Source organism: Amborella trichopoda, chromosome 12, assembly GCF_054954075.1.
Source record: "Amborella trichopoda isolate Santa Cruz 75 chromosome 12, AtrichopodaSantaCruz75HAP2 v2.0, whole genome shotgun sequence".
Taxonomy (NCBI): Eukaryota; Viridiplantae; Streptophyta; class Magnoliopsida; order Amborellales; family Amborellaceae; genus Amborella; species Amborella trichopoda.
Genome location: NC_142347.1, coordinates 3,702,754 through 3,763,701, shown reverse-complemented (window position 1 = coordinate 3,763,701; position 60,948 = coordinate 3,702,754). Strand labels below are relative to the sequence as shown.

At 35.9% G+C, this 60,948-nt stretch overlaps 1 protein-coding gene and 1 long non-coding RNA gene across 3 annotated transcripts; both read left to right on the top strand.

Moving 5' to 3' along the window:
• Positions 1-206: 206 nt before the first annotated feature.
• On the top strand, positions 207-31,467 carry LOC18433688 (alpha/beta-Hydrolases superfamily protein). The gene is made up of 11 exons (XM_020666706.2): positions 207-1,153; positions 10,416-10,692; positions 10,852-11,037; positions 12,720-12,875; positions 13,946-14,491; positions 16,487-18,919; positions 23,767-23,978; positions 24,109-24,264; positions 28,379-28,613; positions 28,859-29,172; positions 30,528-31,467. Exons 1-11 carry the CDS (start codon positions 354-356, stop codon positions 30,817-30,819), a joined length of 5,607 nt encoding a protein of 1,868 aa, XP_020522365.2. The 5' UTR covers positions 207-353; the 3' UTR covers positions 30,820-31,467.
• Positions 31,468-46,804: 15,337 nt separating this feature from the next.
• On the top strand, positions 46,805-55,370 carry LOC110007193 (uncharacterized). Of its 2 annotated transcripts, none has more exons than XR_002280850.2 (3): positions 46,805-47,279; positions 54,868-54,928; positions 55,024-55,370. It is a non-coding gene; the product is annotated as an uncharacterized LOC110007193 (long non-coding RNA). The 2 variants fall into 2 exon arrangements; XR_016046431.1 differs by lacking the exon at positions 46,805-47,279 and adding an exon at positions 48,346-48,947.
• The last annotated feature ends 5,578 nt before the right edge of the window (positions 55,371-60,948 follow it).

The window sequence follows — 60,948 nt, the reverse complement described above, 5'->3', positions numbered from 1 at the left end:
CTGTACATTATGCCAGAACCGACACGTCATGTACCAATTCTCGAGTTGAACTTGACGAGTCCGGTTTGGCTCGACGTCTTTTAAAACCCTCGGGTGTTGATGTAAAAAAGCACAAGAGAGTCAATATATGATGAAATACGCAAGTGAGAGCGAAAAAAAGATGAAATTTCATTTATGAAAAGAAACGTTGAAAAAACCTCTTACATTTGGTGTATCTAAAATACACGCGGTACAAGCTTCGCGATTACGTCATTTCTCCTCCATCGTCCCAGCCGTACACTTCCCCGACAATCCACAACCCAACCCTCATTTATTATCCATTTAAATCACACTCCCATACACGGTTCCCTCCAATGGCCACCTCCTCCTCCTCCTCTCTCCTTCTTCGGGAATTCTCCACAAAACGGCCTGAATTCACTCGCTGGAGAATCCGTTTCTGCAACTCCCGCCAATGGAAGCGACGCCGCCTTAAAAGAGACCGTAATTTCATTGTTAACTGTGGCTTCTCACCTCAATTCAGTAATAATCTCCAATCCTTGAGCACCATCTTCAATAACCTAATTTCTCAGGTGCCTTCCACTAATTCCATTGACCTTATAGCTCCAGTTCTGGGTTTCATATCTGGCCTTGCTCTCTATACCTCTCTTAGGAAAGCTCCCTCGAATTTCGCTGGAGAATGGGTCCTGATTACCAGTCCGACCCCTTTCAATCGGTTCGTGTTTCTTCGATGCCCTTCGATTTCATTTGAAGATGGAGCGCTGTTGGAAAATGTGAACAAGAGGCTTTTGAGAGAGGATAGGCATTTCGTGAGGTTTAATGGTGATTTAAAGGATGATTGCCTGAGTAGTGGGACCATTTCAGCTAAGGCTTTGGGTGATGATGCAGAAGTTAGGGTTCAATCAGAGGAATTTATGTATCAGAGGATGTGTTTACATGCAGAAGATGGGGGTGTGATTTCGCTGGATTGGCCTGCAAGCCTGGAAATGATGAAGGAGCATGGGCTTGATACCACTTTTTTGCTGGTTCCTGGAACAGTTGAGGGGAGTATGGATGCAAATGTTAGGGCTTTTGTGTCTAAGGCTCTGAAGCATGGGTGCTTTCCCATTGTTATGAACCCCAGGGGTTGTGCAGGTTCTCCTCTGACCAGTCCACGGTAATTGCTTTTCCATTATTCTACTATTTGTAGTTTGTGTGAAGAGTCTCCGGTTTCTCTGAAGAGACTCAATGTCCATTGATCCTAAATAGAAAAATATAAATGACAAAAATAGAAATAAATCACAACCACCTACTATCCAGACTTACCAAGGACAACATATTGTAGCTACCCTTCCCAATACCTTACAATATACACCTTCCCAAATATGCAGAATACCATATACACCTTCTATATTAACTTGATAGGTAATATATACTTTCCTTTTACAGTTTTTAAATGACTTATTTTCTTTACGTTTTGGAAAATAACCAACCCCTTGCCCTCTCTGCTGCTCTCCCAACAACTACAACCCCTCAGCCTAGTCTCCCTATGGCTTTTTCCATCTTGACCCTCTCTCACTATATCCCCATTTCGGTGCCACCAAAAACCAGCTTCCTGGGTCGACTTACCCATGGATCGATAGTAGGGTAGCCTCTCAGTTCTCAGGTCATGGACCTTACGAGTTTATGACCACTGCCCGGATTCCCGCGGGGGCAGCACTTGGACATGATGCTTAGCCGATCTTTCCGAGTGATCAGCCACATCGGGATTGAGAGAATTCAGGTTACCCTGAGAATTCTTTTTCTTTTTTGTGCTGGCCGGACTAGGGAGAAAGAATTTTTACGTTCATCTTCGTCTGTTCTTCCAATCCAGTCATTCGTAGAGACGAGAAAAGGAAATGCGAATGAATTGATTTGATTTTTCAAATCCGAATGAATTGGGAAAGCAATGGATGGGAGTAAAGATAGAAATAGGATGGGAGCTCAAAAGGACTTATTATGGGGTAGGGTAAATTCAAATTTGATGTGCCGTAATTAGAAACTAATGAGGGGGCTGAAAGAGAGAGAAAATTCTGCTTCACTGCTTTCAAACAAATTCTTTCGTTATGAGGGCTAAATTTGGATTCGATGAAAGGATACAAATTCAATGAAATTCGCTTACTTGCTTTTGATTGAAATTCAATGCTAATTCTTGGATAATAGGGATTTCTCGATTCTTTACCCGAATTCATTCGTTTGTTGTTTCGAAGAAAGGGAAATGCGAATGAGGAGATAGCCACTGCGATCCTCGATCCTTTCTCACCCCTCTGTTCAGTGGCTGGGTCGTCTATCCATTCCAATAAGAGCTAAGACCTCTCGTATAATAATTGTATAATATAAAGACTCTCTGCTATGGATTAGGAAGAAGATCAACGCCGCCTTTTCCGTTTGTCCGTCACCCCCTGTCTCCTGCCAATGCTCATTCTCCAAGGTTTCCCATTTGTGCCCATGAAAAGACTCTTAGAATGCTTTACTAATCCCACTTGTGTATAGCCATATCATCCATGGGGGAGGGATTGTGAATCGAGGAGATTTGCGTACTATATCCGAATATCAAATGATTTCTTCCTCACGAGCGGTGCTCATTCCGGTGGGCGTATATAAAATGATTGACTCGGTCCTACCTACCCCATGACAGGCTGGTTTTTTGTCCGGGAGTGGCACGAGGAGCTGACCTAGCTGATGCAAACTAGTCGTAGCGGTGACCGACCCATCTTGGACTGGTTCGAAACGAAATTGATTAGTGCGTGCCGATGCTGAATGATTGGTACGAGGTGGGGATGAAAAAGCAAGTTTCTTTATTGGAAGGAATGAAGGCTTGCTTGATCTCAACTAACTAACGTCTTTCCCTCCTGTGTGGGCTCCCGCCCGGATGCAGGAACTAGACTAGGCGAGCCCCTCGAATGCCTAACTTAGTTCGAATAGAATTTTCTTCGAAAGGTTAAAGAATTCTTTCACCAACTGACTATCTTCGCGGTAGCGAGCTTTCCTGTGAGGAAAGGGGCCGTCGTCGATCACGCTTATCTGGCCTAAGAGCCAACTAGAGGGAAGAAGAGTTCAGTTCTTCCTGCTTCCCACTTCTACATCATCCATCTCAACCATCCTATCCGATTCGTAAGGGCCCATCCATACTAGTGAGTTAGTTCTGCCGGGTTCTATCTGTCCATCTATCTCCCACTGAAGAACCAATCCCTCCTACCTCAATCGTTACCTATCCCCCATCTCCATGGCCAGGTTGGGCAGGGGAGGAAAGAGGAATAGATAGAGAAGTCAAGGGAGTAAGCCCTTGTCCCTCGATTAGGTTTGAGTGAATGAGCCACTGCCATTACTTTCATTTGATAGGATAGGAGGAGTTGCAAATCTCCCTTCGGTAATAGAGCAAGGGTAAGAGTAAGATAGAGAAGAGATAGATAGGTGCTAGGGGAGTTGTTGCTTGTCTTGGTGAGGAGGTAGGCTTAAGCTAATCCCTCATGCCTTACAAGCAAGTCTCGTTTCTTTATTCTTAGGACTGTGGTAAACAAGATACAAGATAATCAATAGAACATAGGAGTTGCTAGCCTAGCCTTCCTATGTAGAGTAAGGAGAAGGAAGAAGGGAAAGACAAGCAAATAGAGGAAATAGAGAAGGTAACACTGGACTTGCTAATCTCCCAGTAGTAGGGCATTGAGTCCAAGAGTTCTTTGCAGTAGAGTGGACGTTCCGCAGGCTCTACTTTACGGTCTATTGGACTGTCTTGCCTGTTAGGTGAGTTGTTTCGTGTCTTGTGATGAGGGCTTGTTTTGTGAGGAAGTAAGCTTAAGCTAGTCCCTCATTCAAGCAAGTATGATCTGTTTATTACTAATACTAAACTACGCAAGGGAAAGGCAGGTAGGGGCTGGGCTCAGCAAGTGAAGATAAGGTTCTGTCTCTCCCGTACAAGCAAGCTGAGTCTATTGAATCAACTACTCTATTCCCTGCCTTTCAAGCAAGCATGGGAAATAGGAGGTTAGTGCATGAGTTGTAGATGTGGAAGCCAAGCAAGGGACAGAGGAAAGGAATAGTAAATGGCCAGTTCTAAGCAAGTGAAGGACAAACCAAGCCAAGCAATTGAATTTTTTCAAGTGAGAGGACCAAGTAAAGCTAGTCCCTTCTGTTTCTAGAACAGGTCTAGTGTTTATATAAGAATAAGAATTAGTAAGGGTTGTAAGGTAAAGAAGAGGAAGGCAAAGAGTGGACTGAGCAAGGGTGTGGATCAAGCTATGGCAGATTGAGTAATTGAATTGAGGGGTGAGGGGCTACAAGTAAGGAAGGCTGCGAGTGAAGTGCGTAAGCATGGAGCGAGCCAAAGAGCGAGTGAAGGAATCCAGGAAGGGAGTAGCAAGTGAAGCAAGCAAGTAATGCAGCAATCAATGAGGGGCAAGCGAAGGAGACAGACACGAGTGAAGGAGAGAAAGACCAAGCAAGTGATAAAACAAACAAGTGATGGAAACAAATAAACAAGTGACGAGAACAAAGAAGTCAATGAATGACGGAAACATGCATAAAGAGAATGATAGACAAGTTCAACAAGCAATGAATAAAGGTGGTTGAGAACTCAGAAAGAACTACTTAGCAAAAACGCTGCAAGTAGGTTGAGAACTACACGAGCTCTTTTGAGGCTGAAATGTTCTTCGTCCTCCACTTGCCAGAGACTATGGGGATCTGGGATTTGAGAACACTGACTGACGGCACTCAACTGACGGGACTTCGAGGCAGGTATTTGACTGTATACCTATACCGACGGAACAAAGGCATGAGATTGAGACGGAGACCACAACTTGATGCGAGTACGAACTATACCACAAGCTTATAAGCGTCGAGAGCCCAGGCCAAGGAGCTCTCTCGAACAGGGAAACTCGAAACCCTACCCTAACACCAGCTTCTTAGAAACCACGTTTTTTCTCCTCTTACGACTCGAACAGGAAGTAGAATTCCTATATCGACAGCGAAAGCACCCGCCTGTGTAGGCTCGCTATGTTAAGAAGCACTATGGCTCCTGGAACTGGAAAGCCTAGTTTCGAAAGCCTCAGCCTAGAAGTGTCTTCCCCTCAAATAGTCCTCGAACAGGAAGCTCAGTGCCTATCTCGAAAGCCCAAGAGCTCAGAGGCCAGGGAGAACTACGGAAAGTACACTTGTTGAAGGAATCATCAGAGGCTTGAACTTTAAACAGAGAGAGATTAGGCCGGGAACTCGAAAACCTAATGGCCCTATCACCTGGAAACTAGAAAGCCACAAAACGACTATATGCTCCAATGCCAGGGAGGCTAAAAGGCCTTCAAAGGGAAGGAACCTAAAGTCTATTACCAACCCTCTGTAGATGTCTTGGTGTTGCTATCACACAAAGGTTTTGTGTGAAGCAACTCTTCCTTACCTTTTTTTTTTGGGTAAATCAGGAATAAAGGTAGAATAATAGATCTATCTGATTCGTACTACAACCCGTTTTTTCATTAATAAGGAAGAAACAAAAAACAGCTCATTACTTTCCATAGGGCAATTGTGCCAAATCATGAGTTAAAGCAATGGAAAGAAAGTCTGGCGGTTGCCTAGGCGGTGGGGGGTCTGGGTCGCTTAGACGCTAAGGTGGCCGCCCAGACCCAAAGGTGGCTGTTGTTTTTTTTTTTTTTTTTATAAAAGTTGGATCCCCCATACCTCCCCCCATTTGTTGTCTATGCTATAAAATAATAATTACACATTAATACTATTTTTTTGGTTTACAATAAATTAATAATTCATGTTACATACAAAAATCATTTTCGTAGTTATTATTTTTGAGTTCCCAATAAATTAATTACTAGCATATGCAAAAGGCATTTTCAGTAAATTAGTAATTATGAATTAATTCTATTTTTTGGTTTCCCAATGAATTAATAATTAATGTTACATGCAAAAAATATTTTCGTATTTATTATTTTTGGGTTCCCAATAAATTAATTACTATCACATGTAAAAGGCGATTTTGATGAATTAGTAATTACAAATTAATAGTACTTTTTTGATTTCTGGATAAATTAATAATTAATGTTACATCCAAAAAGCATTTTTGTAGTTATTATTTTTGGGTTCCCAATAGCTTAATTACTATCACATGCAAAAGGAATTTTCGATAAATTAGTAATTACGAATTAATACTATTTTTTGATTTTTCAATAAATTAATAATTAATGTTACATGCAAAAAGCATTTTCGTAGCTATTATTTTTGGGTTCCCAATAAATTTATTACTATCACATGAAAATTTGTTTTTCAATAAATTAGTAATTACGAATTAATACTATTTTTTTGGTCTCAGAATAAATTAATAGTTAATGTTACATGCAAAAAGCATTTTCGTAATTATTATTTTTTGGTTCCTAATAAATTAATTGCTATCACATGCAAAAGGTATTTTCGATAGATGAGTAATTACAAATTAATATTATTTTTTTGATTTCCTAATAATTAATGTTACATATAAAAAGTATTTTTGATAAATTAATAATTATGAATTAATACTATCTTTTGGTTTATCAATAAATTAATAATTAATGATACATGCAAAAAGCATTTTCGATAAATTAATAATTAAAAAATACTATCTTTTGGTTTACCAATAAATTAATAATTATTGTCTCATACAAATTACGAAATAATAATTACGATATTTTCAAGGCAGCGCCTAGGCGCTCTCGTTTTACACCGCCTAGGCGGGTGCCCTGGGCGCCTTGGCAGGCGTTTTGGGAGCCTAAGCGGGCATCTAGCTTTTTTCGCCTAATATAGTCCGCCTTGACCACACTTAGGTGTTTTTGTGAAAAAGTTCGCATAGGCGGCGGGGCAGCCGACTTTTCGTTCATTGATAAAATTTAAATATTTTCTTAATACTTCTCTCATGTACCAGAGTGGATTGGGGCATGAATCCTGAATGAGGAGAATACGATTCCTGAACGATGAGAATCTCGATTTCAAGTTGATGGGAAAACGATTCCAAAAATTTAGGAATCACGATGCCAATCTCATCGGATCGTAATTCTAGAAGCCATTGAACGATATAGGGTCATGTGCAATTCCAGAATGGTATGATACTCGATTCCAACATGATGAGATACCGATTCTTATAAATAGGAAACACGATTCCTATTACATTGGATCTCGATTCCAATATAGTGTGAATCACGATTCGATGATTTGAATAGTACGTACAGCGATTCCAAGATTAGGAATCATTTGATACATGTGATTCCGCAATTCTGATGCTTAAAATAATTGGGAATCACAGGCGTTTCCAACAACTATAGTTTCGATGCATGATTCTTATGCATCGAAATGGTAGAAGGAACTAAGATTGCCGAGCACATGCAAATTTTTCGGGCCCTAGTATGTGAAGTTGAAGCCATCAACATAAAGCCCCCGAATCTATGCAAGTTTGCCATCTTTTGAACACTCTCCCAACTCCCTGGGAGGTGTTTGTATCTTCTTTCTTTGCTCGAGAGACAACTCCCAATTTAGAGGAGCTTATGATCCTCCTTAAGGTCGAGGAAGAGAGGAAAAGTGCATTTGATGCACCCGCACCTTGTGATGCGGTGAATGCGGCTAACTTTAAGCCTAATGTGCATAGTTTTAAGAAAAAAGGTAAGTCACACCAAAAAGAAAAATAAGAATAACAAAAGGGGAGAGAGAGAACCGGAAGATAAAAAGCCGGGAGAAAAGAGAGAGTGCTATACTACGGTAAGGTGGGACACAACTAGATTTTGTAAAGAGAAAAAGAATTATGCCATGGGGAATAGCGAACATGCTTGTGTGGTGTTTGAATCTATGCTAACTAATCCCAAAGGTGCTACTTGGTGTTTTGACTTGGATATTATAGCCCATGTGTCAAACTCCAAGGAAGGATGAACGCTAGTGGGTAATTCATATACATGGGTGGAAATCAAAAGAATGAGATTGGCTTTGGGGACTATGATATGGATCTGAAAAATGGGGATAATGGTCCTGAATTATGCTTCTGAGATGAGGAAGTGTTTGGTTTCAGTCCCAAAATTGGCTTAATGCCAGCTATGTCACCATTTTTGCTGCTGATAAGGTGACATTTAAGACTCGTGGGGAAGTTGTTATGACCGAATGCTAAAGAATGACCTCTTTGAAATTAAAATAAAGAATCAAGTTGCTTATGTCCCATCTCTTGAATATGAGAATGATGCTTAGTTATGACATACGAGATTAGGGCACATGAACCATATGAGAATGGAGAGATTAAAGAAAGATGGTCTTTTTTTTTGACACAAGCTGTCCTATAGCCAGAAATTGATCGGTGATGGTCTTCATCTTGCTCTGAGTAGTCCATGATAGTTGATGGATTTCTCTTTGTGTTTTGGAAATCCATTTTCACTTGCATAGACCTTTCTTTTGAAACTTCAGAATAAGTATGAGTTGAACTATTCCATAGTGTTCTTGCACCACAATCATCTATAATCCTAAGTAGCACTTCTTGAGATAGTGTTGATGTAATGTACGCAAATAGTGCTTGATCCTGGTTCATCCAAATGGACCCATCTGCAAATCCCATTCCTTATTTTTCTTCTATAAGGATATTTTCCATCAGTATTGTGTCAGATCATCCAAGTGATGCATAAGATCAAAACTACTAATAGAAAAGGCAAGATTTGATGCTTCCATGCAAGAAAATTTGTTGAGGTTAATTTTCAATAAAAAGTTGCCAAAGAAAGGAAGAACTGAAGGGAAGATCCATTGAATTATGGAATGAGGAAAAGATAATGAAAATAAGATTTTAGGAATTAAATTATATATATTTTTTAGGACATTTTGTAAATCTTTTTTTTGTTTGTTTGTTTGAGGAATCTATTTTTGAAGACTTCAGGTAAAAGGATTAAAAAAGATTGAGAAAAGGATTTAAAGAAATACATGATAGGATCTTAGAAGAAAGCAGAAAGGAGATGGAGTTAGGGTTAAAGGGAAAAGAATTAAAAGAATATTGAGAAAAGATATCAAAGAAAGAAGTAATCAGACCTGCAAATAACAGAAAAAAGAGATGGAATTAGGGTTACCTATACAGATCTTTTTCCTGCTTTGGTACTGTGTAAGAAATAAGGGTTGAAGAAAGAAAGACAGACACATGGTAGGGCTGCAAGTCGATTCCATCTTTTGGGATTAGTGGGTGACTAATCACATTACAACTTAGGATACAATGTCACAGTAAATATCCCTTACATGTACAGTGTATACGTTAGTACTTTATACATGTATAATATTTGCTTTACGTTATTCTGAGTATAATAATTTAGAATACTCCCCTTAGACATCACTTTTGTTATAATTTTGGTTGTCTGATCCTCCGTCCTCGAAGTTTTGGATGATTCCTGAACTTTCATCCAAAATCTCCTTTTGTGGCACCTCTCGATATTTCATAATTTGATTTTCAAGCATTTTTAATTGTGCAATGTTAAAAAGAATTCTAAAAATATTTTATTGGATTTTTCAAAGAAAACAGAACATGTCTAGGAGCAATGCCCGTGGTCTAAGGGCATTTTCCATGCTAGGGCCATGGCCAGCCTGTGGTCAGCGCCCCTGCTGAGGTGCTAGGCTCCACCTCTAGCAACTAGGCCTCGAACCCACCTTGAGGTGCTGCCTAGGTGCCCGTAACTGACACCCTTTGGCATATTGCTTGGGACTAGGCAACTCATCTTAGGTCCAACCCAAATCCAAAGCTGTGGCTGATTTTTGAAACTTTGGTTTTGAAAATGGACCTTGATTTAGGCATTGAAAACTCTGCATGATACAATGAACAAAGAATTACCTATGCTGTGGTGTGTATAGACACAGCACATGCTGAAGATTTTCTAGACATGCTCATGGAGGGGACAATATATAGGATCACAAGAGGGAATCTTGGTTCTCCTCATGTGATGAACTTATCAGAGGGATCTGAGAATTGAATCTGTCTGGCGCTAGGAAATTGTGGAGCATCAGCGTTCATTAGGAAGGCACATTCCGTTGCTTCATGGTCGTCGGGAGTTAGTGGTGATCATGTTCTAGGCATTTGCAGGTGGTCACTTGACACCATGGAATTTGCATTTCCCTGGTTCATGTGGATGTGCATTTTCATGTTCTCTTTGTATATCCGGTGGAATGATGTGTTTGAGTTGTGGCTTGATTAATACCTCTATATGATGCTACCCTGTGGCATGTATGGTACAGATTATTTTTCTTTTCCTTCATGTTTCAGTAAATATCATTTTGTTATATATATTATGTATAATCAAAATATTTGTTGCCTATGCTGAGTTCCTATAATTTATACATTATAAAAACCCGGCAAAATCATATTTTGTCTCCTCCTTGAGTTGGTGTGGTCTTGTTATTAAGAGATTTTAATAATTTGATTTATGTAGGTTATTTACAGCTGCTGACAGCGATGATATCTGCACAACTATACAGTACATAAATAGGTCCAGACCATGGTCAACATTGACGGCTGTTGGATGGGGATATGGAGCGAACATGCTGACCAAATATCTCAGTGAATTGGGAGAGAGAACACCCCTCACAGCTGCCGCTTGCATAGACAATCCTTTTGATCTAGAAGAAGCAGTGAAGACATTTCCTTCCCGTATAGCTCTGGGTCAAAATCTTACCAGTGGATTGAAGGATATTCTTCGAGCTAATAAGGTCATTGATCATGCAAACTATAATCAGAATATGTGCTCGTTTTATTTTAATTTTATTTATTCTGTTTTCGTGTTTTCTTCTTTCATAAATTGTGAAATCTGTGTTAGAATTTATTTTGATCCAGACTTAGTCAATCCGACATTTAGCTCATACATGCAGGAACTCTTCCTAGGGAGAACAAAGAGATTTGATGTTGCAGAGGGATTGTCTGCAACATCTCTGCGTGATTTTGAAAAGGCAATATCCATGGTATCTTATGGCTACAATACAGTAGAAGAGTTCTATTTGAAGTCAAGTACAAGGGAATCCGTCGGGAGTTTGAAGATTCCTGTTATCTTCATACAGGCATGTGATACAGTGTCAAAATTCTAGAGCAATTTGTCCTTGATAGATCTGATTCATGTTTTCATATAATTTTGTCTTTGAATTATTTGTGGGTTTTAAAATTCGATGGATGATGCTTTTCTGATTAATATTTATCGTATCTTGTGATGATGTCATGCATGTTTATTTAGCCTCTAGAGTAGAGACGGAATGTTTAATAGCTCTTTGCTGCCTTATGGACAAGTATTTCCCAAAAACAATAGCCCATGTATGAAAATTGAAATTGCAAAGTGCAAGAACAGCAACTTCAGAAATTGAGGGTTCTGGTATATTCTTTTCTTACTAATGAGACTAATTTGTATGAAAGAAGTGCATGAATTGAATATGCGAATGCATAATGGCCTGCAAGACCATGAATGAAAAGTTTTGATTGGTTGCGACAATTTCTTGGGGACAGAAAGAGTTAATAATTCTACAAGAAAAGGAACAGATGTGCACCCGGCAGTGCTTAAAGTGAGAGAGGGCAGTCCAACAGACACATGCATGGTCAGGTTTAATCATGCAATGTGTGCTGTCTAGTAACAGGATTGGCGGTAGGAGTGAATTTTGAAGGAAATCCTTGGTAAAAATAAAGTTTGACCGTTTACATCTTGTACAGAAAAAGCCAGGAAAGAATTGAGGCTCGTTTGCCCATAAATGTAGTACACTAGTGAGTGTAGTTGTATGGAGTCCTATGGACCAAACATTTACATAGAGAACTCGGATCGCTGAAAATATGAACATAAAAGATTGGCAGTGTTATTATAATGTGTTTTTAGTGTGATGCCGTGGGAACTTGATTTTGTGTTTAAAGATGTTCAAATAGGAAATTTGCAACGGTGTGCAACTTTTGGTTTATCATTGCAGCTATCAAGGATGCCAAGCAACGCAAGAGGATCATTCTTTTTGTGTTGTAAAATACTATAGATATTGCATGAGATGTCATAGATCAATGAGTGGATGATTTGCAGCCAAGGATGCTGTGTGATCTTTCTGAATGGCTTGAGTCTTACTAATGGCTTAGCTTGCTTGTGAACATATATTATGTTGATGAGGATCAATATCTTGTAGGTTGAAAGGAACATAATACTTCTCATGGTTCAAGATAAATATGGAAAATCCCTTTGCATAGCAAAGACAGTGATTTTTCCCTCACAAGTTTGATATGCAGAACTAAATTCACATAATACTTCTCATGGTTCAACATAAAAATGGAAAATCCATTTGCATAGCAAAGACAATGATTTTTCCCTCACAAGTTTGATATGCAGAATGATATTCACATGTAGTCATGTTACCAAACATAATCTTATTGCTTTTATAAGATGATAAAAAAATTGTAGAATCTGTTGTTTATGAATGCTGGAGACCTTAATCTCAAGTTCTGAGAATGGCTGTACAGGACATGTGTCATGGAATAATGAATGCATGACTGTAAACGAAAGCTGTAAAGAGAGTACAGCTTCAGGAACCTGTATGAGAAAGATGGTAATTGACAATGAAAATATGGTTTGTTGTACAAGGACTTAGGTTTTGGTCACATTCTTGTTGCTCTTTTCATTTAGCAGTCAATCATTTAAATATATGCTTAAAATCTACATTGAATTATTTGCATCACCCATTTTCTCATCTGTTGTTATTTCACTAATTTTGCATTTTAACAGAGTGATGAAGGTATAGTTCCCTTGTTTTCTGTACCACGCAATGAAATTGCAAGCAATCCATTTACAAGCCTTCTGCTTTGTTCTTCTTTTCCATCATCCAAAGGAACATACAAGGAGAAATCTACCCGTCCATGGTGCCAGAATTTTGTGATTGAGGTATTCTTATTTTCTTCTTCATTTTAAAAAAGTTGTACTTCAGTTTTATGTAACTCATGCATTTATTCATTAATATATGGTTGGTACATAATTAGTGCATAATTGTAATATCGACGGATTGTACTTGTCCTAATGCCCTCTATGTTACTTAAGTTTCTTAAGATATCATTGATGTACATTGATAAACATGATGAAAGGAGAACGTATGGGTTGGTGTGTGTATCTATAAATTGTTGGGATATTTTGAAGGACTGTTAATATTGTTTCAGAAATTCAGTGCTTCCCAAAGTGTTTTCTGGGAAAATATGGTTTATGAATTTGATGACTTGGCCTCTGCTTTGGCACATCCACAATATTGAAGTTTCGATTTGGGCTTCATGAATAGCTTTATTTATCGGATTTCCTTTGTTGTATTTTATTTTCTTATTTGTTCATAAGTAAACAATTATGTAACTGGAACTGAATCTTTTCCTGTTTCTGTTCGCATTTGATTTTGGTTTTTGCTGGCCATATGTTTTCAGATATCCCAACGTGATGAACACTTAGTCGACAGATGTTCTTATAGCCTCAGGCATGTTATGAAGAACTCCTGATCTTTATCCTTGGCATCATCAGTTTGGTGCTGAGGGGAATGAAATGTCTCAAATAGTTTTATCATGTTTTGAAATGGCAGTCTGGAATATTTCAGTCATATCCTGTTCTAATGTAACTAAAATTGGGTGCTGCAGGGTAAACGGAGAGTAAACAATAATTAGTTAAACCTGGCATAGTGTTCTTTTTTATTCTAATTTTATTGAATTTAGCCATTCCAAAACATGCACCGATAATTTTGATGAATTGATCTAGGAATTCCTTTTCCTTTGTAACCATTTGTTGTTGAGAGGGTTTGACTTTCATTTCTGTTTCCCTTTTTCCATTGGCACCAAATGATTGCTTGCTTTTCTCTTGCTGGTCCTTAACACCCACTCTATTCTCTCATGATATACCTCAAGAAACGTTACGAAGCCTGTAATGGAAAACTTGTTTATTTTTTTGGAGGCTTGTTTGATGGAGATTTTTTATTTTTGCAGTGGCTTTTGTCCGTGGAACTTGCACTTTTGAAAGGTCGTCATCCTCTTCTGAAAGATGTTGACATCACCATCAATCCTTCGAAGGGTTTGAGTTTTGTTGAAGGGAGTGCATCTCCACAGAAAATCTTTACTCTGAATGGTATACATGACACTTCAGATCTTCGTTCTTTGTCATTGAATAAGGGTGAGAGTGCTGATCAGGTTTTGAATATTTCGAAAATGGATGTCTTGAACGGATTCGCTGTGGATCCTTCAAGCAATACTTTTGAAGACAGTGATAATCAAGTTAATGGAAGTGCTAATATCCATTTACGATCAAGAAGGCAAACCCAAGAGAAGAGCAACCTAGATAGTGTAGAACAACAAATGGAATATTATGATGGGTTGTCGAAGACTAGCTCCATTAATGACGTTTCAGAAACAGGGGGTGTAGATGGTCCAGAAGGGGATGTGGAAAGAGGCCAGGTGTTACAAACAGCCGAAGTTGTAATAAGGATGCTTGATGTGACTATTCCTGGAACCTTAGCTGAAGACCAAAAGAAAAAGGTATTGTGTAGAGCAAATTATTTGAAGATGACAGGACAACAAAATATAAGTTTGCATTTTGTTGGTTAACGGGTCTGTTTATTTGTTTAGCTCTTTTTGTCTATTATGCTAAATGAATATCAATTCATATGATATTTGATCTGGTCATGTCGAAGACCTTGAAATAATTGTGATCCAATTTGTTCTAAATGTTTGATCATGCTGAGAGTCTCGAGAAATGAAGGATACTCTCTGATTAGGTTTACAATGTTCTGCATATCCTTAAGAAAAATAAAGCAACATAACTAACTGAATGTTCTTTCCTTTGGTCAGTGTGGTTTTGGATTCACAATCTGAGGCATAAGTTTAGTTCTAAACTATTCTGCTCAGAATAGAATTCTGGATTACTGGTTCTATTGTGTAGCTGGTTTAGGGGTTCACACCCCATAACCTAGCAATTTTGTCAAAAACCAAAAAGAAAGATTAAAATTTGTTCAAGTTATCTTGTCCCCAAGACCCAATAGCGAATCAGTATGGGCTCTTTTGCAATATACAGTGAAAGGGCTGACTTTATTAGTTGCATATCTTCAGAGTCTCCATGTAGTTCTACTTGCATTTATTAAGTTTAATTGGTACATTTGATCCATGCAAGTTAATGAAATCCATCAAATTTTAATAGTGGCAATTTTCTCACTGTAGAATATCTGTCTGGTAAGTCATCTCTTGCGCTGCATTGGAAGTCATTATATGCATTCTATTATGTATATCAATAGTTAATTCATCATAATATTATTTCTCCTTAAGACCAGTGGTTGTTGATAGTTTTGATCCAGACTCGTTTCTAACTAACATGTGGGTCCAGATTACGGGGAATTTTATGTTTCACCTGTATGACATTGTGCTTCAATTGTTAAATTTCACCTCGATGAAAGCATAGCCAAAAAAGGGGGGGGGGGTAATCCAGTCTTGATGCATGTGTATTTGGATTGATCGTGTGATTACTTGCCCTTACAGTTTTTTTCCTACTCTATTTTCCTTTTGGTAAATATCTAGTCATCTATTTTCTTTGTTCCCTTTTTATTAAGATCCTTTCTTGAGACATAGCCATTGTCAGTTGCAACTGGCTAGATCGAAAACAAGTTCGAGACCTTGGAACTATTCAGTTCTATTTATTTATGGTCCAGCTGGGTTTCTATTGCATGTTGTTAATACTGCGAAATGATATTAGGTGGGATATGCCATTTGCTTTCTGTGGCTATATAAAGTGGCATATACTCCAATAGATTGATGGAAGATATGTTAAGCATGGCTTGCTAATGTTGGTATGCTCTAGCATTTGCATTTCTGGATTGCATTTACTGCATGCTCGTTGATATTATGATGCACCAATTTCCTGTCAGTGATTGAAATATATGTAGGGATTTATTATTTCCTTCCAGAGGCATTTATTTTCCATGATTGTGTTTTGATAAGTATTCCACATGAGGAAAATTTTAGCTAGATAGAGAATGTTCATGGGAGACTTTCGTAATGCAAAGCACTTGGTGGTGTGCTATTACAAAAAGGACCAATTCTAGTGAAATAGTGCATTGTTTACCACAAAGGCTCAAGAACACAAGTTGCAAAGACCATGTTTTTACTGTCTCTGTGTTTCTGAATAACAAAAGTCATGCCGGAACATGTACCTTTACCTCGCTTGCACTTCATCATGTGGGCATATGTATAAAATCAATTTTCTTCTACCATTGTAATGAGGACTTTTTTTTATATTCTCATTTGCATAAAAGACTATCAATGAGATCTATTATTTTTCATGGCTTCCTGTTAGTTATTTATATCAGATAGCTTCAGAAGATTGGAGCTCAATGTTTTTTGAAATTGTAACCATTTTAACCTTGGCTTATTCCTTTTGGACATGCTTTTGGATCTGTATATACCTTCTCTTACTGGATTTCTTGACTACCTCATTGTCTCAATAAAGAAAAAAAGGACCTGATGTTCTTTTATGCTCCCCAGGTTTTGAATGCCGTTGGACAGGGAGAAACACTTATGAAAGCTTTGGAAGAAGCTGTGCCACCAGAGGTTCGTGGAAAGTTAACATCCGCTGTAAATGAAATTGTTCAGGCTCAGGGGAAAACTTTGAATCTCACTGGGCTCATGAAGACCCGTTTGTTCCCCAACATAACATCAGAGATGAAATCCAAAGTTCAGGACAAATCAAGAGAAAAAAGTTTCACTTTTGGAAACCTTTCTTCAGATCAGTCAAATAAAGTTTCTCATAATGAAGGGAAATCCTCACAGGGGGATAGTGAATCAAGGTTGCAGGAAGACCAGAGGAATCTCCCATCTACTTCTCATAATGACATGCCAAGTTCTTCTAATGGCAATAAATCTGGTGAAGAACAGCATTCTCTGAAAAACCCATCAGGATTAGAATCTAAAACTTCATCCAATATTCGAGAAGATTCAGGCCTATGTGATACTAAGTCTGGAGGGGATGGGATTACTTCAAGGGTTGATTCTTTGGATGACACGGCAGTGATTCCTGGTGACAATAAACATGCACAAGAGGAAACAGTTCAAGCTTCTGGGAATGTTGAAAGTGGCTTGGAAAGCAACAAAGATGCAGAAAAACCCAATAGTAGTCAAGGAATTGAGAAATCAAGTGGTGGCCAAGAGGCTTCAGAAGAACCTTGGAAAGGGAATCAAAACAATGATGAAACAGGCAGGGTTTCTGCAGATGATTCCTTGTTGAAGAAAGAACCAAGTGATGCTCAGAAAAATGAAGAGAAACAGTCCATCACGGATCAGAATAAAGGAAATCCCATGGCCACAAAAGATGAAGGGCAGATGTCATCTGTTCTTTCATTCGAATCCCCAACTATCAGTGTCACTCAAGCTTTAGATGCCCTTACAGGACTTGACGACTCAACCCAAGTGGCAGTTAATAGTGTGTTTGGAGTAATAGAGAATATGATTGACCAGCTGGAAAAGGAAAACCAGGACAAAGATGAAAAAGAGGACCAGAAAAATGGTGTCTTGCCTAAGAGACAGCTCAATTGTGAATATAAGTCTGGGGGAAGTGAAGATGATGCAGAAGTACATGGCTCCAGTCGTGATGTGGACTCTGATGGTAGTTCTTCAAATAACTTTCTGAGGAACAACAATAATCCGGTTGCTAACCCACGTGACGATCACTTAGATGAAAAGGGACAAGAGACTGTCTCCCATAACAATAATACGTTCTTGAAGAGAAGCATGGTTGGGGACAAAGGAAATCCAGTAATCAGTGGTAAAATGACAGAGGAAACTAAGAATGATACTGCTAGTTGTTTGGATAGGCAAAAGGCCGACTGTATGAAGCATGGGTTGGGACATTATAGAGTTCTCCCAGAAAATTCAAGGTCTGTTAGGTATGTATATAATTTTCCATTACAGATAACAGTGAATCCGTATGGGAATTACTCGTACAAAGGATACAATACACAAAATGCTTTGTTGGATAAGTCATACAGAAAACAGCTGGACATGAATTCGACAAATGACCTTTTCCTTGAGTACTTTCCAGAAGAAGGTCAGTGGAAGCTATTGGACCAAATGGGGCATACAAGCGACTCTGTAAAAGATGTACCAATGTATAGAAATATTAAAGATAACGATATTAAAGATAACGATATTAAAGATAAAAACCAACTGAAAGATTCATCTTTTCGAGAGGCTGATACTAAGAGATATATTGAGCCCGCTTATGTATTGTTGGATAACGAATCTATTCAGTGGTCAGCAGATGGCAATATAGAAACAGATGAGTTTTCCTCGAAAGCAATACAGAATGCTGATACTGTTGAGGAACTGATGCTTGCAGTGAAGAAAATTGTCTTGGACGCTATCAAAGTGGAAGTGGCTCGCAGGATGGGCTTGCCTGGTACAGAAACAGCGGATTCAACTCTTGAACATGAACTGGAGGATGTAGCAAATGCCATCTCACTCACAGCCAAAAATGATTTTCTAGATTTTCAAAAAGTTAAATTAAAATCTAACATGGATTCAAGGAACACTTTAGCATGTAAAAGTAGTGCATGTATGGATAATTTTACTCTTAATGGGGCGCATATTGTGGAGGCCATCTCATCTGCCACCAAGGATGCCACACTTTTGGGGAAAATTCTGCCAGTAGGGGTCATTGTTGGATCCGTTTTGGTGGCTTTAAGAAATTTTTTCCATGTAATTACTGAATTTGAATACTTAGATAAGAGCCACACATCATGTTTGAATGGTGAGGTTCACAATGTGGTGGAGAATTACCTTAGTCAAAATAGTGATTCTAAATTTGGCTCACTAAGTGGTCGCACAAAGATGGATGAGTCAAAAGTACTGAACAATAAGAATGTCATGGTAGGAGCTGTTACTGCTGCCCTTGGTGCCACTGCTGTAGTGGCACATCATCAGGTAATTACATGGAAATTTACTTTAACTTAAGTATGACAATTTTTTTTTTTTTTCCCCATATAATTTGCCTTTTTCGCATACAAATTGGAATATGGAGTTTAAAGTGAAGGAAGTCAGAGGAGATATATATGGAAAAATTCTAAAAAGTAGATATTTAGCCTCTATGTATGGCTACCTGCTATCATAACTTTGTTCTTCTTTTGCATTTTACACACCAGATAATTAAACCTCATGTTTGAATAGTTATTGAATATGAAGTGTTTAGCAATTTTCTTGCAGTATATCTCCCATTGTGTCTTTGTATTTCCTAGAGTACTTTCCCTCTGTCGATGCCGGTTCTCAACAATTCAAAAGCAACTTTGATCATGCTGACTGATGCACAGCTCTAAAAGTTGTGGAGCCTGACCAGCCTGGGCTTCTGCCTGAGTCAGCTAGAGGTCTAGCCATCTCACCTAGGGTGAGGCAGCTTGCCCTAGGTAGCCAGGTACCTGGTGCTCGCCTTCAAGTCATTCATAATTGGGGAAAATGCCCTTGTTTAAGGGCATTTTAGGTTGTCTTCCCACTTTTTAGGCAGGAGGAACTTTGGGTAAGTATATTTCCTAGCCTTGCTTTTGTGTGTTAAACAAATTAAACTAGATTAGTGAGATTGAGATTGATTCTTTTTTCTTATGGGTTGTTTTGAAGATTTTGATTGGATCAGAGATCATTGTGTAACTTCAAGAAGGGTTAAAAGAGAAGTTTTCGAGCTACTTGCGTCAAAGATTTTTCTCAAGCCATTGTTAGTTGGGTCATCATCATCACCAGAGCATTTTACTAACTATTTGGGGTCGGCTATGCGAATCCTGATCTGCCATTGTACTCTATCAAGGGCCATATCCTCAGTGAGGCCATAAATCCCCATATATTTTCTCATTAATTTCATCCATGTCCTTTTGGGCCTATCCTTTGCCCGTTTTGAGCCTTCCACTTGAACCAACTCATACCTCCTAACAGGTGTTGTACTGAGTCTGCGCTGCACATGGCCAGCCCACCTAAGTCTACTTTCTCTCATCTTATCGCCAATTGGAGCCATACCTAAGTTCTCCCGAATGTATTCATTTTGAATTTTATCCACTCTTGTATTGTCACTCATCCATCACAACATCCTCATCTCAATTGCACTCATCCTATGGGTATGTTGTTTCTTGACTGTTGAACATTCTGCCCCATAAAGCAAAGTTGGTCTCACAACTGTCCTATAGAACTTCCCTTTCAGCTTTATTAGTATGTGGCCATCACATAAAACTCCGGCTGCACATCTCCACTTCGCTCACCAGGCTTTAATTCTATGTGTGACATCTTCCTCAATTTCTTCATTTTCCTTGATTATCGACCCAAGATATCTAAAGTGTGCTCTTTATGGTATTTCTTGACTATCAATCTTAAATACTTCCTCGTCTCTTCTCCTATTATTACTAAACTCACATTCCATATACTCTGTCTTAGTCTGGCTAATTTTAAAACTTTTAAATTTTAGAGCATCCCTACAAAGTTCTAACTTTGTATTGACGCTGCTTCAGGGGTTATCGATCAAAATTATGTCATTTGCGAACAACATACTCTATGGTATGTCATTTAGTAGGTGCCTAGTTAAGTCATCCATAATTAAGACAAAGAGGTATGAGCTCAATGCTAGTCCCTGATGTAGACCTATTGTTACTTAAAACTCACTTGTCTTTCCTCTAGTTGTTCGCACACTAGTTAATGCTTTCTCGTACTTATTTCTCACCAAGTCAGTATAGTATCTGGAGAATCCTTTGGTTTGTAACACCCACCAAATTAAATCTCGAGGTACTCTATCATAAGCTTGTTTAAATCAATAAAGGCCATGTGAAGGTATTCTTCCTTTGCCCTAAACTTCCCAATCAGTAGCCTAAGTAGGATTGTTGACCGGGTGTGTTGGTTTATTGGTTCCCTTAACCCAAATACCTTTTTCATTTCTATGGATGTAACTTTGCCTTTCTTTGCTTAGGAGAACGTGGTAAACACCACACAAATAGAAAGATTAAGTTTCAGGGTTTTGTGTCCCAAAACCCAGTTGTCCTCACCGCCATCTTCCCTACTTGAAATTTTGGGCTACCTCATGCAATAGGCAGCTTCCCAGATGGGCAAACGGGTGAACATATTAAACTTGTGTTTAAAAAGTTGTTGACTTGGGCTCAGCCCTGTCTGAGTCACTTTTTGAGTTCGGATGAAAAACGCCAAATTTTGGGTGTGTCTCGAAAGGTGCGGTTATGTACAATTCTAAGGTATAAATTCAAAATTCTCCCTTTTTTTTAATTAATAACTAGAATTTCTACTTATAATTGCCACAATATAATGCAAAAATAAACCTACTACAATCTAGGATCTTTAACTCTTACTACCAAATGAAAACTTCATTCAAAATTGAATTCAAACTTACCATATGAATCTAATACAATTAAGAATTTTAATCTAACTAGGATTCCTTGTCCAAGTAGGAATCCTAATTTAAATTAGACTTCCAATGCAATTAGGACTTCTAAAACAAATATGAATCGAGAACTGAAAAAATAAATTGCTAAACAAAACTGGGGAGACTGATTGAAACTTTGCTTAGGGGTACCCGCCCACACCTGATTACCAAACTAACGACTCATTATGATCCTTTGGTCCTACTAAATCCTCGGAACAGGGAAGCACCTAGGGCAATACCCTCTAACGAAACTGGGGCTGAGAGCATCGACTAGAATTTGGGTCTCTTTTCAACCCTTAACCTCGGGTTATACCACAAACGTACCAACCTTGGCCTCAAAATGGGCTGGGCATGCCCCTCCTTTCAGGGTGGACTGGTTGGCATACCACCCTATATGGAGAGAGAGAGAGCGGCCTGGAGGAGAGGAGAGGAGATAGAAAGGTCTGAACTTAGATGGTGGGAATGAGGGGAGGACTCTCTTTATATAGGCTTCAATGGCCCTAGGGTAATGCCCATCTCAATTGGGATACAGTTTGACCATATGATTTCTGGAGAATCTGTGAGGTGAGAGGCAAAACAAATCCGAGCCATCCATTCATAAAATCAACCATCATGATTAAGAAGGAATCTAGAAGCCTTATCCTCTTTGACCGATATCTACTCCTAGTTAACCTAGGATAAGACCAATCAAAACTTATCTTCTATTTTGACTGGAGTTTCTTCTCTTACAAAACTTTATAGAAATTCAAAGTTAAATAGTCTTGGTTAATTTTCAAAATCATATGAATAACTCCTAACTAATTAAATCTAAAATACCATAATCTCACAAAGTCCCTAAGGGAACATTTCCCAAACAAGTGGGAAACCTTCCCCCTACAACTGGAGAGTGTCACCTAGTGTGGGACGTCTAGCCCATGTGGGCCCCACATCCCACCCCTTGTGGATCCCCCATGTGTGGGAGCTGGGCCCATGGTCCGCCACGTGGGTCCCACTATGCCCCTACAAGTTTCCAAAATATCGATACTGCACTTTTAGGGGTTTTTTATGCATAAAATAGTTTTGTTAAAATCTGAAAAATATTTAAAAAGCACATGAACATAAAGACATCTGGAACAATATTTATAATGTTCTTTAAAAGTCTAAAACACTCTGAAATCGCTCTAGCAGTGGTTTGGTATTAGTAGTAAAAAAACAGTGAATGGTAAGGCACTCCACTTGTGCTAGAATCCGTGATCCACAACTATCTTATCAAACCAACCCAATGGGACCCATGACTTGCAGTTATACGCAGAGGCTCATGATTGGCCCATCAAAGCTAGGCAATAAATAGTGAAGCCACAGGCCTAGTATGTAAATTACAGGTTCCCCCGAAGAGCAAGTCACATGTACGTATCACTATAGTGCAAGGGGATACTCTTTATGGACATCTACATGTATTCCTCTATAGGGTTTCTTCATTGAAAGTGACTGTCATATGTATGTGTCGTGTAGAAGTTTGTTGAAGATTGAACCTTGCTCTCACAAGCTTACAACCACACATAGGATATCACAAAACTCTCTTGGTATGCACATATTGCCCCTGGGCCTCTCTCTGACCTCAACAAGGGGTGATCCTCTAGAAAACCCTCAACAATAGTGCATATGCCTAGGGGAAAGGGTTTTGGACATGATTTGACCCACAGACCACCCAACTCTAGGTCAGTCAACCAACATACAGTCCCACTGAACTGTACAGTTCACTATATTTCTTATTTTTTTATGTGCTCTCACTGGTTTTAAATGCCACATACCCTAACAAGTCTCCAAGCCCTGGTCTGCCTGAGCTTTTTACCCAGGGACTTGGCCAATTTGGACTATCGACTTGGCCGAGCTAGTGGCTGACTCGGGCTTGAGACCCCTGATGGATTTGAGCTTGACTTCTTGTTTTCAAACACTACACTTGGCTGATGCCGGTCTTCATTCTATTTTGTAATGTGAATTAATTTTTTATCTTTATCTTTGATAATATGATTTCATTCATGTGTCTAGCACGGTTATATATTCATTAATTTGAATGTAAATATGCAATTGTATCATGCCATCAACATTATAAAAGGGCCTGAAATAAAAATATTTTAAAATTGAAATTGGATTGTCATTTTCTTAGTTATAGTATTCTACCTGACTTTCTTGATTCTGTGGCATATTTTTTTGTTTTTATGAATTGTAGCTGCAGTATGCAGTTATGTTAACCGTCAGGGAAACAGTATGTTTTCAATTGTTGCATACCTTATCAAATCTCTATGTTATTCATTTGGATATGCGACCTACTTATTTTTTATGCATGTTCCGTGGTTTTCTTACATTCTACTGACTAAATTGGGAATTACAGAAAATGAAGAACTCCGAAAGTCATGAGAAGACTGAGATGCCATCTAATGCAAAAATAGGGAAACGAGATTCAGAAGATGAAGGTGGAATAGTTGTTGATTCAGTTGAGGAAAAGAGCAAACATAGTTTAGTAAGTAGCATTGCAGAGAAAGCCATGTCCATTGCTGCTCCCGTGGTTCCTACTAAGAGTGATGGGGGAGTTGACCAGGAAAGGTTAGATCGCATGTTTATTTTCTTACCTGTTGTTGTCACTTTTTTACTTTATATGTTCTTGAGTTTTTTAAGGCTTGGATGATGATGATGGTGTTCTTGAGTTTTTGAGTTGAAACATTTGAGCATGCAGGTTGGTGGCCATACTTGCAGACTTGGGACAAAAAGGCGGAATATTGAGGCTGATTGGGAAGGCTGCCCTACTATGGGGTGGATTACGTGGTGCTATGAGTTTGACTGACAGGCTAATAATGTTCTTGCGTATAGCGGAGCGGCCCTTGCTCCAGAGGTATGGATGATTATAAGAGTTTTCTTGCAGTCTCATCTGTGTACTGTCCTTACCTTTTGAAGATTATTTAAAATTTAAATTTCTTAAAATTGTTCATTCATACATTAAAATTTTCCCTATAGAACTTTCGAGTACTTTCGGAGTTTTCCTTTAACGATAGTAATTAATTATTTATAGAAAAAGAACTACTCCTTCGTAGACATTGCTTAGACTGGTTGTATATGCCGTTTATATTCTAACTGCCGCTAGCATGAAAGTCTTGTTTACAAAGTTTTACTTGTCTTTGTTTGTCTGATGCAAGTATTCTAATTCCTTTGTCCGTAAGATCAATTATAAGAAGATTCATTTTCGAGAAGGTCATTTCTTATCATTTTTTAAGGCATAAGATTTTTGCATAGTTCATATGCTCATTTTGTAAAATATGTTATCAAAGCCAACTATAAAGAATATGCAAAATACAGATCCCAATTGTGCTGGAATAGGTGAAGATCCTTATCATTTAGAATGTATAACATATGCTTGCCGGTCAGGTTACATGGTACTCTGTACTTAACAAATATGCAAATGGAGCATGACACATTATCTAGGTACTCTGTACTTAACAAATATGCAAATGGAGCATGGCACATTAAGTGACACCACATATATAATAAATACTGGCTGTAACAACATAATGCATAATCTGGCACCATTTTGGGAACTGATCTGTGGTGCCACAAGTATCCTGAGATTTACAACCAAGAAGTTTCAATAAATGTCCTTGCAGGAGTTAACGATAATCTGTTTGTATTGTTTTGGCCTTTCATGGCCACTCAATAGCTATTAGAGTAAAGATAACTGCAATTTGATATATGGATGACCCATGGGAAGAGAATCTATAGTTAACTTTAGAACATAAAGAATAGAGTCTAGAATCTAGATCTGGATGATTCGATCAAATGGACATCCAGAACAAGTTCCAATCAGCAATGAATCAATGACAGTTACAAGTGTACATTTTATTAGTCTGTAAGCATGTCTAGTCGAACCATTCCTTTGAGGAGTGCCTTAAAATGAAGCAACGAGTGGAGTTCTTTGTTTTGGAGGAAATCGTAGCTTAATTCCATCCTTGCACATATTTTAATTTTAATTGAAGCTTTCAGGAAAATCTTGTGATACTAGGTGGATGGTTTGATAAGAGTCATTCTTGATAGGATGCTCAAAACTCTTATGAAGCCCATGGGCATTTGTGAGGCTATGGATGCAGAAGTGAGAGCCTTGTTGACAGGCCATAGGGTTTCTCCCCAATTCTTTTAGGATTTTATGATAGTGGAAGGTGTTTCACATATTGAACCCATGGGGAGACAGAATGTACCTTAGAATATCTAGTATGATGGAGGAAATATTCAAGATCTGAAGGATTTGCCCATCTCTTACTCTTGTATGTTTCATATTAATACCTCATGAAAAATTGAGAAATACTCATGAGGAGAAAGTTGTTTTTGCTTAATTCACATTTCTTATGATCTTGGTTTGTTAATGCTAACCCAAGTTTGAACTCAGTCTGTCATTAGATCGGAGTCAAACTGATGATCTGGTGTGGGCATGGGTGGGGTCGTTTAGAATTTCTGTGTTAGAAAAACCCTTCTTTTCAAATGCAACATGGCCAGACTCCATTTGGCTTTTTTTCTAAATCTATATGACAATGGTCTGGTTTGGGTACACCCATCATTCCCTGAGACAACACATTGGGCTTACAAACTATTGTGTTGACGTCAGAACCTTAATAAAAGTATGAAATGTATGTGGCCCAGCTAAAATGTCCCTACTCCTACATGTAATTTTAATAGTTTATACCAGAGTTCAAGAAAATGGGTGACTTGAACTCGTCCGAGTCACTGGGACCCGGCAGGGTGCTGGATCCAGATGAAAAGCTCCAAAGTTTCGGCGAGTCTCTCTTGAGTCCCGGTCTCCTGTGTTTCTTACCTAGAGACTTGGCTGAGTGATTTGCTAACTCTCGTGAGTTAGAGGCTCACTCTGGCTCGTGACCGTGTTTGTTTTAAAATGCTTGTTTGTTAGTTATACAAAAGGATTTTTATGAGTTAGTATAAACGTTACTCTGATTGATGAGATGGAATTTTCCCCAATGTTCTTCTTAAGTAAGTCTTTGACAGGTCTCATCTGTTCTGGTGCAAAACATTTTGATTTTACCCTTTTAGTCTTTTTTAATACGCAGAAAATTAGAACATGTTGTCATCTCAAAATTTAGTATAGGTTCCTTTTTTTTTTTTAAAAGGAAATGAACCTGTCAGAACCTAAAAGCTTTTTGACACCATATGTTTACAATAGGTTCTGTCGTATCTTTTTAAATAAAATGGGAACCTGTCAAATTCTGATAGGCCTTAAGTATTGAAAGACCTATTGGAATAGGGTAGGATACATTTTTATCTTTTGCGTTATTGGATTTTATAGTGGTGTTATCAAGATTGGACTGGCCATTGGTAAATGGTTTGCACCTGTCAAAATCAGTTTGATTGTCATTGGGCAAGATTTCTGGAGGAAAAAAAAAAGAAGGGAAAATAGTCAAGCGATATGAAATATAATGTAAAAAGCACATTCTTTTCAAAGTTGTTTTGTCGGATTCAACCATACTATATTGGCCCAACAAATCCAGCGGTGGTTTGATCGGTTTTGGTGCAAACCCCATTTTGCTCTGGCTAGGAGTGGCCAATGCACCAGTGAATGATAGGACCAGTCGAACTAGCTAGCTTGATGCGGTCAGTCCGGCCATTTGGGACTGGGCAAAAGGGATCATGAGGAGCAAAAGTGGAGGCAACTTGGAAATTTGAGTAGTTGGAATACATAGAACTGCAATGGGAAAGGCTGCAACTTGGAAATTTGAAACTATGGATATTTGCATTTTTATATTTATATTCGGTATTGGTCTTCATGGAACTAAAAGTTTGAAAATTTCAACCGGATAAGAACGCATAGCGTTTGTAAACTTCGGGTTCACAACAGACCTTTCTGATCCGAAAGGCCAGTTAAAATTCGACAGTTTTGATTTCTTTGAAAGATAAAGCGACAATCTGTTGTAGACATACATTGTTGAAAGTCCTATCAGGTTCCTGCAGGTTTTGTTTTCTTTAATAAGTAAACAGGCCACCGATTGCAAACTTTGGGATTTCAGTGGGCTGTGATTTTCTTCGCATAAATAAAAAAAACAATTATAGGGTAAATAGAAAGTTCTGAAGCAGCAAATGCATATGACCTTTTGGAGGCTTACTTGTGTAAATCAATTGGGGTAAGTAATACTCTTTTAGTATGATTGAGTTTGTCGGAAACACAATAGTAGAAGTGCAAAAGTAACATTCAAAATCAGACACTGCGTAACATTTGGCTCCAGTTCATGCCAGTGTGATGTGAATTCTTATTCCAAATTTGAACTATAGTCCATTTGATCTTGGTCATGATCGAATGCGTAGTATATCTCTTCCTGAAAACATCTGGTTGAATCCAAACATTCTTTTGTATGTGCTATTGACAAGAAACCACTTCTCTATTTACTCATGCGCAACGGTTCCATCAGTAGTCTTGGACAACTCTGCTTGGTATTGTTGTAATTTAAAGGCTTTTTTGGATGAAGCGCTCAAGTCGCTTCTTAGAGCCGCCATATTGGGAATGGGTGCCTGTTTTTTACCCCATCCCCAATATGTCAGGTTCACATACAACACCTACACAATGGGATAGGTTTTCTGTACCAAACTCCTTATATTGAGGTGCTTGTGATAAGCCAGTGCTATCTGCAACTTTGACTTTAGCATTTAGTCTCATGAACTGAAGTTCTTCATGTTTTTATGCTTTCTGTTGTTTTGTTTTTTTTAAAAAAAAGAAAAAAGAAGAGAAAATAAAAATGTAACGTTTGGAGATAACCTGTAGTTCTAAATCATACTGTGGATCTCATATTATATGCTTTTTCAATCACCTCTGGGTTGCATGCGTCAATTTCTTTATTTTGCCTTCTTATTCATGTCTTATGTTCCTCATTTTGTGCATGTTATGCTCTAATATTATCTAATTCCTTTGAAAATGAGATAATCATTTTCATAATTATCTTACTATCTTGGTTTTGTAGGATTCTTGGGTTTGTCTGTATGGTGTTGCTTCTATGGTCCCCAGTTGTTGTTCCACTACTTCCAACTTTTATACAGAAGTGGACCAGGCAAAGTTCAGCTGGAATTGCTGAATACATTTGCATTATAGGGCTATACATTGCTATTGTGATCCTTGTCACGATCTGGGGTAGAAGGATTCGAAGCTATGAAAATCCACTTCAGCAATATGGGCTGGAGCTAAATTCACCATCTAATGTATGAAAACATCGTACTTTTGTTGTGGCAAAATTTGTCTTTTGGAAGATGATACTTGTAGCATTTCAGGAAACTTGAAATTCACAAAGCCCAGACAGAAAAGAACAAGCCCTAACTTAATGTTGTCACTGAATTTGTAGTTTCTAGTATCCACCTCTGATTTCGAACCTTTTCTTTTTCTGTTGTATTCTTTTATGTTTTTTCATGCTTCTGATGAAAGACTAATGTGTCTTTCTTATTCACAGTTCCATGATCTTCTCAAGGGTTTGGCAGCAGGCGGGGGACTTGTTGTATTGATCCATCTGATGAATGCTACACTTGGTTACTCAAAAGTCACTTCGCCGTCCTTTCTTACTCCATCGCCGTCGAGCATGCTTGATGGGTTCAGGGCCTTTAGAAGCATGCTACTTCTCTCTGCAAAAGGGTTTTTCACAGCAATTAGCATCGCCGCTGTGGAAGAGCTACTTTTCAGATCATGGCTTCCTGAAGAAATTGCTGTTGATATTGGGTATCATAAGGCTATTGTGATTTCTGGGCTAGTTTTTGCTCTCTTTCAGCGGTACTCTCTCTCTCAAAATCTACTATTCGGGATTAGTACTGCTATCTTCCTCCTAGTGTGTGGGTTTAGTACCTTAAGGCGTTTATGTTGGACACTTTTGGAACCCTGATCGTGCAGAAAATGCTGCAAACAGTAGCTCTTTGATAATATCTGTAGGGAACAAAAACCTATTTTCCCTCGATACATAAAAGGGATGAATATCCCTAAGGGCGCACACCCCAACTGGCCCTTTAGCATATATACTTTAAACCATACCCTATTTTTTCACGGCCTGTGTGAGTCAACTGACATGAGATCCCTGAGTTTATGTTAACTCAAGCTTGGGTGAGGTATTCAAATTTTGAATTAAAGCTACCAAAATTAATACCAAACAATGTTGTGGGGATTTTAGTAGTATATTGAACTTGGTCTCAAGCTGGAATCTTGACGGCAGAATGAAAAAGTTCCTTCTAAAATTAAAATACCGCTAGTTTTTCTTGAAAATTGAAACACAGGTACATGACCAAGTCAGGACTGAATTTAAGTTTGAGAAAATATCTCCATACCCCTAATTTTTAGGTTTCATTTCATAATAGACCTAAGGTTTTAAAAGATATCTTGGGGCATAAAAATTGTAGATTGTATTTCTTCTAACCGCTTTAGCTAATTTAAACCTGTTTTGTTAGGTCAAACAAATCTTAAAAAACATGCCTTTTCTAAGAGTCATCCTCCCAAACTTCTAGAGAGAAAAGGACTTCATGGAGGTGAGAGGTTACCGGGAGGAGAGAGAGAGGTGTTTGGAAAAACACAGGAGGAGAGAGAGTGAGAGACCCAGGAAAAGAGAGAGAGAAGTTTGGGGTATATAAGTGAAGAGAAAGAAATGATTGGGTTTAGAAAGAGCATGTCTTTCGCATAGTTGTTTAGGTTAAAAAAAAGGTTTAAAGTGGCCAGGGGTTTAGCAAATACATTTTGAAATGTTGGGTTTATCAAGAAATAAAATCTAAAAATAGAGGATATGGAGATATTTTCTCTTTTAAGTTTTTTATACATTTGAGTCTAACCTACTCTCTTGGGCCTATTTGGATGAACTCGCACAATCAAAGGGGTTATTTCTTAAAGTCTCTTAATTTTTATTCCAGGCAGTCTAAGGGCCTGCACATACACACACACACTCCCAAACACACATGCAGGCACACACACATATGCGCATGTGCACGTACAGACACAGACATACACACACACATACACACGCAAACACACAACTGGATGATGGAACATGAGTTCTACTTGGCTTACTGTTTAGGGCAAGCAAATAGTTGCTGCTTGACATTGAAAGGTTCTCATCAGAAATCTTGTTTCGTCAATTTTTATTGCAGGTCCCTGTCCGCAATACCCGGGCTATGGTTGTTGTCCTTGGCCATGTCAGGAGCCAAGGAAAGAAGCAAAGGCAGCCTTTGCTTAGCTATAGGAATACATACAGGCCTTTTAGTTACCAATTTTATTCTGCAAACCATTGGCATCTTCACATATCGACCGGACACCCCTATTTGGGTAACAGGTAGTTGTCCATGGCACCCATTTGGTGGTGCATTTGGTCTAAGCTTATCAGCAATATTAGCCATCATTCTTTATCCTCGGCAACGTGTTCCAAGGAAGCTGATTTCATGATGTACGAAATAGAATTTCTGGGAAATTTAGTTGTGGAATATTTGTAAAATAGTGCAGCCAGAAAATCGGTTGATCAAGAGCTTGATTGGTGGTAACTAAAGAAAATATAGGAGTGAGAAGTTTGCATGGTTCAATCAAGAGTGTGATTGGTGATAGCTGAAGAATCTTGGAGGGGTATGGAAGTGAAAAAATTGGCCATATCCAAAGAATTATTTGGTCAACTGTCGCAGTGAAAATTTTGGCCATATTCGATGAACAGCCAGACTGCTGATACCCAGAGCATGTAGATTCGTTTCCCATTAGTTAATTCAAAATCCTCCTGGTTTCAACTTATTAAATGGCTGGCAACCCATACAGGTGGGTGTTTTCTTACGTGGTCCCCAAGCTGTAGAATTTTTGTTTTGTATTCATTTCGCTCTTTAATGTTCATCAAGAAGGGGTTTATAAAGTTAGACCCCTATAGAGGTTCAAAGGCTTGAAAGGTCGAAACCATGAGGACCACAGGATGCGATGGATGTATATTGTGAAAAATAAGATATCTTGTAGATGCAGAAAACTGTGAATATGTTTGTCTTTGCTTGCATATACTGTCCCCTGTCCATAGCCACCTTATTTGCTAAATGAATATTACATGAATGTTGCATAAAATATTGGCTGAATTTTGTTAGAAATGTGCTTGTTTGGGAACACAGGACAGGACTGTTTAAAAAGTTAACCAATTCTTTCATAATAACAATAGAAACAAAAATGGATTCCATTGAAGGGGAATGAGTATCAGGATACTTGTATATATTGTGTAGTATGCTGTAACTACCATCAGCACTACTTTTGCAGGAAAGGATGGCTGATGTTTAGATTTATATCGAAGTACGATTGCGGAAAATGTTACTCGTGGCCTGATGAATGCATGCTGCTTGTGCACGCTACAAAATTACAAATTAACAAATATCAAGATCCCAGTATTGAAATGCAAAGGTAATCTGTGGCATCTGTTGGTATTGCTACAGTTTCCCATCTTAAGAAGGTATGTTATTCCTCCTCTTGATGTTCGAAGTTTGTGAAAAAGTAATTGACAAGACTCGTCAAAAAAAAAAAAAAAGGAGAGTAAGAAATTGAAACTTTTGAGCAGAGAGAAGACACATTTCCGTTGGCGTAAAACCTAATGATAATGTAGAAGTGTAAAACCTAATGATAATGTAGAATACAAGTCCATTTGTAATTTACATGATGATTCAACTGGCTGCAAAACACTGAATATTGCAGCAGGACACATTCACAGAAGGCCCCTCTGCCTTACCACTAGCCATGCTCCCAAACGATATGGAAATCAATGGAAACACATTTCTCCCTGTATAGACTGAATAATTGGTTATTTTATTTTATTTATATATCCTTACTTCTTACCCAAGAAAAAGGAAGACACGCTTTTCACCGCCTTTTGAACTCGGTTCCTTTGAGTTTATGCAATGCGTCAATGGCTATGGTATAATTTTATCTAAAAAACCTATCAGCATTTTCTGAAGGTCGACGAAGTTTTAAAAGTGGGTGTTCCATTAGGCCATATTCCGAAATAAAGCTAATCTTTATTTGGCAATAAAAATGGGAAGTCTCATGCACTAGGTAGAGATGTTTTTAGTGTGGCTGGTGCCATAACATCACATCTATAATTCCATTCTTATGAGGTTCCAAGTTAATATTGAAAAGAAAAGAAAATAAATAAATAAATAAATAAATAAATGTGAACTTCTAAAATCTCTTCATACAAGCCATACAACATCCAACAAGCAGTTAAAGAAGTTTGCTCTTACTTTGTGATCGATTATCAATTTGGGAATCAAAATTCTCAGGAATTGGCGATGTCACTATAGCGAAGCCCACAAATACAATCAAACAGAATCTAAGTCCAAACAACAAAGTAGCAGAGCTGCAACGAAAGACTTGTTATCTCTGAGGAGACATGAAAACTGTCTTTTTTTTAAAGAAGCATCATAATTAACAAAGGGAAAGGTTTTTATACTTCCCCTACACAATAGAAGATCTGAAAGGTTTTTATACTTCCCCTACAACATAGAAGATCTATGCTTCCCCTACCATCCAGCTATCTCATTTTGATCAAAAGAACCACACACCATTTGATCTTAAATCTGATTTTCCAAAGTATTTTATTTTAACTTTTTTTATACAAATTGTATGAATATGAAATTTGGTACATGTCATCTTTTCACTGGGGTGCACCTATAAAAAATATTAAAAATAATTTTTCGATAAAATATAGTGACCAAAATACCCCTTGAAATTTTCACATGTATTTTGGTCATTTTATTTTATTAGAAATATTTTTTTTATATTTTTTCGCTAGTACGAGTTTAATAGAGGATTGGACGTCTAAAATTTGGTATCAAAATAGTTTATATAAAAAAATTAAAATAAAATAGTACAGAGACATGACATTGTGATTGGGACAATCTTAGCCCTCCGTTCAGGATAAGTATATAAGTTTTATGCTGTAGGGGAAGCCTAGAAAGCTTGCCCTTAACAAAAAAAAAAAAAAGCCTTACAAAAAATCCCTTCTAGCAAACCCCGATCAAACCCGAACTATAACTTAACTTGGACCCGGACCTGACCTAAAAAAGAAATATATATATATATATATATATATATAGAAAAAGAAGTCTGTAGTGAATTACCTAATGCTTTTTGGAACAGAAAGAAACATATAGTAAATTTACCTTATGAGGATGAATTTAAAGAAAATAAAATACCGACAAAAGCACGACCAATACAAATGAATTTAAGACTTTTGGCAATTTGTAAGAAAGAAATAGACGAACTTCTTAACAAAAATCTAATAAGAAAAAGCTCTTCACCTTGGAGTTGTGCAGCTTTCTATGTAGAAAATAATGCCGAAAAGTAAAGAGGAGTTCCAAAGTTAGTAATAAATTATAAACCTCTTAATAAAGCATTAAAATAGATAAAATATCCTATACCCAATAAAAAAGATTTATTAGATAGATTATTAAATGCTTGCATATATTCAAAATTTGATCTAAAATCAAGATATTGGCAAATACAAATCAATGAAAATGATAGATATAAAACAACATTCAATGTCCCTTTTGGGCAATATGAATGGAATGTCATGCCATTCGGATTGAAAAATGCCCCTTCTAAATTCCAAATAATAATGAATGATGTTTTTAACCCATACATTAAATTTATGATAGTATATATAGATGATGTATTAATCTTCTCAGAAAATATACAACAACACTTTAAGCATATTAACGCTTTTCACAATGCAGTTAAAAATGCTGGATTAGTTGTATCTGCTAAAAAGATAAGTTTATGCCAGACTAAAATAAGATTTTTAGGACATAACATATATCAAAGAACAATAGTACCAATTGATAGAGCTATAGAATTTGCAAATAAATTCTCTAATGTTATTTTAAATTCCCGATTATATATGGCTGAGGTTTGTACAAGGTACGAAATTTAAACATAAAAAGTAAGGTGCACCTCAAGGCTCTACCAAACGATAAAGTTCCAGTAATGGCTTGAACATCTATTTCCATTCATGAAATTTGTATAAGATGCCAACTTTAAACATAAAAGTAAGGTGCACCTCTAGGCCCTACCAAAATATGAAGTTCCATATATGGATTAAATATCTATTTCCATCCCTAATAATAAAATTTAAATTTTACAAATTAATGCAGAAAATTTTTAAAATATGGATAGTCTAGATAACATGTTACAAGCTTTACTATTTCTTGAACTTGAATCATTTTCCTTTTATATCCGTATGTCTCGAGGTCTAAATTATCAATTAGAGGATTTTCTAACATTCATTTTTAATTAGATTTTTAAGGTGTACTTTACTTCTACAATATATAATTAATTCCATGTACCAGCTCTTTCCCTAATATTGTAGATTTGTAGAGGCTTTCCCCTTCATTACTCTCTATTCTCCTTTGAGTTTTTGTTAGGATTTAAATTAGGAAAGAGTTTATATAAGGATGCAACCTTAAAATGTAGAACTATGGATGCACCTAAAAAATCCAACGGAAAAGGTAGTTTTAATGTTGACTTTGATTGATTATCTCGACATCGAGATGTATGACCATGAAAAAGATTTTAAGTCTAAAAAATAGTGCATTTTACAACATATAGTTATTTTAGGGAGAAGAAAGAAATACTTGCAATAGTCCATTGTGTAACAAAAATCCAAAGTGATATACTTAATACCACATTTCTAATATGAACAGATTATAAAGCAGCTCGTGATGTTTTAGTTAATGATGCCAAAAACCTTGTCTTGAAACAAATTTTTGCACGTTGGCAAGCTATTCTTTCTAGCTTTGATTTTACTATTGAACATCTTCGCAGTTCTACTAACCACCTTCCCGATTTCTTGACCCGTGAATTTTGCAGGAGGGGCAGAGACCAGGTTAATTCCGACGAAGAATACTCTATACCAAATACAAATACAAATATAATGACTAGTCAAGACAAAGGAAAAGCTAAAATAGATATAGTACCAGCATCACCAGCTGGTTCCCAACTAATAAGTTATCCTCCTTCTTCACCAATACTTTATTCCCCAAATAGACCCATAGACTATTCTGAGTATTCTAGCCAGAACCCAATATTTGTTCAGTCTCCTATCCCAAATAAAATATCAGCCTCTGAAAAATCCCAATTTGAAGAAGCTGCATTCTTAATAGATATTGTCATTGATGATGAATATGCTACTGTTGATCCAAATAAAGTAGCAAACCTTTACCTACTAAAGCATCTGAACCCCTCTAATGGAAATAAAACAAGAGAGTGGTATGAAGCTGTTCTATTAGAAACAGGTTCAATCTCTCTAGTTCATTTCTATAAAAAAAAATACTAACATGGTGGCATACTCAAAATTACAAATAAGACAAATATTATCATATGATGATTGGGGACATGATCATGTTAGAACAAAAAAACTTTAGGCACAAGAGTTTCAAAATAAATATTGTAGATATTCGGAGTATATAGATACCTGGCAAAAAATATTTGCCGTATAGAATATGAATAACTCTCATACTTGGTACCTCCAATTTAAAATGCCTATTATAAAGCCATTCCTGAATTGGTTTAGAGATTGGTTTTTAGTTTGGGGATCAAGATCCCAAATATTACCAGAAAAATTACAAATATCACAAGCCAAGTTTGTAGAATATAATGTAAGGTACCCAAATATTGATCATCACCTATACTTTATGGCAATATACCAAATTCCGTGGATATTGAAATGGGAATATGGGATTTCAGAAAATATGGTTAATAATTTTGAATATGTTCCCAAATTAGGTAAGAGAATATCTATCAAAATGGTGGGATGTCTTTGATAACAAGAACTTGGAACCAGAAAAAATAAAGCTGAGGAGAATACCTCCAATTTCCCAGCCAAGCATATTTCACGCCAATGACCCAAATAAATTTGACCCAAACAATTTTTCAGAGTATATAAGAAAAATGAGGAAACAACATCCCAAAGCAACGAAAGAGGAGCTGGAAAAGCAATTATTACAAATATTCGAAGAAGAAGTTGAAGCAGAAAATATGTCCTCACAAGGTACGAATGAAATGGAAAGTGAAGAATTGCAGACTGCTCATGGATTCTCATAGAAGCCCACTCTCTATTAAGCCCGAATGATGACCCGGCCGAGCTTCTAGAAGAAATTTGCCGACACAATAGTACAAATTGCTACAGTAAAAGCTCCGGACTTGCCACCTGTCCCGAAGTCATCTCCACCTTTGCAACAGTAAAAGTTCCACCTGTCCCGACATCATCTCCACCTATCCCTCTCCACCGACACGTCAGTCCAAAGAAGTCCTCTCCGTCGACACTACAGTCCAAATCTGTCCTTCTCCACCGACGAACCTATCCACCAGCTGTCAGACAAGGCGAATCTCCACTCAGCCGTCCATCATAATCAAGCTGTCCACCTGTAAAGGAAAATAGAAGATAATTAATAAGCTCCTGGCGTCCTCCCTCTATAAAAGGAAGAAGGTTGAACATTCAAAACATCGCATTGTCTCATCAAAATCTCTGATCGAGTTTCTTCAGTCCTTCTCTCTTCTCTCTCTCTCTGTAAATTCTTTTGGTGTGAAGGTTGCTTGTGATATTTACAATTTTTTTGGTAGTATTTGAGATCTTGATCCCCAAACTAAAAACCAATCTCTAAACCAATTCGAGAATGGCTGTGTAATTGGCATTTTAAATTGGAGGTACCAAGTATGAGAGTAATTCATATTCTGTAGGGCAGATATTTTTTGCCAGGCATCTATATACTCCGAATATCTATAATATTTATTTTGAAACTCTTGTGCCTGGAGTTTCTTTGTTCTAGCAGGATCATGTCCCCAATCATCATATGATAATATTTATCTTATTTGTAATTTTGAGTATGCCACCATATTAGTATTTTTATGATAGAAATGAACTAGAGAGATTGAACCTGTTTCTAATAGAATAGCTTCATACCACTATGTTGTTTTATTTCTATTAGAGGGGTTTATATGCTTTAGTAGGTAAGGGTTTGCTACTTTATTTGGATCAACAGTAGCATATTCATCATCAATGACAATATCTATTAGGAATGCAGTTTCTTCAAATTGGGATTTTTCAGGGGCTGATATTTTATTTGGGATAGGAGACTGAACAAATATTGGATTCTGGCTAGAATACTCAGGATAGTCTATGGGTCTATTTGGGGAATAAAGTATTGGTGAAGGAGGATAACTTATTAGTTGGGAACCAGCTGGTGATGCTGGTACTATATCTATTTTCGCTTTTCCTCTGTCTTGGCTAGTCATTATATTTGTATTTGTATTTGGTATAGAGTATTCTTCATAGGAATTAACTTGGTCTCGGCCCCTCCTGCAAAATTTCACGGGTCAAGAAATCGGGAAGGTGGTTAGTAGAACCGCGAAGATGTTCAATAGTAAAATCAAAGCTAGAAAGAATAGATTGCCAACGTGCAAAAATTTGTTTCGAGACGAGGTTTTTGGCATCATTAACTAAAACATCACGAGCTGCTTTACAATCTGTTCATATTAGAAATGTGGTATTAAGTATATCACTTTGGAATTTTGTTACACAATGGACTATTGCAAGTATTTCTTTCTTGACCGTACAATAGTTTTGCTGAGTACTATTTCAGGCTTTAGAAGTGAATTTAACTAGATGTTCTTTTCCATTAGGTTCCATTCTTTGTTTAAGAATACCACCAAGGCCTAATTCAGACGCATCACATTCAATTATTTTAAAAGCATCTAGATCTGATAAGGCTAAGCAAGGTAGTTCCTTGGCCTTTATTTTGATTCGACGAACTACTAATGTATGTTCTTGTGTCCATTTGGGCGGATTCTTTTTCAACCTATCATATAATGGCTTTGCTTCTATGGCTAGATCTTTATAAAAATTAGATATGTAATTTAAACATCCTAGAAATCTTTGGAGTTCTGTTTTATTTAAAATAACATCAGGGAATTTATTTGTAAATTCTATCAATTGGTACTATTGTTCCTTGATATATGTTATGTCCTAAAAATCTTATTTTAGTCTGGCATAAACTTATCTTTTTAACATATACAACTAATCCAACATTTTTAACTGCATTGAGAAAAACGTTAATATGCTTAAAGTGTTGTATATTTTCCGAGAAGATTAATACATCATCTATATATACTATCATAAATTTAATGTATGGGTTAAAAACATCATTCATTATTCTTTGGAATTCAAAAGGGGTTTTTTTCAATCCGAAAGGCATGACATTCCATTCATATTGCTCAAAAGAGACATTGACTGCTGTTTTATATCTATCATTTTCATTGATTTGTATTTGCCAATATCTTGATTTTAGATCAAATTTTGAATATATGCAAGCATTTAATAATCTATCTAATAAATATTTTTTTATTGGGTATAGGATATTTTTTCCATTTTATTGCTTTATTAAGAGATTTATAATTTATTATTAACCTTGGAACTCCTTTTTTCTTTTCGACATTATTTTCTACATAAAAAGCTGCATAACTCCAAGGTGAAGAGTTTTTTCTTACTAGATTTTTCTTAAGAAGTTTGTCTATTTCTTTCTTACAAATTGCCAAAAGCCTTGAATTCATTTGTATTGGTCGTGCTTTTGTGGGTATTTTATTTTTTTTAAATTCATCCTCATAAGGTAAATTTACTATGTTTCTTTTTGTTCCAAAAAGCAGTAGGTAATTCACTATAGACTTCTTTTTCTATTTCTGATTTAATATTTTTAATTTTTTCTTGTATTTCAGGAAGCAGTAAGCTTTCTTCATTAGCTTTATATTTTATTTCTTCTTTTAGTTGATATAGGAAATTTTCTTTATTCTCAATTTTTTGTGTTACGTTATTGATTTCTTTTATTTTTGGTTTGTCTATAAAATCAAACCATATTTCATGGCCATCTCTATTAGATTTTATTCTAGTACTATCAATTGTTAAAGGATAAAGTATGCTTAAAAATGGTGTTCCTAAAATAACTGCTTGATTTAATCCTTTAACCATTATAAAAGGTAATTCAAAACAATTTCCATTATTACAAATAGCTGCATTAGACATTTTATATTTAATAACTAATCTACTACCATCAATAATATTTAGTATTTGTGTGGTTTTATCAAAATATTTCGTAGGAACTAATCCTTCATTAATACAGTTCAGGTCAGCTCCTGAATCTATCAAAGCTAGAGATTGAAAACTATATTCTTTTTTTATTATGATTTTTACAAGGGTCAACCATTTTTTATTCATACTTCTATCTATTAGATTTAAATGATTGTTTTCTAATATTTTGTCTTTGATAGTTCCTGAAGATTTAGGTGTATCCTTAGTTTTATGATTTATTAATAAATTGTTGAATTCTAATTCATCATCTTCAGAAGGATTTTCTGAAAATTCTGTATTTAGTTCAAGTATTCGAATTCTATTTTTAAGTTTTTGGACCTCTGTTTTGACTTTATTAATCTCTTGTTTTAGGTCTGATATTGTAGGTTCTCATTGGATAGTTTCTCTTTTATTAATTCGTTTCATTATTTCAAAAAAGTTATATTCTTCTGGTTGTTTTATTAATGGAAATGGCTTGTTTTTGGCTTTAGCAATTTTTATATATTGTCCTATTAGTTCTCTCTTTTCATTTGGATTAGAAATCTTATCTATGAGATCTAAGATTAAGTTTTCTTCACTTGTAAGCATATTACAAAAACAATCTTTCATCTGGCTATCAGTTTCAGAACTTTCACTACTACTTTCTGAGCTAGATAAAAATAGTTCCTCATCTTTAATCAATCCTGCAAGTATATCATCATCAGAGGCTGATTCTGAACTAGATTCTTTGTTTATTTGAATAATATCATATATCTGGTTTCTAAGATTTTCTTCTATTATGAGGGTATCAATTTTCTGTTTTATTCTACAGTTATTTTTATAATGACCAACTTTTCCGCATTTATAACATACTGGTAATTTTCTTTTTCTTCCTTTCTTGAAAGAGGTTCCTGGAGAAAATTTTTCAATAAATTTTTCTTTATTGCCTTTTCGATATTTTGAAGAGGGTTTTCTTTCTTCTTTATATCTTTTATGTTTCTTTCTCTTTTATATATCTCATTTGGAGAATTATTTATACTATATCCGAATTGTTCACAGAAATCTCCCAATTCTCTTCTCGCAGTCATATTCTGTTTATCTAATTGTCTTTTTAATTTCATGTCAGTGCATAATGCAAGACCTTCAGTGCATATTTCAGTGGATAGTTCACCTACAGTGTATAAAGAATAAGGTATGATCCCTCTATGTTTATTCTTTAACCTATTTTTCCACATTTTTTGTAAAAAGGTGAGGTAAACCAGCTATGAATTTCTCTTTTTAATGATCTGTACATGCTATCTTCTCGTAACAGGAGTCTAGAGAAGAAAATGTCTTTGCACCATTTATAATGGGAAAGAGTAGGGCATCTTAGATTTTGAATGTAAGTCTTCTGATCGTGATTCTAATAAGGCAGTACTGCCTACAAAGTGAAGGGTTATTGTATAAATTAAAGTATTCACAGCATCGCTCTCGATATGTGGTATATCTTGATTATGTTCATTTTTTACGACCCATTGTCTAGTAGCATTGAGTATTTGATTTTTGGTGGCTTCACTCATATGGAAGTCCCACCACCCCCGAAGCCAACCAGTAAAACCACAAATGATAGCCTTGGCAACGTCCTGATCATGACTACCAGAGACCTTGCAGGCAGTGGCATACATGGTCATATGGCATATTGTATCTAAAATTTGGTGTTCTAAAAATCCGTCTATGTTCCAGTTGACTATTGTCCTCCCAGAGTAGGACACAATATGAGATATTAAATCTTCTTCGAATTGTATATCAACTGGTGTAGGTGTAGTATGATACATTCTTTGCATAGAGGTAGGTCTCCATTTCCTTCCATAATCTATTTTATTAATTTTTGAAATTTGTTCTTCCTTAAAATTATTTTCTATATTAGTAATTATATCTTCATTTCCAGATTCTTCTTGGAGCATCAAAGCTTCTGCTTGCTCTACTTGTATTTTCCCTTTTCCCTTATCTTTAAGATTTAAATTAGATAATTTTACCATTAATTGATCTATTAGTTCTTTATTTTCCTCCTTATCTTTAAAATTAAATCTTTTTTTATTTATTTGTGGAGGTGGTTTAAACAACAACTCATTTTTTGGTTCCTCGGGTTTTACCTGAGGCTGTCTAGTAATATTTTCTATTCTGGTAGTTTGTTGTCCTGTGGTTTGTAAATAAAGATTTGTATAATTATTTTGTTCTATAAGGTGAGGAAGTAATTCTATTTTATGTATATGTTCTCCTGGGATTATTTTATAAGGGGTAGCTTTAGTTTTTAATTTATCTCCTTTTATTTGAATATTTTTCTCAGGAGGATGTATACTAGTAATGTCTCCATCACTAGTGTTAAAGATCCTATATTGATTTTCTAAGACATGAATTTCTTCAAATTTTGGAATAAGTATTCCTCTTTCACTTTGGGTTGGTTTTAACCAATCGAAGAACCCTATCGTATGTTTATTTCTTTTTAGAAATTTATTATATTTTTTATGGATAGTATCTATTATTTCTTGGGAAAATTCATTCAAGTACCAATTTCTTATTTTTGAATTTTCTTTTGATAAATAATTATTTTTTAATAGTTCTAAATCTATTTTTTCTCTTTTTTGCAAAGTCATGGCATGAAAATCTAAGTCTGCGTAAGAGAGATTACTATTATTGCTATTTGATGGATTATTATTTGTTTGTTTGTATTCTGGTATATGTATGTTATTTCTAGTTCTTACTAATCCTTGGATTTCTGGTTCTTCTTGTAAAGAAGACGTTGATTGTCTGGATGGTCCTATTATTCTTTTTGGGGGTTTTATTGAATTATCATTTTTAATATTTATATTAGTTTTTCTATTATTATTAAACTGGATTTCTACTTCTCCATCTGAATATTCTATTATCTGGTCGGGGGTCTTGTTTATATGAATTCTATATTGTTGATTTTCATTTTCAATAGACCAGTCTTTTGGGAGTACTATTTGAGACCAATCTATTATTTTTGGTACAATTGTATTTGACTTTTCAATATTTGTTTGAAAAAATATAGTATGTCATTTTGTATCTACTTGTATTACATTTTGGACATAATGTATTCATAATTTTATAGCAGATTCTATATACTAAAGCTAGATTCTGCGATCCTGGGTTCATGTCAAATCTTTGAGTTTTTAAATTGAGAGTTAGAACTTTGAGTATATTAGGATCATTAAGAGCTACGGAATAATTTGAGAAGCAATTAAAATATACAGGGCCTGAGCATATAATAGATTTTACTATTCCTAATAGGGAATCTGTAAACTTATTGTGTCTATTATCTCTTAAACATAATAAGATTGAATTAGTCAAACCTAATCTTGTCAAAGGTTTTATCGCGACTTGGACAAGTCCGATATGAAGATATTGGTATCCTTTTTCTTTATGAGACTGTATTACTTTATTAGATAATAGTTGGAAATTTTCTTGTTCACTGTGAACCGATAGACTCTGTTCAACAGTTTTTATCGCATATCTTGTTTTCAGTTCCAATGTTCATTTTTTATAAACATTAGTTATTGGTATTTTAGGAATATTCCAATTCTGAATATGTTTCTCTATATCTCCTATTACAATTTCTTCCTTATTTTTTATCTTTAGAGTGTTACTAGCTGAACCTAATGTCTTATTTGATAGGTTTCTGATAAAATTTTCTATTGAAGTTACGGATGATTCTCTAGACAACCATCATAAAAAGTTTATATCAGGATGCCACTTATAATGGAGAACTATGAATGCCCTTAAAAAATCCATTAGAAAAGGTAGTTTTAATGTTCTTTCGATTGATCATCTCGACATCGAGATGTATGATGATGAAAAATAAAAAGATTTTAAGTCTCAGAAATAGTGCATTTTACAACATATTATCTATACCGTCGATTTTTATATGTTTACAGATCTACTTGATTTTAATCATTTTTTAAATTTAAAAATTTATAATTAGATATAAAAATAGATTTTGAAATAATTCAAAGAACATTTTACATCAAAATTATATACCATGATAAAATTTGAAGGTCCACCTTACTTCTACACGTACGATGCATTCGTATGCAAACTACAGCCATCTAAAAAGTAGGAATTTGAGATTTGAATTTTGGATTTTAAACCAATGGCAATCATTTTGATGAATGGGTGGACAATTTGCAAAAATCTGGCTTTTAAAATTAGGATGGGCTTGCTCTCTCGGTAAACCCTTCTTGTATCTCTAAACACTAGAAATTTGGTTTCAAATCCCAAGTTTTGTAGAGGCAAGCTTCATGAGAGAGAGACTGAGCTTTTTGATCTTTTGGGAACGCAGGAGTAAGTAGAAAGAGAGACATTTAGGTCATCTTGCTGGATAGAGGTTGCTCTTGTCTCACAAGTTCGCCATTACCCAATTTTCTACTGAAAATTCTCCCTACCTCCCATTTTGCCTCTCTCTTCCTTAGACGTGGGGATGTTTTCGTCTCAACTGCGGAGGATACTAGGAGTCCTTTGAGCTTTAGAAGAGCAGAGTTTGAGCATCAAGCGCATAGAATCGAAAACACATGGTGGTTTCAATTCTTAGTTTGCATAAGTTCCACTTGCTATCTGCTTTCTAATTCTTTCAATGAGGATGAAAGGCACTTTCTAGCGGGTTTCCGCATGGATACAGAGTGGATGGACAATTTGCGCCGAGTGTTTTTATGAGAGACAAACGGAAGGGAGAGAGTAGGGAGGTAGTTTTGAGCGGAAGAGAGAAGGGAGGGGAGTTTGATGAGGTTAAAAATTTAAAAGTTCTTTTATTTTTTAGGAGAGGTTTGGGTATGTGAAAATCTATCGCTGAAAACATATTACAAGAAAATATGATATTTACGGTATGGTAAGAAGATGAAAATAAATTAGATAAGATTGTCGTAAACTCTGTTACACAACACAATTAAAATAAAAAATTTCACACAATATGATCATCGTAATAGATTAGTAAAAACTCAATTGAAATAATCTCCTCCAATGTCTGAAAATTTTATCAAACCTTCTACTTTACTAATTAAAGTTCTTCCCATTTTTTAACTTGTAACATAAATATTTTGAATTTGATATCATAAATTTATTGTTTATTTAAAATTATATAGAGAGACATTTGAAAGACTTCTATAAAAAATAAATAAAAATAAAGCTTATCATAATAAAATCATGTTATTCAAATCATATTATTCCAATGACTTATCATATTGAAACCAAAGTCTAATCATGTTAGAAGACATGTGATTTCATCTAAGTGCTAAATGCATGCAAAATAAGTAGGAAATTGTATCTTGATGACTTTAGAATGGTACAAGTTATTATTAAAAAATCTTTTTGGAATAGTGTGATGATGACTTTAATTCCGTATTTCAATCGAATTTTGTGACAAAAAATAAAGAAACGATAGTTTATAGGCAAGTGTTAGTAAAATATTGGTATTGTATTTCTCATATTTCTTTTAGCTAAGCAGTAGCAATGCATTTATCAAGTTGCATCCAAATACTACTCAAACAATAACAATCCATTTGTAAGAAATGTATTATGCCAGTAATATGTTTCACAAATAATATATTTTCTAGGTATGCAAATGACTCCTTATTGTCAAAACAATGGTCTAAAGTCTCATTTTATTTAATGTTTGTGACAAAGAAACATAAGGGCATTAGGAGTAAAAAAGAGATTTACAAGTTATTTTAACTTGAACCTATATTATTCGGGGGTTGTTAACTCTAAAAAATCCTTTTTTTCTTTTTCAATTTTTTTAGATGGATTTATTATCATTAGATGAACAATGTTAAAAAATAAAAAAATATTTTGAGTTTGTAAAGCTAAGATCTTGAAATTCAGCAAATAAATGGTCTAAATTCGTTATTCGAGGGGACTCATTTTGATCATATCTAAGGTTCAAATTGAATTTTTGCTTTTTGGAGATTGATTATAGAGATGCAGAGAGTGTATTGAGATGAAGAGAGTATATGTGTAAATTTTTGGGTCATAAAAATATTAAAAACATGGTTTTCTAGAAGTTTGGTTGTATTATAGTATAATACAACCATTGTATTTTATCAAAATGAGTCATCTCAAATAACGAATCTATACCATTAATTTGGTGAATTTCAAGATCTTAGCTTTTACAAACTCAATAATAATTTTTTTTCTTTTTTAACATTGTTCATCTAATGATAATAAATCCATATAAAAAAATTGAAAAAGAAAAAAAATCTTTTTTAGGCCTAGATCAAAGCATCTTATCAAAATGGATGTCTTATATTAATTGGAGCTAAAAAAATACTTTATAGGTTGCGTTTTCAAATTTTTCCTTTTTGTAATTATTCATTATAATGAAAAGAGTTTATATTTAAAATTTACATCAAACAAATAACCCTAACATAATTTTTAAAGGATGGTTGCACTGTACTGATACAACTGTTGCATGACATCACTGCCCATATATATATATATATATATATATATATATATATATATATATATATATATATATATATATATATATATATATATATATATATATATATATATATATATATATATATATATATATATATATATATATATATATATATATATATATATATGGAAAAATCTTCCCAACACCTATAGGCAAAAATAAATAGTGATTTTTCGTACCCTAATCACCGTCCAAATATCATTATGCGGTCACGATTGTCTGGTAGTGTTTTATTTTTTATTTTTTTGGACAAATCGGAATGATATGAAATTTAAAGAGTATGTACATCTTATTGAGGCCTATCTAATAAAAATATATAAAAAAATTATCTATAATATTAAAATTGACCAAAATACCCCCAAAAATTTTCGGGGGTATTTTGATCAATTTTTTTCATATAAAATATTTTTTTATATTTTTCAAAGATTCCCTTATTTTTTATGAATACACGCACCAAATTTTAGATAATTCCGATTTATAAAAAAAATAAAAAATAAAATACTACCAGATAATCGTGAACATACGATGAACTTTGGACTGTGATGGTGATAGACGAAATCACTTATTATTTTAACCCCTAACCATTACGTAGTGTTTTATATATATATATATATATATATATATATATATATATATAGAAAATATGAAATTAGCTATCTCGCATATGTGGTAGAGAGAGGGAAAATATGGGTTTAGCCGTCTCGCCTATGCGGTTGAGATGCGCCCAACGGCGCTGATTTAAAAGTACAAAATAGATGGCCACGATTGGATCCTGCGGCGAATGTTGAAAAAATATTTTAAAATGGGGACGACAAAGGGTACTGACATCAGGCAGAGAAAACAGTGCACTGTGTTTTCTCTCTCTTCGCCTAAGCATTGAGGAAACGCCCTTGATGCTCTGTGTTTTCTCCGAGTTTTCTCACCTAAGCATTGAGAAAACGCCCTTGAAGCTCTGGGTTTTCTCCGAGTTTTCTGGCCTAAGCATAGAGGAAACGCCCTTGAAGCTCTGTGTTTTCTCCGAGTTTTCTCATCTGAAGCTCTTCATTTCGGAAACCTCTTCATTTCGGAAACATCTGAAGCTCTTCATTTCTCTGTCTTCGCCGAAACATTGAGGAAACGCCCTTGAAGCTCTGCGTTTTCTCTGATTTTTCCCTCTCTTCGCCGGAACATTGAAGAAATTCCCTTGAAGCTTTGTGTTTTCTCTGCGCTTTCTCATTTGAAAGTCTTCATTTCCTCTCTCCTTTGCCCAAACAAAAACGAAAATGGTGCTATCTCTTCCCTCTGAAGCTTCAACTCAACAAGGTATGCTCACGCTCTCTCTCTCTCTTGGGTTTTTCTTTTTTCTTTTCCATCTCTCCCTCTGGTTTTCACTCTCATACACCAAAACCCCCAAATCCAATTTGGACAGCAGAACCCCCAAATCCGCAAAGAACAGAAAAACCTCCAATCCCCAAATCGTGTAGGTTTTTTCCCAAATTGCTGCCCAAATTTGTTTTTTGCCCAAATTTCATCTTTGGTTTTTGCCCAAATTTCTGCCCAGATTTTTTATAGCATTTTGCCCAAATTTTGTTTTTGTTTTTTGCCCAGATTTTCTGTAATACTGAGTAAAACCCTGTGTATATATGATAGCCCAAATTTCGTCTTCATCTTGGTTTCTTGCCCAAATTTCGTTTACGTTTTGTACCCAGATTTTCTGTAATTCTGAGCAAAACCCTATGTATATATGGAAGCATTTTTTATACTCATATTTAAGGGCCTACATGGTTCTTAATTATTTGGCTTGCTGAAATTCCAAGGGTTGCTTATACCTATGTATTATGTTTTGAGCTTGAAATGAGTGGAGTCAATGTTTCTTGCCCAGATTTTTTTATAGCAATTTGATTTCGTTTTATTGGCAAATATATATTTTTTAACCCTGTATATATATGGTAGCATTATATATGGTAGCATTTTGATTATATGGCCAGCTGAAATTCCAAGGTTAATGATGGCTATGTATTATGTTTGGAGCTTGAAATGAATGGAGTGAATGTTTTTTGCCCAGATTTTTTTATAGCAATGTAATTCGTTTTTAAAGCAAACATACGGTTTTTAACCCTCTCAATGTTACTTGTATTTTTTACGATTTTTGCAAGTAACCTTGACAGGGTTAAAAATCATATATTTGCCAAAAAAACAAAATCAAATTGTTATAAAAAAATCGGGGTAAAAAACATTGACTCCACTCATTTCAAGCTCCAAACATAATACATAGGCATCAGTTAAGCTGGCTAAATAGTCAAAATTCTACCATTCTAGGGTTAAAAACCATATATTTACCAAAAAACTGAAATCAAATTACTATAAAAAAATCTGGATAAAAAACATTGACTCTACTCTTTTCAAGCCCCAAACATAATACATGGGCATAGAAAACCTGTGAGAGGAACTGCTCCGATCAATTCGTGAGCAATGGACGGTTGTTGAGGAGCTGCCGTTTTCAAAATTTGACGACCCATTTGTCAGAGCATCCTGACAACGCCAGAGAGGAGGCTCTCTCACTCTACTGCTAAACCCTCTCTCCCCCTTTCTCTCTCTACTGCGACCATCAACAACCCAACTAGCTACAAAACGCCTCACTCTCTACTGCAAAACCCTCTCTCTCCCCTCTCTCTCTATTACGAGCATCAACAACCCAACAAGCACTGCGAAAATTATCTCTCTTCTCACCCTCTCTCCTTCGCGCGCTGTCATCTTAGTGGAACTCCTTTGTTGAAACCCCTCTCTCTCATCTCAGTAAAGCTCCTCTGTCGAAACCCCTCTCTCAACTGAGTAAAACTCCTTCATGCTGAAGAGGCTCTCTCTCTCTACTGCAAAACCTATTTCTCTCTCTCTCTAGAGCTCAACGAGACAAGGCTCTCTATCTCTCATTTGGGCAACAAGATAACGAAAATAGAGCACCTCTCTCTCTCTCCATAGAGCACAACGATGGTATGGATTAATGCCAAATTGGTTTCATTTTATGACTTCATAGATTAGGGCTTTTCTTCATTGTTTCTAGGGCTTTCAATTAGGGTTTTTTTTTTTGACTTCACATAATAGCTTTATATCAGTGGGCACTTAGAAACATAAACAATGATCGGCTAGAAACATTGTGGATACTTTCGTAACACTAGAATATGGAATTGATGGTGCTCTGCCCCATCCCTATCCCATCCCCTTCCCGTACCCCCTCCCTCCAAATTTCTATGTATGTGCTTGTGTGGATAACATGTGGGATTTTTTTTCTACAATTTTGTATACGTCCTATTGCCAGCACAATGACCATTTGCTTATTAGTTTATTAAAGTATTCAAAATTTGTTAATGAATAATAGGGTTTGGCAAGTAGAAGCTGGAATTAGGATTGGAAATCTCATTTTGAAATCTGAAATGAAAAAGTTTTGAGTACTAGGTAATTGAAAATACTTTGTTTGGTTAATCTATTTGGAATTCTAGGGATTTTGGAAACTATGTTTAGTATAAGCTATAATTTTACCAACTTTGAGGTATGTAAATTGGCTGATATTACTATTCAATGAAGTTTGTTAATGAGATTGATATTTGTTAAGAGCATGTATCTCAGTCAGAAGACCTTCTTGGGAGGACTTCTTTCAATCTAAAATTTTAGGAACCACACTACTAGATGATTATTAAAAAATAAAATAATTGAAATTTGAGTATTCTAACGCTTCTCATCTTCTAAAAATTGGATAGTCTCTATTCAATCTTGATACATTATTTTTTTATGTGCATGGAGTATACAATTAGGGATTTTTATTGTTGAGCTTAATCGACGGGTTGAAGATGTTAAATCCTCAAAATTTTTGGAGCCCTAAAATTAATTTTAGGTGAGGTTTTTCCCCGATGGAGTAAATACACATTACCCGATGGAATAGAATGTGCTGAAGGAAATATATTTTGGCATGTGTTAAAGGAAAAAGTCTTTTGTAAAGAAGCAGCCCTAAACAATCAAATTAAGGGGCACTTCCAAAATCCACCTTGTTTCGATGCTCAAAAATCCTCAAATTGATCATATCGACCTCAAGATGCTCTGTTAAGTGATTGATTTTTTTTCATTAGGCTTGTTTCCTTTCAATCATGAAGCTTTTTGATTTTTTAATGGTTCAATTAGGGTGGAATTGATGTTGCTTTGTGAAGTCATAATTTGGAGATTTTTTTTTTTTTTAAAATTGTCGAATGGCATCCATTGATGTTGCTCTGTTAAGTGATTGATTTTTTTTCATTAGGTTTGTTTCCTTTCAATCAGGAAGCCTTTTGGTTTGTTAATGGTTCAAACAGGGTTGAATTGATGTTTCTCCGTGAAGTCATAATTTGGAGATTTTGTTTTTTTTTAAATTGTCGAATGGCATCCATTGAAGTTGCTCTGTTGAGTGATTGATTTTTTTTCATTAGGTTTGTCTACTTTCAATCATCAAGCATTTGAATTTTTTAATGGTTCAAACAGGGTGGAATTGATGTTGCTCTGTGAAGTCATAATTTAGAGACTTTTTTTTAAAATAAATTGTCGAATGGCGCCCATTGATATTGCTCTATTAAGTGATTGATTTTTTTTCATTAGGTTTGTTTACTTTCAATCATCAAGTATTTTGGTTTGTTAATAGTTCAAACATGGTGGAATTGATGTTGCACTGTGAAGTCATAATTTGGAGATTTTTTTTTTTTAAATTGTCGAATGGCATTCATTGATGTTGCTCTGTTAAGTGATTGATTTTTTCTATTAGGTTTGTTTCCTTTCAAATCAAGCATTTTGGTTTTGTTAATGGTTCAAACAGGGTGGAATTGATGTTGCTTTGTGAAGTCATAATTTGGAGAATTTTTTTTTTTTTTTTTTTATAAATACTCGAATGGCATCCTTTGATGTTGCTCTGTTAAGTGATTGCTTTATATTCATTAGGTATATTTCCTTTCAATCATCGAGCATTTTGGTTTGTCAATGGTTCAAACATGGTGGAATTGATGTTGTTATGTGAAGTCATAATTTGGAAAAAAAAAAAAAAAAAATTTAATACTCGAATGACATCCATTAATGTTGCGCTGTTAAGTGATTGCTTTATGTTCATTAAGTTTGTTTCCTTTCAATCATCAGGAATATTGGTTTGCCAATGGTTCAAACAGAGTAGAATTGATGTTGCTCTGTGGAGTGTTATGGGTCTCATCATAGAGGTGGTGATGGTTGTTGTTGCTGTTGTGGTTATTGTCAAAATTATTATTGACATATTTGCAATGAATGTTATGATGTGCTTGAAATACGTACTTATTTAGTCCTTCATAGTGTGCTACTGATGCAATTATTGTAGGCTTTAACAATGTCATCTGATTTTACAAGTAATCGATGATATACAACTTGATGATGCCCAAAGTGTAGTATAGATTGTGTTAAGAAACCATTAACAAGCCAAAATAACTTGAACATGATGTACTATAAATGTCCCATATGTGGTCTTCCAATGGTGTGATGAATATAATACCGCCATGGAAAATGTCAATTTAAGACATTGCAATACACGACAGTGGAATCCAATGCAAGAATCAGAAAAACGTGTCATGCTCAATCAAGAAACAAGTGTTGGCAATGATACAATACTCGTTGCCATAGGGCGCATGCATCAATTCTTACTCGGTGCCTTTGGGCGTTTGCAACAATTTTTGTATTTCTTGTGTATAATAAATGTGTGCTTGCTTGCCCTCATTTTTTTTTATTTTTATAGTCTTGATGTGTTACTTTCTGACTTGGAGTTGTTTTTTTACTAAGGGTTACCTTTTTACTAATGTAATTATTCGCATCATGCAATTCAACTTATGCTCCATGGAAAATGTTGTGGTTGAAAGTAACAAAATGGTTCTTTTGGTAATGTAAACATATATTATTTGCCATGCAATTCCAATTCAAGGATATTATCTCAAGGACATTATGCATTGATTTTTTTATTGTGCGTTGATAGCGAGCGAGATTTCAAGCATCTATAATTTATTTAAATGGGTGGGTTGATCATTTGAACTATGGCCAGTGCGATTGTGCCATTTATTGAGGGCTATAAAAAAAATGTGCTATAAAAGCTGAAATTCAGCCATGTGAAAGCATGCCATTCTTTCTTACAGTTGTATGTGAACCCTTGTGTTTTCAGTCATCGCTCTTCACAGTATGTTGCAAATTTTCTATGTAGTCTTATATACTTCAGCCTTCATTGAGACGCTTCTATTCTTATGGTAAAACAAAGACTTCTATTTCATTTTAGTGGTCAGGTATCACAGAAAATTTATGTATATATATGTAATTTGTTTTTGGTGTTGGTTTGTAGTGATGTTCCAATGGCTCAATTTATTGTGAGTCTAAATGATGTATATATATGTAATTTGTTTTTGGTGTTGGTTTGTAGTGATGTTCCAATGGCTGAATTTATTGTGAGTCTAAATGCATCATTACTAGCTTCTCAAAAATTTATCATTCACATGTTGGACAACACACTTGTTTGTGCAAGCTCATGCTGGTGAAATGAAATAGAGGGAGTGACATATGGACAATAGATTTTAAAATAGATATTGTCATGTGGCCGCTTAGTTTGACTTAGAGCTGGTCCAGAGTATTAATTTGAGAATTGAAACAACTCGAGAGATGTATATCCCTTTAAATACATTTGTGCAAAATTACCATAATAAACCTATGAGTAATATGCTAGGTACTCACATGTTAAAAGAATACCCCTGGTAAAAGAATGCCTCTGTGAATAACCTGCTAGGTACTCACATGTTAAAATAATGCCTCTGTGAAAAACCTATCGTAAACTCCAAACCCAATTGCTCACTGCTGCAATATTTTTGGTTTTTCAAGCAATAGATCATACAAAACCTGTCATAAATTTCAAACCCAATCAGGCACTATCCCAACATAACGGGACAACTCCAAGACAACAAATCAATACAAACAATGAACACACTCCAAACCAATTTCGCACTGCCAATTAAAACAAACAAATTTCACACTGCCAAAGTTAAAAGACATCCATAAAAAGTAAAAGATACATGGTCTCATAAGAGAAAAACATGTCAAATGGGTCAAATGGGTCCAAAAGGAACACCTTCCAAAAAGCATAGTATTAAGTTTACAAATAATTAAAATATTCACCTCACTACATTCTAACTTATTCAACCACCACCACCATCTATTGTGGATGGACATACAAGTAATACCCATGAAACAAGGTAAATTCATCGGAGGTAGTGCATGCATTGTTTTATGACTTGGGAACATGAAGTGAGTAAAGTCCTCCATCAATCGGTGTCTACAACTGTAGGGCCATCAGTAAGTTATACAAGCACAGATAGAAGTACCACAATGCTTAAATAAGGTAAATTTATGAATAAACTACACGATAAGAAATATTATTTACCTGCCAACTTTTGACATAAAAGAACAACACCCGTTGCATCCATATAAACATAAGAAATATTTTTTACCTACATTGTCAACAACCACCCAAGCATTAGAATTTCAATGCAAACAAATTTCTTACAATGCAAATTCAATGCAAAAACTACTATCTTACTGAATATAATGCAAATCTCTAAAAATTCTTACCATTACTCAGCATGTTCCACATTCTCACATGGCCTATATCCGTGCATCTTATATTTTCATTTAACCTAAACGAAGAAAACCCATTACAAATATTTATATTTAAAGAATTCATATTAAAATCACATAGAGTGCGAGAAATGGAGCAATAGTTCATTCATACTTTGAACGTGCGAGAGATGGACAATTCATTTTGTCATGTCCACTCCCTTTGCAAACTGCACACTTTTAGGTAACTTCTTTTACTCTCGTTCTCGCTTTCTCTGCCTCTATCTCAGCCCGAGATACATATCTATCATTGGTAGGTCTCCCCTTTGTTCGTGCCCGAGGGGGCTCAAGGATGTTATAGCGTGCATGTCCCTCAACCTCAGCTCCGTTGCTACTGCCGGCAATCATATTCTCATTATGACTGCTGCAAGGGGTCTTAAAAACACCATTTGGTAATACCACACCCCCAATCTTGGCCTTAACCTTTGAAAGTATACTTGATATTTCAGGTATTATAAATGCATGGAGTTCTACACTTTCTGAAGCATGCTATGCTAGTTCTCTAGTGGCTTAACAAACTTCATTAAAACGAATTGAACGGGGTAGATCAGAGATACCTTGAATTTGTTTCCCATTGGCATCAAGTACTACACTTTTCATCACATCTTTTGTCCACCTCTTCATTATGTAATGTGATGGGATTTTAAAAATATTATTCACCATCAAGACCCTAATCTCATGCCTACAAATAATGTCCAGCCTCTCATACATGTGGCAAGTACAAACAAAAGTTTGGTTGTGATGATTGAACTCTACATTGCAGGCCCTTGTTTCACTTCACATTTTGATACCTCAACTGTGCCATTGTCTTCCATAATTTCACTCATGTAATTCACGCCTTCTGCAACTTCTTCTCCAAACAACTTCATAATTTTGTGTGTATATATCTTCAAAGCGTGAGCCTCGATGTCACACGTGGTCATCAGAAAAGGCTTAGATGTCATGTTCTTTAAGTCATTTTCTCTCATCTTAAGAAGTTTTTTATCATGTACTTTTAAAGTAGTTTTCATCAATGTGCGCAAGCTTGTATTGGAAGTCATGTACATTTTGAAGTGCTTATTCATTTCTTTGCTTCTCTAAGTCGATGACATACTTGTTGTGAATGCATCTGTCATGTATGCATCAATCCATTGCTTTCGACATCTGTACAATCTATTGAGCCATTCATTCTGTTGAAGATCATATTTCTCAATAAGAGATTTCCATTCTGACTTAAAGTCTTCCTCAGTTTGGCTCATTATACAGTTTTTGAATGTTTTTGGGAAAGATGGACTCCTTCGCAAGACATGGTACAATATTTCTTTGACCTTTAAAAGTATGTGCCACTTACAATAATGATGTCTGCTTTTATTCATAACTTGTTTTACTACAATGGTCATTGCAGGTTCTTGATCGGTGATAATTACTCCGGGTTGACGTCCACTCCTTGCCTGTAGCCAATTTTCAAATACCCATACAAAAGACTCAACTTTCTCATCAAATATAAAAGCAAACTTAAAAAATATTGTGATAAGGTGGTGATTCACTCCAAGTATGGGAGCACAGGGCATGTCAAAAGCATTTGTCTTATGTGTGGTATCAAAGGTGACCACATTCAAGAAGTGATGGTAGAACACCCTTGACATGGCATCTAACCATAATAGGCTGACAATGTGATCTTTTTTATCTAATTTCACTTTATAGAAAAAAGATGGATTGAATCTCTTTATATCGATTAACCATTTCATCGCATGATTGCCATCTTCCCCTTTGAATTTTCTACTCTCGATTCCTAATTGGTTTTGTGAGCAATGGAGATTATCAATCCCTCCAACCTATTCTAAAAAGATATCATAGATATTTCGAGATTTTACCAAAGCAGAGCTCATGGAGTTTATCATTGTCTTTGTCATATCCGATATTGTTTGGTGTGATCGGCTGAGTCGACTTTTATATGGATATACAACTAAATGATTGTGATCCTTAACAAACTTTGTGACAACCCACTCATTGTTAGCATTTATGCTTATGCACATCTTTGTATCACATCCACACCTTGTCTCAAGGAAAATTTTTCTAGGTTGCACTTGTTTCACCCTATGGAATCTTTCCTTAGAACATTTATATTTCCTATCAATTCTCTTTCCGTCCTTATTTGTGTGAGTACTTTCCTTTCTGACACCAAACTCTTCCACCAATGCAAAAGCCTTTTAAAATTTATATGCATCATTTCGTCACTGAATTTTATTTCTACACGGGGTTCTTCTATTTCAGACCCCTTAGAAGACAACACATGTTTCCCGTTTTCAGGATTTGTGAACTTATTGGGAGGCGGGGTTGCAAGCAAGGGAGCTTGCTCTATGGACTCTACATTATCCCCCATATTGTCATTCTCTGACTATGTGGGAGATGCCACGCTTTTTGAAATGGTGAGATCCTCTCAGGTGCTAAAATTACTCTACACAAATCACGAAATCTTTGTCAATTGAAGACTTCAACACTTCACATATTTTTTAAAAAATCATTTTACAATTTCCATTTCTATTCTCTTGCAACATCAATTGCACCCTGTTTGAACCATTAACAAACCAAAAAGCTTCATGATTGAAAGGAAACAAACCAAAAAAAAAAAATCAATCACTTAACAAAGAAACATCAATGGATGCCCTTCGACAATTTCAAAAAAAAAAAAAAATCTCAAATTATGATTTCACTGAGCAACATCAATTCCACCCTAATTAAACCATTAACAAACCAAAAAGCGTCATGATTGAAAGGAAACAGACCTAATGAAAAAAAATCACTCACTTAACAGAGCATCTTGAGGTCGATATGATCAATTTGAGGATTTTTTAGCATTGAAACAAGGTGGATTTTGGAAGTTCCCCTTAATGTAATTGTTTAGGGCTTCTTCTTTACACAGACTTTTTCCTTTTATCACATGCCAAAATCGATTTCCTTCAGCATATTCTATTCCATCGGTTAATGTGTATTTACTCCATCGGGGCAAAACCTCATCTAAAATTAGTTTTACGGCCCCAAAAAGTTTGAGGATTTAACATCGTCAACCCATAGATTAAGCTCAACAATAAAAATTCCTAATTGTATGTTCCATGCACATAAAAAAATAACGTGTCAAGATTGAATAGAGACTATCCAATTTTTAGATGATGAGAAGTGTTAAAATACTCAAATTTCAATTATTTTATTTTTTAATAATCATCTAGTAGTGCGGTTCCTAAAATTTTAGATTGAAAGAAGTCCTCCCAAGTAAATCTGCTAACCGAGATACATCCTCTTAACAAATATCAATCTCATTAATAAACTTCATTGAATACTAATATCAGCCAATTTACATACCACCAAGTTGGTAAAATTATAGCTTATATTTCCAAAAACCCTAGAATTCTAGATAGATTAACCAAATAAAGTATTTTCAATTACCTAGTACTCAAAACTTTTTCATTTTAGATTTCAAAATGAGATTTCCAATCTTGGTTCCAGCTTCTACTTGCCAAACCCTATTCATTAACAAATGTTGAATACTTTAATAAACTAATAAGCAAATGGTCATTGTGCTGGCAATAGGACACATACAAAATTGTAGAAAAAAAATCCCACATGTTATCCACACAAGCACATACATAGAAATTTGGAGGGAGGGGGTACGAGAAGGGGGGGAGGGAGGTTCGGGATGTGATAGGGAAGGGGCTGGGCAACATCAATTCCATATTCTGGTGTTACGAAAGTATCCACAATGTTTGTAGGCGATTATTGTTTATGTTTCTAAGTACCCACTGATACAACACTATTCTGTGAAGTAAAAAAAAAAAAGCCCTAAATTGTAAGTCCTTAAGCAACAAAGAAAAAGCCCTAATATGTGAAGTCATAAAATGAAACCAATTTGGCGTTAATCCATACCTTTGTTGTGCTCTGTAGAGAGAGAGGTGCCCTGCTTTGTTTGTCTTGTTGCCCAAATGAGAGAGAGAGAGAGAGAGAGAGCCTTGTCTCCTTGAGCTCTGGAGAGAGAGAGAGAGCCTTGTCTCGTTGAGCTCTGGAGAGAGAGAGAGAGAGAGAGAGGTTTTGCAGTAGAGGGAGAGAGCCTCTTTAGCGTGAAAGAGTTTTACTGTGTTGAGAGAGAGGGGTTTCGACAAAAGAGTTTTACTGAGATGTGAGAGAGGGGTTTCGGCAGAGGAGTTCCACTGAGATAAGAGAACGCGAAGGAGAGAGGGTGATATGAGAGAGATTTGTTTTTCACAGTGCTTGTTGGGTTGTTGATGCTCACAGTAGAGCGAGAGAGAGAGAGAGAGCATCCTCTCTGGTGTTGTCAGGATGCTCTGACAAAAGGGTTTTCAAAATTTGAAAACGGCAACTCTCCAACAACCTTCCATTGCTCACGAATTGATATGAGCCGTTCGGCTCACAGGCTTTCTATAGGCGAGTTGGCTCACCAAATCTTTTTCCATATATATATATATATATATATATATATATGTGTGTGTGTGTGTGTGTGTGTGTGTGTGTGTGTGTGTGTGTGTGTGTATAGGGGAAATATGGGATCAGTCGTCTCGCCTATATGGTTCAGATGCGCCCAACGACGTTGATTTAAAACTGTAAAATAGATGACCACGATTGGATCCCGCGGTGAATGTTGAAAAAAGATTTTAAAATGGGGAAGATAGAGGGTACTGACATCGAGCAGAGAAAACAGTACACTCTATGTTTTCTCTCTAGCCGCCGAAACATTGAGGAAACGCCCTTGAAGCTCTACGTTTTCTCTAAGTTTTCTCATCTGAAGCTCTTCATTTTAGAAACATCTAAAGCTCTTCATTTCTCTGTCTTTGCCGAAACATTGAGGAAACGCCCTTGAAGCTCTGTGTTTTCTCTCGCTTCGTCGAAACATTGAGGAAATTCTCTTGAAGCTCTACATTTTCTCTCTCTTCACCGAAACATTGAGGAAACGCCCTTGAAGCTCTACGTTTTCTTTGCGCTTTCTCATCTGAAGCTCTTCATTTCCTCTCTCCTTCGCCAAAACAAGAACGAAAACGGTGCTCTCTCTTTCCTCTAAAGCTCTCTTCTGAAGCTTCAACTCAACAAGGTATGCTCATGCTCGCTCTTTCTCTTGGGTTTTTCTATTTCCTTGTCCATCTCTCCCTCTAGTTTTCACTCTCATACACCAAAAACCTCAAATCCAATTTGAACAGCAAAACCCTCAAATCCCCAAAGAAAACCCCCAATCCCCAAATCGTGTAGGTTTTTTCCCAAATTGCTTCCAAAATTTCGCCTTTGGTTTTTGCCCAAATTTCTGCCTAGATATTTTATAACATTTTGCCCAAATTTCATTTTCGGTTTTTGCCTAGATTTTCTGCAATACTGAGCATAACCCTGTGTGTATATGGTAGCCCAAAATTTGTTTTCATTTTCATTTTTTATTCAGATTTCTGGCTAGATTTTTAGTAGCATTTTTCCCAAATTTGTTTACGTTTTTTGCCCAGATTTTCTGTAATACTGAGCAAAACCCTATGTATATATATGGAAGCATTTTTTATACTCATATTTACAGGCTTACATGGTTTTTGATTATTTGTCATGCTGAAATTCCAAGGATAGCTGATGCCTATGTATTATGTTTGGAGCTTGAAATGAGTGGAGTCAATGTTTATTCTTCAAATTTTTTTATAGCAATTTGATTTCATGTTTTTGGCAAATATATGGTTTTTAACCCTTTGTATATGTGGTAGCATTTTGATTATTTGGCCTGTTGGAATTCCAAGGTTAACTGATGCCTATGTATTATGTTTGGAACTTGAAATGAGTGGAGACAATGTTTCTTGCCCAGATTTTTGTATGCCAATTTGATTTCATTTTTATGGAAAACATATGGTTTGTAACCATGTCAATATTACTTGCATTTCTTACGATTTTTTTAAGTAACATTGACAGGGGTAAAAACATATGTTTGCCAAAAAAGATGAAATCAAATTGCTATAAAAAATCTGGGCAAGAAACATTGACTCCACTTATTTCAAGCTCCAAACATAATACATAGGCATCAATTTACCTTGGAATTTCAGCAGGCCAAATAATCAAGAACCATGTAGGCCCTTAAATATAAGTATAAAAAATGCTTCCATATATACATAGGGTTTTGCTCAGTATTACAGAAAATCTGGGCACAAAACGTAAATGGAATTTGGGCAAAAGGCTGCAAAAAATCTGGCCAGAAATTTGGGCAAAAAAAGAATATGAAAACGAAATTTGGCTTTCCATATACACAGGGTTTTGCTCATTATTGTAGAAAATATGGGCAAAAAACGAACACGAAATTTGGGGCAAAATGCTATATAAAAAACTGGGTAGAAATTTGGACAAAAAACAAATTTGGGCAGCAAATTGGGAAAAAACCTACACGATATGGGGATTGGGGGTTTTGCTATTCTTTGGAGATTTGGGGGTTTTGCTGTTCAAATTGGATTTGGGGATTTTTGTGTATGAGAGTGAAAACCAGAGGGAGAGAGAGAGAGAGAGAGAGAGAGAGAGAGAGTACCTTGATAAGTTGAAGCTTTAGAAGAGAGCTTCAGAGGGAAGAGAGAGCATCGTTTTCGTTTTCGTTTGGAAAAAGGAGAGAGGAAATGAAGAGTTTCAGATGAGAAAGCGCAAAGAAATCACAGAGCTTCAAGGGCATTTCCTCAATGTTTCGGTGAAGAGAGAAAAATCACAGAGCTTCAAGGGCATTTTCTCAATGTTTCGGTCAAGAGAGGGAAAACTCAGAGAAAATGCAGAGCTTCAAGGGCGTTTCCTCAAAGTTTCAGCGAAGACAGAGAATTGAAGAGCTTCAGATGTTGCTGAAATGAAGAGCATCAAATGATAAAACTCAAAGAAAACACAGATCTTCAAGGGCGTTTCCTCAATGTTTCGACGAAGAGAGAGAAAACGTAGAGTGTGTATAATCTGGACGACCAAGGGTCCTGCGTGTTCTCCTAAGCGACTCTTCTTAGCCTTGACGGGTACTTTACCTAGACTTCTTTCGTCTATTTCCTTAACTTTCAGACCAACTTTCTTAAATGTAAATTTAGTTAGGTTTCTTCAGTAATATGGTAGCTTAAACTCTTAAACAGTTTCACTGTTTGGCTCTTATACCAAAACGCACCAGGATCTACAGTGAATGCTTTTGGCTGATTTTAGAGTAGGTATGTGAATAAGAGACTATTGCACTTTACTATTTCTTATAAAATACGATAATAGTTTAAACAGAAAAGGAGTAAGCAGATAAATGGAATGACATATATTTCTATTACTAACCACTGTGTGTGGTTGAGATTTCCTATTT

What these genes read in the sequence shown, in the direction of transcription:
- LOC18433688 (XM_020666706.2), top strand. Translation starts at nt 354, where the DNA reads ATGGCCACCTCCTCCTCCTCCTCTCTCCTTCTTCGGGAATTCTCCACA. An exon ending in CTGTAGTGGCACATCATCAG is followed by an intron (nt 18,920 to 23,766) that starts GTAATTACATGG and finishes TGGGAATTACAG; the next exon opens with AAAATGAAGAACTCCGAAAG. An exon ending in AGCTAAATTCACCATCTAAT is followed by an intron (nt 28,614 to 28,858) that starts GTATGAAAACAT and finishes TCTTATTCACAG; the next exon opens with TTCCATGATCTTCTCAAGGG.